Source organism: Henckelia pumila, chromosome 1 (assembly GCF_033568475.1).
Source record: "Henckelia pumila isolate YLH828 chromosome 1, ASM3356847v2, whole genome shotgun sequence".
Lineage (NCBI taxonomy): Eukaryota > Viridiplantae > Streptophyta > Magnoliopsida > Lamiales > Gesneriaceae > Henckelia > Henckelia pumila.
Genome location: NC_133120.1, coordinates 76,309,686 through 76,381,774, shown reverse-complemented (window position 1 = coordinate 76,381,774; position 72,089 = coordinate 76,309,686). Strand labels below are relative to the sequence as shown.

The window sequence follows — 72,089 nt, the reverse complement described above, 5'->3', positions numbered from 1 at the left end:
TTTGGGACGGGAATGAGATGCGATTCAGAAAGAGTCGAGATTTCGAGAATTTTTGTCGCTCCTACAATTTTTGTAAAAATAAATTAAATTGGATAAATTAAAAAATAATAAAATCCAATTTTGTTTTTAAAAAAAGAAAAAAAAAAGGAAGAAACCTGTCTAGTAACTTGAGTTAAACATACACAAAATAGGTTCATTTCAGGTACCTATACAGGCATTACCTTCATGATAGATCTAAGGGTCCTCATTTATTAATACACGCAGTGTACACTAAAAAATAATGGATCTCACATTTATTGATAAATGTTCACCGTTAGATCTACCTCAAGGCAGTGCCTGTATAGGTAGGATCTAACTTACCCACAAAATACAAAAACTTGAAAGGCAAAAAAAAGGGAAAAAAAAAAAAAGAAAGAAAGAAAGAAAGAAAGAAAAAATGCAAAACTTGGAAAAAAAATAGAAGAAAAAACAACAATAAATTGCTAAAAAAATCCTCAATGCAAACAAATTTTGCTCTGCACTCCTTAGCCATTTTTTTGTAACACAATTTCTGTTAATTTATACCGCATTTTATATGGTTTTGTACCACATTATGTATGATGTTGTATCACATTTTATGACTAGAAATCCCAAAGCAAAACATGTTTGCATTTGAGGATTTTTGAGCAAATTATTCAAAAAAACAAAAAAGAAAAAAAGAAAAAAAGGAAGAGGCACGTGTGCAACACCCCCTACCGTGGGATTCCCACGGCATGGGATCCTAATCTGAAACGACCCTAACTCTAAAATTATTAAATAAATATGCGGAAATTTTTTTTTTTTTATACTTACTAAATAAAATATGTACATATACGCCCATACATATATGCACCGAATAAAAAGATTTAAAAATAAATAAATAATTAAATACTTAAATAAAAATGCATTCTTTAAATAAAATAAATATCTGAGTCAAACATTTAATTAAAAATAATGCATAAATAAAATGATTAAAGTTTGCATGCACTGACAATATTCAATAAAATATTCAAAACTCACAACCACTGATAAATAATATAAAATATGTAACGTGCTGACATAATCAAAAACATGCAATGTGACTCAGACACCTATCATGGTCACGGGGTCACTGCATGTCCGCTCATATATCCTCGCCGCCGGTAGAAGCTACATCCTCCTCTACGAACTCACCTGCACCATACCAGTGTAGTGAGCCTAGAGGCCCAACATGCTAACATAACAAGGGTTTAAAATAATTTAAAACAATTAAATACTAATACATAACATATACATGAATGAGCATGCTTAAAAATACCATGGCATAAACATAACTTAACTAAAAAAAACATAATACATAACATTGTTGAGCAAGGTAATTTTCTAACATCGCATGGTTGTATCCGTAGTGTAACCTTAAATCATACATTAAATACTGATCAGCGTGGAAACCAACGTAAGTGGCGGTGACGAATCACCTCTTAAATTGGCAGTAAACTGCCCTTCAATAGTTCACATATGAGGACGAATCCCCCTTAAATTGTCACACTACTTCAACTTCCAACATAAAATATTTTATTATTGCTCAACCTTAACATTTAATTATGCATAAAATTATTTCATGAATGCATGTACTTAATTAAAATTTGTGTCCTTCATATATATTTAATTTAATTTCTTACTAACATATAAATATTAAAATAACTTTAATGCATAAAAATAATTAAATATATAATCAGGACACATGCAAATTTCTCATGGATTGTCCTGGACTGTTGGCCCTAACACTCAAGCCCATTTACTTAAATCTGGCCCAATAACATACTTAAGCCCAATAAAATTGTTCTAGCTCAATTAAAATAATTTAAAGCCCATAAAACATTCTAGGCTCAATAACAACTTAAACTGGCCCAACGGGCCCAAAAGCCCAAAGACTGGCCCAATAACTTTTATGGGCTCAAAAGCCCATAAAATTTATGGACTAACTTAATTAAAATTTTAAAAGCCCAAATAAAATTATTTGGGAGTCCAAATAATTTTATTTCTAATTAATTGGCCCAAAAACCCATTAATTCATAAAATATTTTAAAAATAAAAAGACTCGAGCCCGGCCCACCAAACCCGGACTCACTTAACCTGACCCACGACCCACTGAATTGACCCGAACCCAAGAACCCGACCCGGACCCAGCCCTAACCCTAAACCCGAAACTCACCCTCCCCTCTCCTTCTCGGCCGCCGCGTGCAGCAGCCCTTCTAGGGCTGCTGCCGCCCTGCTCCGGCCACCCCTGGCCGGAGCCCCGCCGCCCAAACGTAGCCCACGTCTGGGCGGTCCTAACCTAACCAAGACCCCGACCCCATGCAGCCCAAGGAACTCAGCTCGAGCCCCCTTCCACGAACCCTAGCTGCGCACCCCATGGAGGCCGATCTGCACCAACTCCAAACCTGGGCTCGTTTGGCTCGAATTACTCGAACCACTCGAGTCCAAACACCCTCTCTCGACCTAGGGACCCTCAACCAGCAGCTAGAACAACCATGACTAGAAAAAAAAACGTGAACATGATCAAAAATTTCAAGAACCATATGCATACACCAAAACCGATTGAATTTCTACAAGAAAACTCAAATAAAAATCGATGCATACACACACACACTATAACAACTGATATGGTACGATAAATAGAGAAGGAATCATGCCTTTCACCGATGTTTGAGTTTAGAAGCGCGTAGAACGATTCCCGGGACGACGAACGATGAACAACCCTTCGAAACTTACAGAAGTCGAGCTATGGAGTCACCTTGGCTTTGGTTCGAGGAAGAAGATGAAGATGGAGGAGAGGCAGGCGGCTAAGAGGGGTAATCGGTTAAGGGTTTGGGGTAGATTAGGTTAGAGTTTTTTATTTTAATAAAAATAGGTTTTTTTTTTTTTAGGATATTAAAAGTTTTTAATATAAAACATAAAATTTTAAAACTCTAAATAAAAGTTAAAATCTGATAATTTAAGTTAAACATATGAAAATCCCGAAATTATAAGTTTAGGGAATTTTAAAAATACTAAAAAGTCAATATTTTGGCTTATTTTGAATAAAAATGGACTCCTAAAATTATATAAAATTAAATACTAAAAATTTCGAGATAATAAAACTCAAAATAATATTTTAGGGATCTAAAAAGGCTCATGAAATTAATTGGCTAGAAATTTGTCATCTCGTCCGTCCACGGTCCCGTCTACGCGATAAAATAATTAAAATACTAAAAATCATAAAAATCACTAATTATGGGTTAAATGCTTAAAAATAAATTAAATCATGCACAAATAATTCACATAATTATTTAACCCATAAATCTAAAATTTAAATAATTAAATATCCTAATTATGCATGCGGATTTACGTATTTAAAATACCGGGTGTTACAATTCTCCCCCCCCCCCCCCCTTAAATTGAATTTCGTCCTCGAAATTAAAGTACTTACCCGAACAACTCCGGGTAGCGAGTCCTCATATCTGCCTCGGTCTCCCAAGTAGCTTCCTCCTCTGAGTGATTCAGCCACTGAACTCTGACCATCGGTATGACCCGCATCCTAAGCCTCCGCTCCTCCCTTGCCAAGATCCGCACTGGCCTCTCCTCATACACTAGATCTGGTGGCAACTGTAAGGGCTCGAAATCCAACACATGCGACGGGTTGGAGACATATCTCCGAAGCATGGATACATGGAAAACGTTGTGCACTGCCGCTAGCCCTGGTGGTAGAGCTAAACGGTAGGCCAACGTGTCAACTCTCTCCAAGATCTTAAATGGCCCTATATACCTCGGATTAAGCTTGCCTCTCCGGCCAAAACGCACTACTCCCTTCATCGGTGACACCTTCAGGAATACGTGATCACCTACAGCGAACTCCAAATCTCGTCGTCTGGCATCTGCATAACTATTCTGCCGACTCTGAGCAGTCCTCATCCGATCTCGAATCTGAGTCACAATGTCAGCTGTCTGCTGCACAATCTCAGGACCCAGTAGAATCCGCTCACCAACCTCATCCCAATGCACAGGAGATCTGCATCTCCTCCCATACAACGCTGCATAAGGAGCCATACCTATAGATGACTAAAAACTGTTGTTATAGGTAAACTCCACTAATGGCAGTCTAGTCTCCCAAGAGCCCCGAAAATCAATGACACAAGCTCTCAGAAGATCCTCGAGAACCTGGATCACCCTCTCAGACTGACCATCTGTCTGGGGATGAAATGCTGTACTGAACAAAAGCCTAGTCCCCAAAGCCGTGTGCAGACTCTTCCAAAACGCAGATGTGAATCTCGAATCTCTGTCTGACACAATAGACACTGGTATGCCATGCAGTCTAACAATCTCTCTGATGTAAAGCTCTGCATACTGTGTCAAAGAATAAGTAGTCCTCACCGGCAAGAAATGAGCTGACTTGGTGAGTCTATCCACAATCACCCAAATCGCTGTGCAACCTCTGACACTCCTCGGTAAGCCAACCACAAAGTCCATCGTAATATTCTCCCATTTCCATTCCGGAATAGGAAGAGGTCTAAGAAGTCCTGCTGGACGCTGATGCTCTGCCTTGACTTGCTGAAAAGTCAAGCACTCTGACACCACTCTCCCGATGTCACTCTTCATCCCGGGCCACCAATATAATAGCTGCAAATCTTTGTACATCTTCGTACTTCTGGGGTGAATGGAGTACGGAGATGTGTGAGCCTCTGCTAAAATCTCAGCTCTCAACTGATCGACGTTCGGTACCCACATCCTACCACGGTACTGAACGATACCATCCTCCACTGTATACAAGAGGTTACCCCTAGCCTCATCTCTCTGTCTCCATCGCTTCAACTCCTCATCAGTAGACTGTCCCTCCCTAATCCGATCTCGTAGAACTGGCTGCACCGTCAACACTGACAAGCTCGGTGCATGGCCACTCGGATAACACTCCAAGCCAAATCTCTAAATCTCGCTCTGTAGTGGTAACTGTACTGTCAAACATGAGACCCCTGACGACTTCCGACTCAAAGCATCTGCTACTACATTAGCTTTACCCGGATGGTAGCTAATGTCACAGTCATAGTCCTTCACCAACTCCAACCATCTGCGTTGTCTCATGTTCAACTCCTTCTGTGTGAAGAAGTACTTGAGACTCTTGTGGTCTGTGAAAATCTTGCACTTCTCGCCATACAGATAGTGCCTCCAAATTTTCAAAGCGAAAACCACTGCTGCCAACTCCAAGTCATGCGTCGGATAATTCTGCTCATGAATCTTCAGCTGCCTCGACGCATACGCAATAACCTTACCACACTGCATAAGCACTGCGCCTAAACCTAGTTTAGACGCGTCGGTATACACCACTAACTCCTCGTGTGGTACTGTCATCGCTAACACTGGTGCAGTAGTGAGTGCTTCCTTCAGCTGATCGAAGCTCCTCTGACAGTCTGAACTCCAGATAAACTTCGCATTCTTCTTGGTCAAGGAAGTCAAGGGTACTGCAATAGAGGAAAAACCCTTGATGAACTTCCTATAATATCCTGCCAAACCCAAGAAACTGCGAATCTCGGAAGCATTCTTTGGAATACCCCAATTCTGCACTGCCTCAACCTTAGACTGATCAACTGCAATCCCATCTCTCGAAATAATGTGGCCAAGAAATGCCACCTGCTCAAGCCAAAACTCGCACTTGCTGAACTTGGCATACAACCGATGCTCCCTCAAAGTCTGCAAGGCTGTCTGAAGATGCTGTCTATGCTCCTCGATGCTCCTAGAATAGATCAGAATATCATCAATGAAGACTATGATGAACTGATCTAGATACGGCTGAAAGACTCGGTTCATGAGATCCATGAAAACCGCTAGAGCATTGGTCATCCCAAATGGCATCACTAAGAACTCGTAATGCCCATATCGTGTCCTGAAAGCAGTCTTGGACACATCTGTATCTCTGACACGCAACTGATGATAACCAGATCGCAGATCGATCTTGAAGAACACTGAAGCTCCCTGCAACTGGTCAAATAAATCCTCTATCCTCGGCAGTGGATACTTGTTCTTCACTGTGACCCTGTTGAGCTCTCGGTAATCGATGCACAGTCTCATACTGTCATCCTTCTTCTTCACAAATAACATCGGAGCTCCCCACGGAGAAAAGCTAGGACGAACAAAGCCTTTCTCTAACAACTCCTGAATCTGCTCCTTCAACTCTTTCATCTCGGTAGGAGCAAGCCTGTACGGTGCCTTAGAGATAGGCACGGTGTCTGGCACTAAATCGATGCTGAACTCCATATCTCTCACTGGTGGAATTCCTGCAACATCCTCCGGAAAGACATCCGAAAAGTCACGAACCACCTCTATCTCTGATAATGGTCTGCTAGATGGCTCTGAAGTCGTGACGATACTCGCTAGAAACCCCTGGCAACCCCGTCTCAACAACTTCCTCGCCTGAATATGAGATATCACCTGAGACATATCACTGCTCTGAGATGCATGAAAAGTAAACGGGTCGCCTACTGTAGGTCTCACTGACACTGATCTCCGACGAAAATCAATCAAAGCTCCATTGACTGTCAACCAGTCCATGCCCAAAATCAAATCGAATCCACTCAATGGCAAAACCACCACACCTGCTCGAATGGAGTGCCCCTGCAGCTCCAACTCCAGTCCTCGAATAACCTTCGAGGTAGAAATAATCTGCCCTGACGGCATAGTAACATCATACCCACTGTCACTACTCTCAGGTGTGATGCCTACCCGCCTGATAAACTCCAGGGAGATAAACGAATGCGTAGCCCCTGAATCTAGCAATGCAAACGTGGAGTTGCCTCCAACTAGAATTCTCCCTGCACGCAGAAAATTCCCAACAGTTTCATACCACTACTAAATTTTCCCCAACGAGACACTACTAATTCTTAATTCTAATCACAAGTAAAACATGCTTCATATTCTAACATGCAATTAAATAACCCAACTAACAACAAATTCCAAATTAAAGACAAAATTTTAACCAAAGGTAAATTATTAAAATATTAGGGGTAAGATATACCGGTGATCAAGGAGGTGTCTGGATCTACCTCCTCGGCCTGCATCACAAACACCCTACCAGCGGTGTTCTTCTTCCTCGGGCAGTTAGCTATCTGATGCCCTGGCTCCCTACAGTGGTAGCAAACTCCTGCTCCCAATAGACAAGGTCCCGAATGCATCTTCTGGCACTTCGGGCAAGTAGGATAAGCTATGGCATTAGGGGCCCCGCCCCTCTGCTGCTGCGGCCTCTGCTGCTGTGGCCTCTGCTGTGGATTCGGGCCCTTAGCCGGCCCTGTAAACTGCTTCTTCGCAGGAGGCTGCGAAGATGGTCGCTGATACCCAGCCTGAAACTGCCTCTTCCCCTGCTGCTCCCTCTGAATCTCTCTCCGACCCTCCTCGGAACGCAAGGCCCTACTGACTGCAGACTCATAAGTAAGGACGTCTGCCATGCGAACATCATGCTTGATATCCGCCCTCAAACCCTCCACAAACTGCCTCAACTTCTCTGGTGGACTATCTGAAATCAGAGGCACAAAGTGACAGCCCCTCTCGAACTGTCTCACATACTCAACCACTGTCTTGTCCCCCTGACGGAGACTCATAAACTCACGGATCATGCGATTGCGCACATCCTCAGTGAAGTACTTGGCGTAGAAGATACGCCTAAACTCTGCCCATGTCAGTGTAGGAAGGTGAACTCCCCTGGCAGCCCCCTCCCACCAAAGCGCTGCGTCACCCCTCAGCATGTACGTCGCACAGTTCACCCTGTCGGTGTCTGTGATCCCCATATAAGCAAAGATGGACTCCAGAGAGCGAATCCATCCCTCGGCCACCAAAAGATCGGTGGTACCAACAAACTCCTTGGGTCCCTTCTTCTGGAACCTCTCAGCAACGTCCTCCTCATGGGACAACCTAGGACGAGTAGCCTGCTGCTCTAACAGAGCAGTAATCCCTGCCATCATATTCGCATTGGCCTGCTCCAATGCTGCTAGAGGGTTCTGCGGAGGTGGAGGTGGAGGTGTAGGTGGAGATCCCCCACGTCTGTTCATCGGTCTGGGAGGCATTCTGCACCACCACATATTTCTTTACGTAAATCGCCATGCATAACTAAGTTGTTTAAAATTAATGCTAACTTAAATTCTAAAAAAAATTAAATCATGCTATAAACACTTAAAACTTACAGACCGGTAGCGTGGATTTCTGAGCTCGCATAGCAGTAATGACCCCTCCAAGGACCGTGCTCTGATACCAACTGAAACGACCCTAACTCTAAAATTATTAAATAAATATGCGAAATTTTTTTTTTATACTTACTAAATAAAATATGTACATATACGCCCATACATATATGCACCGAATAAAAAGATTTAAAAATAAATAAATAATTAAATACTTAAATAAAAATGCATTCTTTAAATAAAATAAATATCTGAGTCAAACATTTAATTAAAAATAATGCATAAATAAAATGATTAAAGTTTGCATGCACTGACAATATTCAATAAAATATTCAAAACTCACAACCACTGATAAATAATATAAAATGTGTAACGTGCTGACATAATCAAAAACATGCAATGTGACTCAGACACCTATCACGGTCACGGGGTCACTGCATGTCCGCTCATATATCCTCGTCGTCGGTAGGAGCTACATCCTCCTCTACGAACTCACCTGCACCATACCAGTGTAGTGAGCCTAGAGGCCCAACATGCTAACATAACAAGGGTTTAAAATAATTTAAAACAATTAAATACTAATACATAACATATACATGAATGAGCATGCTTAAAAATACCATGGCATAAACATAACTTAACTAAAAAAAACATAATACATAACATTGTTGAGCAAGGTAATTTTCTAACATCGCATGGTTGTATCCGTAGTGTAACCTTAAATCATACATTAAATACTGATCAGCGTGGAAACCAACGTACGTGGCGGTGACGAATCACCTCTTAAATTGGCAGTAAACTGCCCTTCAATAGTTCACATATGGGGACGAATCCCCCTTAAATTGTCACACTACTTCAACTTCCAACATAAAATATTTTATTATTGCTCAACCTTAACATTTAATTATGCATAAAATTATTTCATGAATGCATGTACTTAATTAAAATGTGTGTCTTTCATATATATTTAATTTAATTTCTTACTAACATATAAATATTAAAATAACTTCAATGCATAAAAATAATTAAATATATAATCGGGACACATGCAAATTTCTCATGGATTGTCCTGGACTGCTGGCCCTAACACTCAATCCCATTTACTTAAATCTGGCCCAATAACATACTTAAGCCCAATAAAATTGTTCTAAGCCCAATTAAAATAATTTAAAGCTCATAAAACATTCTAGGCCCAATAACAACTTAAACTGGCCCAACGGGCCCAAAAGCCCAAAGACTGGCCCAATAACTTTTATGGGCTCAAAAGCCCATAAAATTTATGGACTAACTTAATTAAAATTTTAAAAGCCCAAATAAAATTATTTGGGAGTCCAAATAATTTTATTTCTAATTAATTGGCCCAAAAACCCATTAATTCATAAAATATTTTAAAAATAAAAAGACTCGAGCCCGGCCCACCAAACCCGGACCCGGACTCACTTAACCCGACCCACGACCCACTGAATTGACCCGGACCCAAGAACCCGACCCAGACCCAGCCCTAACCCTAAACCCGAAACTCACCCTCCCCTCTCCTTCTCGGCCGCCGCGTGCAGCAGCCCTTCTAGGGCTGCTGCCGCCCTGCTCCGGCCACCCCTGGCCGGAGCCCCGCCGCCCAGACGTATCCCACGTCTGGGCGGTCCTAACCTAACCAAGACCCCGACCCCATGCAGCCCAAGGAACTCAGCTCGAGCCCCCTTCCACGAACCCTAGCTGCGCACCCCATGGAGGCCGATCTGCACCAACTCCAAACCTGGGCTTGTTTGGCTCGAATTACTCAAACCACTTGAGTCCAAACCACCCTCTCTCGACCTAGGGACCCTCAACCAGCAGCTAGAACAACCATGGCTAGAAAAAAAAACGTGAACATGATCAAAAATTTCAAGAACCATATGCATAGACCAAAACCGATTGAATTTCTACAAGAAAACTCAAATAAAAATCGATGCATACACACACACACTATAACAACTGATATGGTACGATAAATAGAGAAGGAATCATGCCTTTCACCGATGTTTGAGTTTAGAAGCGCGTAGAACGATTCCCGGGACGACGAACGATGAACAACCCTTCGAAACTTACAGAAGTCGAGCTATGGAGTCACCTTGGCTTTGGTTCGAGGAAGAAGATGAAGATGAAGGAGAGGGAGGCGGCTAAGAGGGGTAATCGGTTAAGGGTTTGGGGTAGATTAGGTTAGAGTTTTTTATTTTAATAAAAATAGGTTTTTTTTTTTTTTAGGATATTAAAAGTTTTAAATATAAAACATAAAATTTTGAAACTCTAAATAAAAGTTAAAATCTGATAATTTAAGTTAAACATATGAAAATCCCGAAATTATAAGTTTAGGAAATTTTAAAAATACTAAAAAGTCAATATTTTGGCTTATTTTGAATAAAAATGGACTCCTAAAATTATATAAAATTAAATACTAAAAATTTCGAGATAATAAAACTCAAAATAATATTTTAGGGATCTAAAAAGGCTCATGAAATTAATTGGCTAGAAAGTTGTCATCTCGTCCGTCCACGGTCCCGTCTACGCGATAAAATAATTAAAATACTAAAAATCATAAAAATCACTAATTATGGGTTAAATGCTTAAAAATAAATTAAATCATGCACAAATAATTCACATAATTATTTAACCCATAAATCTAAAATTTAAATAATTAAATATCCTAATTATGCATGCGAATTTACGTATTTAAAATACCGGGTGTTACATAATCCCTCTTTTTCTTTCTTGCTTTTTAACTTTGCCGTGGCCCAAAATTCCACCAAATAATTTTAAAATTTAAGTTAGGAATAAAATCACGAGAAGACAAATATGTAATAAAAAATTATTTGCGCTAAAAGGTATTCAAGTTGTGAAGTAGGTAAACATTTTGTTAGAGGTTAAGAGTTCGATTCCCCCCTACCAATATCTATTTGGACTAGTCTGTCACACAAGACTTGTCTAGTGAGGTTTACCAGGCTAATGTAGTGTGCAGGTTATTGCGTTAGTTCAAAAATTTATTACACTGAAAGTAGCGGTTGTAGGTTCCAACGTCGTAATAAATAAATAATTACATTTTCTCTCATTTAGGGATGGCAATGGGGTGGGTTTAGACCCGCCCCCGCATCAAACCCGCCCCGACGGGGTGGGTCTAGACCCGCCAAAGCGAGTCAATAAAACCCGAGACCCGCCCCGCCAAAGTATTATATATATATAAATTGAAAAATATTCATTATATATATAAATATAAAATATATATTTAATATTAATAATATATAATTATATTATTTTACTAAATAATTAATATTTTATCCATAATTTGAATGTGTAATATTATTGGATTGAAATGAATTTATTTTATTATGATATGTTTAGTAAAATCATTATAATATTTTTTAGCTAATAAATATTAATTAAGTACAAGTTAATAAATTTAAACTTGTGAGAATAATTTATTTTTTGTCTTAAATATTATAAATCTATTTTTGAAATTAAATTTAATGATATTTGTTAATTTTTAAATTTTTTTTTTAAATAAATTTAAAATTATTTAATTTATGACGGGTTCAACGGATCTAACCCGGATTGGATCCGCCGGGTTCGCGGAGCGGAGTGGATCCCGGATTTAGCCAAACCCACCCCAGACCCGCCCCGTTGCCATCCCTACTCTCATTTGTTATTCAAATTAAGTTGCTGAAAATTATAATTTTTTCTTCATTCAACATGTTCAAAAGCACGGTATATATGATCATCACACCTATTCAAGTTTTTATTTCTCTCATTTTCCGAAAACTCATAGCAAATGTGCAACTTTAACAAATACTTCGCTAGCATAATGCATTACTATTCCGCGGAGCGATCGAATAACCAAGACCCACTCTTCTCCCAAACTCCATCATAACAATATATATGTATCAAGAAAGTGACCATTTTTAACCATAGGTTCCAGATCCAGGATGTAATCGTGCCGGCGAAACCCGAATCCGAAAGACCCATCTGCATAGAGCCACACTCTCCCATCCCCGTCCTCAGGATTCTCAGATAAATTGGGAACAAGCGGGCCAAGACCCGAATCTGCGTAGAAAATGCGCAACACATCTGAAGAAGCCGGATCAGATCGGGCCGGAGAACATAGATGCGAACGAGACTTGTACATGTTCATCTCTTCATAAGAAAAGGGAGATTCGAGGAATGCCGTGATCGAAGCTGAAATTACCATGCCACGAAAAGGACTGGGGTCAGTTGAGAAGAAGCTTCCTACTATTTCACATGATATCTCCTCCCATTCTTCATGATAGGACACTAAATACAAATTCAAGCGTCTGTTGGCACCTATACCCTGCACCAACAATCATATATAATCATTAAATCTTATTCCAAAATGATTAAACAAATTCGGGTGATTCTACATGTATACGGAGGGTTACACTTTGGGTTAGACGTTGCACGTGATATTACATAAATATCCTTAATGTAATTTGGAAAGATTTTTTTTCAAGATAATTTTGTAATTTCATGTGTAATGTGTAACCCAATATCTACATGTAACATTCCCCAACAAATTCAAATTAAATTTCATCAATGAAAAAACCAGTTATCGTTGACAGACTATGTCGTGAGTTAATTTTGTGAGAGAGACCTGCTACGAAGAAAATGGTTGGTTTACCTTCCATAGGCCTTGCAACGGTCGAGACGGAGAGGGAGAGCAATCGATTATCTTCTCAAAATGCTCCGACTCCCATGGTAACACGCTCAGCCGCAGCTTCTCCTTCTCCCTCTTCCTGATCCTCTTCATCTCCTTCTTCGAAGTCGTCGTCCCTGTAACTTTAACCTTCTTTGCGAGTGTCCTATAAATCTGCGCCATCAATCCGTCCGGCGGCGATCTGTAAACTTCCTCGAACTCGGCCATGTCGTTCCCAGTGCTCAACCGCTGCCTAAATGCCAAGAACCGGGGATTCTCCGAAATCAAAAGGTAACCATTTCCATGTAAATCAATATCCGCTACGATCAATTCTGTAGCTCGCAATTTCTCTGAATCTTGCCTGAACAGGTCCTTGTCTGATAACGAGAGCGTTCCATTCATGTCTAGATAATTCAGCGCCTTCCCGTTGGACGAAGCTGTGATCCACAAGAATGGTTTTTTGCTCAACCCGCAGCCTCCACGTTTCGGTGGCAGAATATGATACCCCACGATGTAGAAAGAACCCCACTCGAACAACACGAGAGGAGGGGATGATCTGGCTTCGTGATCGGAGCGCCAGAAACCGATGAGGCATTCGTGTTGGTCCAGGAAGCGGAAGAGGTTCTTGTAGGAGATTTTGCCGCCGCCGCCGCCGCCCCATCTCTGGATTCTTGTCTGGGAGCCCCAGCGGCGGGTGCACTTGAGAAACCAAAGCCGCTCGTCGTCGTTGCAGAGGGCGAACGATTTCTTGGAAGTGCGGGCGAACTCCTCGAGGTCTGATTGGTGGAGGTACGAGAGGATGCAAAGCTGAACATCCTCTGGGAAATCGCTGAATGAAAATGGAGGATTTGGCTCCATTTTGGAGCTTGTTCTCTGCTTTTTAGCTGCTCTGAATTATTACAGAGAGAATGCAGAAAAAATAAATATGGTTCGATTTCTGAGAATATGGCCTGCAAATCGATCAAAACTTGAGTCCCAAGACGTGTTTGAGTGGAAATTAATTCGTCGAAGCGCAGTCAATGTTTGAAAAAATTGCTTGCAAGTAAAGGAATAACAAGTCAACGCGCTTGAAATTTTTCGCCCCCGCAGGTGCAAAAAAACAGTGTGTGACCATTTCTTAGCCCGGAATGAGTTGATAGATTTCGTCTAATACAAAAGTTTTGGTGTTTTATATACTAATACCAACATACGTTATATTTCAGTCCTACTGAAAAATACACACGTCCGTATTATAAAAGTCAAATGAGTTTTTTTTCGTGTGAAAGGTGGAATGAGTGAGAGATTTTTAGTAAGGTGATGGGTAAAAAAAGTAATTATGGAATAACATATAGAATTGGAGGGGAAAAAGTGGAACAAAAGATGATGTCCACACGTATAAACAGTTTCTCTAGATCTCTTAACTATTATAATATAGTAGAGATATATATATTACGAGTCATTTTTTTTACTGTATTTCTAATAAAAAATAATACTTTCGACAATATTTTTTATGAGTGATTTAATAAATAGGATATTTGTCTCATAAAATTGACATGTGCGATGGATGAGTTGTTTTTAAAAATGATTTGTAGGTGCAGGACTGCTGCTATATGTAATTTTGAAACAAAATCTGTTAGAATTTTGATATTATCTTATTTTCTTTGAGATTAATTTAGTTTCATATTGTTTGATGGACATTATACAAATTTGAGGATTAAAGTATCACACACATAACATGGGCAGTTGGGCACGTGACTACGTGAGCCGTCTCGTTATTTATAAAGTAAAATCCTTGTTGCCTTAAGAGGCTGTTCAAGTTGGTGGAGTAGGTGAACTTTTGATCAGAGATTAGGAGTTCGATTCCCCCTACCAATATTTTCTTGGACTAGCCTGTCGCACAAGGTTTGCCCAGTATGATTTACTTGACTAGTATAATTTGCAGGCTATTGCGTTAGTCCGAGGGTTTACCCAGAGCACATCAAAAAGTAGCGGCTGCGGGTTTCCACGTTACAAAAAGTAATATCCTTGTTAGTTTACTGATAAAAATAATAGTTTTTAAGGTTTAAATTAAATTAATACTTCATCTAGAAACACAAAGAAATTAAACTTTCATCTATTATTTTGGGGTCAATATCCATTTTAGCCCTTAAAGTTTAGGGGTTTTCCCCATTTATAAGTCCATTTTATTTATCATGTTACAATATTTCACTCGAATTAGTTCTTGTTGTAATTGATTTGTTAGTAGTTCATGATTTTAGTCAGACCAGAGCTATATATTGGATGTTTATCCAAATTAAACCCCCGATTTATAAGTTCATTTTACTTATCAAGTTACAATATTTCACTCGAATTATTTCTTGTTGTCATTGATATGTTAATAGTTCATGATTTTGGTCAAACCGGGGTTGTATATAGAATGTTTATCCCGTAAATCTAATCAATTTAGATGTAGGTGCAAGTAGAAGATATAACATGTCAGAAGATAGATAGAAATTGAAAATATGTTAGGATAAATCTGAAATGAAGTGAAATTGGTCATCAGTACAATTCCACGAGTAGATGTCCAACCTTTGTGTGTGATAGTTATTAAAGAGGGGGACTAAAGAAGGTGTTTGTTTGAGTTTATTAAAAACAGTTTATAAGTTCATAGAGTTTAAAAGGCTGTTTTAGAAGCTTATAAACTATTAGACTTATTTTAAAAATAAGTTATTAAAGTGATTGAGTAAACTTATTTTAAACAACTTTAAAATGTTATATATATTTGGTATTATAATATATTATTATTGTCAAAGTTACCTAAAATATGTACGATGATATTAGGGGTGGACATTTAGTGTCGGGTATCGGTTACCCGACCCGATCGGGTAGGTTATTTTTTTAAAAAATCGGGTTCAGGTTCTATTATGTTTTTCGGGTTGGTGTCGGGTAGTATAATAACTATCCGATCGGGTTCGAGTACCCGACATTTTTTTATTTTTAATTTTTTTTGAAAAATCAATATATATTAGTATGCATTATCCAAGTTCATATCCTCTCTATTTTTATTTTATTGCTCTCAACTAAAATGACCGTTCGTTTTTTCTTGAATTGGGTATACATACAATATCACTTAAAAAATAATGATTATTTTTCTACATATCTCGATTATTTAATTATTTGATATAATATAAAAATTTCTTATAAAACTTGTTAAAAATAAGTAAATATCAAAAGATTGAAGTACCTCACAATCACAAATATATGGATTGATTTAAATTTTTACATTCAATGAATTTGCCAAAAAAAAAAAACGGGTACCCGTCGAATTGGGTTCGGGTAGTAATTTTGACTACCCAACATGTCGGGTACCCGACCCGCGCCCACCCTTAGATGCTATGAATAAAATGTAACAATTAGACATATGCGAAAATAGTTTTAGAACAAATTTATGTAAAAAAAATAAAAAAAATTATATTTTAATTTATAGAAAATTATGTTATTTGGATTTTGGCAAATAATATTTAATGTTTAATGAGTAGTGGATATTATTGGAATTTATGAAAATATTAAATGATATTTTGAAGAATAAAATATTAAAAAAATATCTTGTTAAAAAGTAAAATCACCTCTATTTTTTAAAAAACGACATATTTGATAACTTATAAGTCGTTTAGAAAAAAAATTTATCAAATAAATTTTAAAAGTTTATAAATTCTGCAAAACAATTTATCAGAAAAATCTTTAAACTACGAGGACTAAAATGGCTACTATCAATAAAAAAACTCATATTAGATAATTCACTTATCAATCGTTTGAAAAAAAAATTATTCGTTTTTATCATATAATATAATTTTAATATATAAATACATAAATTCGTGAGATCGTAAAAGAAAAAAAAAAAATAAATAACAGAAGGAGCTGTTATCCCATAGTTGGTGTGATGCTTCGGATCCACTTTCTTCCTCACGTTACGTAATATTTTAATCACAAATTTGCATTGGAAATCTAGTTTTGTAGACCTGCGATGGCACAAATGTGTGCTGGCCAAGTCATAGAGATTCGATGATTTGAAGGTGGAATATGCCAATTTGGGTTTTGGGGATAAAGTCCAAGCTGCGGTGGAGCGTGCAGATTTCGCACAAGTAAATTTTCCTTCTTCAGTTACCCAAGGCTAAAACCAATAGCTATCCCCCAAGAAAAAGTGAAATTGGAGAATTTAGAAATGGAAGCAGTTCCTCCATCATCATTCAGCGATTTCCCGGAGGATGTGCAGTTCTGTATCCTCTCATTCCTCCGCCCGTCTGAGCTGGCGGCGTTCGCCGCCACGTCCAAACGGTTTGTTACCCTGTGCCGCGGCGATCAGCGCCTTTGGTTCTCGATGTGCGACCGCCGATGGGGATCCCAAACCCAAATCAAGAAATGGGGGAGTGGGAAAATCTCTTACAAGCGTCTCTACAGATTTCTCGACGAGTATGAGAATCTCATCGGGTTCTGGCGCCGCTGCGGGGATGCCACCACATCATCTCCACCGCTTGTGTTCTTTGAATGGGGCCCGTTTTATCTCACCGGTTCGAGGATTGTGCCTTCTAAAAATCAGGGATATGGAGTAATCAAGAAACCCCTTTTATGGATGAGTGTTACATCTAATGGGGAGCCCTTGAGTTATCTTGATTTCGATGGGAAATTTCCTCTGACCCAGGGGGATATGGTGGATTCTGAAGAGTTGTGGTTTTTAGAGAATGAATTGATTCAGGTGAGTGTAAGTTTTACGGACAAATGCCATTTGGTTGTGGAGGAGAATCCAATGTTGTGGGGGTTTTCCAGCTCGGAAAATGTGAAAGGGGAGGTGTGTGATAATATATTCGGATCTCCACCGGATAGATTGGTGCATGAAATTTATCAATATTTTGCTAACAGGACGAGTCCCGGTGGAAATGGGGCGTCGAGAAGGCAGAGGAGGAGGGAGAAGGAGAAGCAGGGAAGGATGAAGAAATGGGAGCAAGAGCATTTTGTGAAAATTGTTAATTTTTCACCTAAGCCATCCCAACCATTGCAAGGACTATGGAAGGTATTAACTCTTTCACAAAGGCTTGATCTTTGTAGCTGATATGTTGTATCTATGGTGTGATCCATTTTGTTGATCCAAAATGACCACGTTAATTGTCACGAACTTACTAAGTTGTGGGATCGATACATTCTTGTGTCTTGGGTTAGATTCTAGAATGATAATTTAGCGGCATGTTGGATTATCTGCTATTGAAATCTTACACGATTTGGTAGCTTGAGAGGCTTTTTTTTGGTATGTTGCACTTGCTTGTGATAGATATTGAATTTGTTCATTTACTCTAAAACAAGGGCAGAACCAATATATTTGAGATTATATGCGATTCTTTTTCTGACACTAATGGTTTGTGTGATCTGTGTGTAGTTAGTTGTTTATCAGTTCATCCCAAAATGTTAATGCTTGATCGATTGATATTAAGATCCTTGCAGTTAATGAATTTCAATCGATGTAATCCTTGTGTTGTCATTCCCATTATTCCCATTGAAATCCTTTTCGGCCCTGTTGTGTCCCCTTTAATGACTAGTCATGACAATGAAGTCGTGCCTTGGTGTGCTTTAAAGGCTCAAGACGACCTTAAGCATGCCTTGAATTATAAGGATATTATCGTCTTTTAATTCCTAAAAAGTCATATGCTATAAATTTTCTTCAGATACTCTAGTTCCAATGTGGTTCTTTTTGGCACTTCACTGCCATAAAATGTGTGATTTACTTTGTGCAACGATCTGCGCTCTATATGCCTTAGTGCAGCTCATGCTTCTAATAACTTTGGTGATGTGTGGCTAATGCCTGAGCAAAATCTTTTCCAAACTATTGTTGTTTCCATGTAAACCTAAGTTGCTCTATATTGTCTCACATGTGGAAATGCATTCCTGGATGTGTACTCGTGACCATGGTTTGTGTGCTACATTTTCTTTTGCTCGAGTATTGACAGAGTTCTCATCTCACGTCAGAATCACGAATCCTTTATTTTTTTCATTCAATTATTAACTTTGATGCAGTTCTGTACCGTATTTTTCAATTTTTTTCGATTTGATTATATTTTATTTTTTCTTAAATCAAATGAAAATGTTACTTCTTTGTTGCATTTGATTATAATCTTGGTTTTTCGTTTACTTTAGTCGTTCAAGCTTTTCAAATACTTCTGCAAACGCATCGCGTGAGTCAAACTCAATCCCAGACCTAAGTCATCACTGAACTAGTTTTTTAACCTCACTTTTGAGTCGGTTAACTCATAGTCAACTCGATGATGACTTACCATCGACTTTGTGCTTTTCTCTTTGTTGCTAGAGACCTAACTTGCTTAGATATCCGTATTTACCTATAGTTGATCTTTGCCATAACTCAAAAGTGCATATGCATAAATCTTATTTTCTACATTTTAAGATGGTGGCGGTCATGCTCTTTTGTGTTTCGGTGTTGTAGGGCATATGTGAGGACTCGAGCTTAGAGTTTTATCTGGTTACCTATGATGACATGGGGGGTATTGCTTGCCGTAAGGTTGGGGAGTCGTCAAGACGTCTTACATATCATGCCCCAGTATTTTGGACTTCGAGTACTACTTTTATCGAGTCTCCATTTTCCCCAGAAGAAGATCACATATATAACTCCCGCTTGCATCTTTGTCCAGTTGTTGAGGCAGATCAAAGTTATGACCCTTCGCGATCTTCAGATGATGAAGCTGTCTCGCGCATGCTTTATATCAACTCGAGTTATGACTTGGTTATTCCAGATTTAGCTGTGAATTCAATAAATTCTCAGCAGGTTGAGGGAAGAATTTGGCAATACGAAAATGGGACATTCGGCTTTGGGTTTCTAAGAGACGGTTTCATTATAGACCTGAAACATGTTGCAAAGAATGGCCGACTTCTTGATACAAAAGATACTTCAAATTGTTGATATTTAATTCATCCATCCCCTTGTTGGGGTAACACGATGTTTGACTAAACTTATTAAAAATAATTTATAAGCTTTTGGATCTTAAAAATAGTTTTAGGAGTTGATAAACTTTCAGGACTTATTTTAAAAATAAATTGTTAAAGCGTTTAGATAAATTTATTTTAAACAATTTAAATGTTTTTTTACAAACAATTTAAATATGTTGATTTGGTACTATAATATCCTTTTACTGTCAAAGGGTATAATGTTATGAAGCTAGTGTTACAAGTTATACATATTTTAAAAAATAATTTTAGAATAAATCTATATTTTAAAAAAAATTATTTTATATTTTAATTTAAAAAAATTTATATTATTTGAAAAAAAACTTTAAAATAATATTTAATATTTAATATTTAATGGGTGAAATTCATCTCTTCAAAAAAAAAAAAGATAGAATTTATGAAAATATCCCTTATTTTTTTTAAATGCTTATAAGTTGTCAAATAATTGATTTTTTGACATCTTATAAGTTGTTTGAAAAATAATTTTACCAAACAAATTTTAAAAGTTATTTTGTAGAGATTATAAGCTTAATCAAATACATACTAAAATATAACCTTACCTTAGGATTTCTTGTGTATTCATACTATTCTGTTTACTAGTCTAGTGTTTCGTTGTGTTTCAATGTAACACTTATCAATAACAGATTCACAAAATAGTACAATGATTCTTTTATGGGGCTCACAATCCTGTATCAAACTTGTTTGTCTTTCATTCCCTATAGAATGGTCATCTCTTTTGACGTTTTTTTCAAAGATAATTTGAGTTTTCAGAAGTATATTTTTAAAAATCATTCGCAAATAATATATTGATTGATTAATCATCACTGTTTTGTCGATGTTTGACTCAAGTTTTATAAAGAATTAATGATATGCACTATAATCTTAACTAACTATATTGATTTATCATTCTTATATTATGTATCATCCATCATTCCATTCATGAGTCAAACCATGTCTTTGTTTCAAAATTTCCTTTATATTTCATTTTTTTACGTCTCGAGGGATTATTTGCTCCTTTTCCAGCACTCTTCAATATGAATGTCTGCAATATTATTTCAGTGCAAGGTAGATACGTCGGCAGTCAAAATATTATTTGGTTATGATATGAAATAATGCATGAAAAGTATGCGGTTGTCATTTACCAAACATACAAATGAAGAATCAGTCTTGATCTTAAAATCACACGTAAACCAAAACAACATTTTGAACATTCCATAAACTCATGCAATGGGCCAAGATCATCATTTCAAGAAGCTTCACACACATAAAATTCGTAAACTATGAGAATCCCACTGTATTATCAAGCTTATGACTCATTCTTGATTGCATAAAACCGAATTGGGTCGAGGAAGTTATAATCATTAATCAATACTGACGAAGAAAGGACACACTGACAATAAACGGGATACTTTAAGATCGGATCGTTGTCAGGAAGCTACTCATGGTCACCTTCAAGCTGGCTCAAGTTGCCTTTCTCCTTGATAAGTTGAGTATGGTGGTGTTTGCAGTAAAGGCGCCCCTCGTGTGCTATGTAATTGGATGGACTAATGACGCATCCTCCATGGCTGCACTTGAAACAGCTCTTGTGGTAAGCTATTCCATTCACAGTCACCTGCACAAATTTATGCTATGATCTCAATATATTGTTTATAAGGAATCAACACATTATAACTTCCCAACACTTTTAGATACATATGTCTAAACGACATGGATTTTACCTTCTCAGTCGGGTAGGCGGTTTTCTGGCAGGCCAGGCATTTGTCTCTTGTTCCAGCAAACATACTTGAGACCTTATTTGCATTTGGTTTCTGCAACAAATATGAAGATTCTTACCACATTATTTAAGTTGAGAATGCCAAGCATCTAACAATATCCCACGAGGAGCTATTAAAAATCTTCTTGCGGAACAAAGTGTGTGTCAAGTACTTGTTAGAGCAAAATCTACAGGATTGTGCTTCAATTGATCCATTTGTGATGATATATTTCATTGATTTCAAATTTCTTGACTTTCTTGGATGGACAAAATTGAATTGAATTTCAAATCCACTACATTATCAAGTTATGCAATTTCAATAGTAATCGTGGAGGATTTCAAATACACCTAAAATGGATGTCATATGAAATCTATCCCTCAAATCCCTCCCTCCAAATCTAATCAATCAATAAAAGCCCAACCTAAGTGATTGTTTTGGTGCAATCCAAATACGCTTGACTCAGCAACCCCCCATCTCGCAATTGCTCCAACTCACAACCAGCAGAAATCGAAAATGTAATCTTGCCTCTTGTTTATTGCTGTAATGAAAGCAATCCAAGAATTCACACAAGACAGCAGGTTCCAATTGTTTATGTCTATAGTGTCCGCCTAACCTGAAAACTATCCTAAGCACATCAATTATAAGCCTTCTAAATTACCTCAACGTCGCCAGGCTTCTCCGGTTTCGCAATCTTAGGCGTTCCTGATTAACACAAGCACAAAAATATAATAAAGTGTTCTTCCAATGCAAATCAAAAAATTGAAACTGACTATATGTATAAGTTTGTGATTTACCTTCAAAGCTTTTGTCTAGGCTGCCAGTTCTCTTGAAGAGCTGATCAAAGTGTGGCCTACAGTACAGAACTCCCTCGAAAGAATTGTAGTTCGCCAGCTGCAATTTTACATTTCACCACAAGATTGTTAGCAATATACCCGAATCTTTACTCCGTTAATTCGACAACTAGGTGCTCTGAACTTGATCTGCAGTAGATCCATTGAAGCAACTTTAGCACCACTACTTTCAGATCAGCAAAAAACTAAGTTCCTTGATCCCAACAAATTATTATTAGCTAAACATCATGCTCAAACATTACAATAAGAATCGGCCTTTGTCTAAACTTGTGATTTCTTCCAATCAAATCTTTTCACTTTAAGTTCCATCCCTGATCAAGAACAACCTATTCATAGAGATCTAGAAGCCCAAACTCATCTATGGATCCAAGATTTGCATATCAAAGAGAACATATTCAAGAATCTAAAACAGAAATTACCTTGAGAGTCCCGTTGCAGTGGTGGCATCTAAAACAGGCTTTGTGATAGATTCTATTATCTGCGGTTAACTTGTCCACAAGATACACAGTCTTGTCACATGCCATGCATTTCTGGGTAGTTCCTGCAAATGCCATGGCCGCAGCAATATGTGTTTTCTGGGTTCACTGTGTGTGTTCTGCTGGTGAAGTCTGAAGATAAGAGGAGGGAAGGGGACAAAGAAATATGTGGAGACCATTAAGCAATCAATTTGTCTTATTTTCAATCTCCAACCACCTTTACTATATTCTTTTTCCTACTTTTCTTTTCCCCTTTCATTTGTGTAGTAAAAAAAAAAAAATCTATTCCTTACGTCACGTCGAGTAGCTGGATGCTGCCTTTGAGATATTCTAACGACCAATTTTTTTTTTCGTAGTTGAGATGTTTGTGTTTGCATATGAGCTACGAAAAAAAAGATTGTTGAGATTAGTTTACAGACATTACCCTTATGCTAGCATCGAAGTTTTCGTTTTCATAAATAAATCTAAATTTATCTTTCACCTTAAAATTTTCACCATGATATCATATATTGCATAATAAACATCATTCTAAAAAGTCCCAACATATTTAAACATTGTTCATTGTTGGAAAAATTAAAAAGCATCTTCTAGAATTTTTTAGAACGTCGAAACTTTTCAAACCAAAAATATCGACTCAAACAAAAAACCTTGATGTCAGATGAACAATAAATTATCTTTTTAAAATCCGTGTTTTACAAGTGTCAGAATTGCAATCTTTGTACACATACATACATGAGCAACAATTAGCAATAATAGTTGTTTGGTTGGTTTCTGCAAGTCTTTTTTTTCTTCTTTTTTAATGATTATTATGTATATTTTATTTCATAGTACTAATAATTGTTCCTTACAATTTCATTGAAACCACATGCTTTGTAGGAGCCCACATTGGTTGTCGATTTTGCCTTTATTTATCATGCAAGATCTATCACCAAAGGCCATTGTTGAATATTATGGAACTGGCCCACATTAGGATTATTTTTACATCACATGAACATCCATTTTTATTATATATATGATGCACCTAATTAAATTCAAATGCATTCGACTTAATTTTGCTTTAGTTATCGAGTAGCTTGCATCCAGCTGCATTGGTTTTTCATCTTATCTTGCTCAAATTTATATAGTAGCTAGGTAGTTCTACAAACTCAACTCTAAATCTAATGATTAATATGCATCGATGTAAGTCTTTGTCCGTACGTGTTTACAGAGGTACATGATTTCAAGATTTGAAAATACGGAGAGTTAAAAAAAATCATGAGAGAGTTTTTCAACAATATCAAGATTTCACAAAATAATAGATGGAATTATCCCAATTTTCTTTACAAGAACATAAATGCTATGTTTTCGGTTATTGTGTCATGTAGATATACTTCTTAAAATAATGAGATTTTCCCCACATCTTAAATTGCTGTCACAATATTGAAGAGGTGGAGGACCATATATTAAGCAACATATGGTTTTTAAATTCAAAGAAATGAGTGTGATATTCTGTGGCCACTTGCAAGATATGTCTTTCATCACAATGACACTAGAAGTGATCTGTCTTATGATTTCTTTGCACAAAAAAGTGCCGTAAAATTATAAACTACTCCATATTTCTATCACCAGTGTTCCACTTTATTTTATTAAAATAAATGGGTGTCTATTGTTTCTAAAGATAGAAAAGTAATTTTTTTATGCATGTAAATGTGTCTCTCATGAATCTACTAAAATTTATTATATTTTTTATAAAAAGAGTTGACCCCGAAGGGGACCCCATTTCACATGAGTCAGAGGCCCATTGGCTTATGCGAAGGGTAAATCGAAGGATGTGCAGCAACAGGGACCTGAAGGAGGGAGCATATGACACAATCCCCAGAGCATACCCCACAATATTTCAGCACGGAATATGCTCCACACGAAGATCGAACCCGCAACGCTGAGGAATTTCTTCCCACGTCACCTCAGGCCTTACCAACTCGCCTATGCCCCTGTGGGCTACTAAAATTTATTATCTGGCACTATTTTATGTGAACGGTGAGATTTAAAATTCCTGCATCATTTCGTGTTTGATTCCAAGCTTATAATAAATGAAGTTAAGATTTAGTTATACTTATAATATTTATCACCTTTCAATTTAACATATCCTCTATATTCTTACCCCACAAATAAGCATTGCCTCTATGTCTTCCACACCCTCGGATCATCAAAGGCTTGCTTTAATTTTTGAGGCAATTTCCTATGCATTCTATCATTATAGAATCTTCTTTTCGAAGCATGTAATATTATTCTATGTGATAACGCATGATCAAGAGAGAAAAAAAAAAAAAAGAGAAGAAGAAGAAGAAGAAGAAGAAGAAGAAGAAGAAGAAGAAGAGTAGCTAATTTTGGGAGCCACTAGATTGAGATTTCAATAGAAATAAGAGAGAATTTTTAAAAAGGCCTTTTATATATAAATGCCTATAATGAAATTTGACCTTAAGTTGAGTTAATTTTTAAAATTAGCCTTTAATTATGTTGAAGTCCAGTTATAACCTTTAGACCATTTTTAAAAAAACCTTCTATAAATATCTATAATTACTTGTATTTGTATTTACATGCGGATTTATTTTATTTGTTCTTTATTTAATTTATATTATTAATAGTAAGACTTTAGTAAAATTATAAATTTTAGTATGAATTAGTGTGTGAGTAAGATTTTTATTTTTTAGAAAAAATAAAGTAAATGTCATTCTAATTTTTTAAAATGTGTAATTATCGTATTTCAACAACTAAATTTGGTGAAATCATTTTTTTTGTTTTTTTCAATAAGTTTTTCAAATTAATAATAATAGTAATTGTCTATTATCATACCAAAAAATTATTTAACTCAGCTCGCTCCAATATAAATACGTTAAACACTCTTAGTTCTTATTATTAACAATATTGACAAATAATATACTAGCTTATTAATTACTATTTTCTATTATTCGATAGATTCATTAATAAAATTATTTTTATTGTTTTATGATTAATAATTTATTTCTTATCATTTTGCCTTGTACGGAATATATAACTATTAATATATTTTTAATTTTATGCATAAATACAACTATTTTTACATCTATTATCAATAATGTTATTAATTTATTTATTATTATTTGAATAATAATATCATATTATTATCATCAAATACTTATTAAGAAAAGAAATAATGCATAAAGAAATTAGTATGCAGTATTAATTATTTTGAAATATAATTTTAGTTTTACTAAGTTATAATAGTTTATTGAGATGGCGAAAAATGATAATTAAGGCAAAGGATATTTTAGGATTATTAATTTATAAAAGGCTATATTGAATAATTATATTAATAAAAAAATCTATTTTTAAAAATAAGTTATTAACATAGGCTAGAATAAGTAATTTCTCTAGAAAGATCTACAAATTTGCCCTAAATATTCTAATTGGAAATAGTTTAAATATGGGTTCAGGAGAAAAAATGTTACGTTATTATATTAATATTGAAAAAATATCAACAACAAACATTGAGGGCATTTGGTCTAGTGGTATGATTCTCGCTTTGGGTGCGAGAGGTCCCGAGTTCGATTCTCGGAATGCCCCTTTTTTATAATATCCTTTTCTTCCTTTTTTTTTTAATTTGTTTTTTCCTGGGGTAATTTAATTTTTGAAAAAGTATAAACCCTGAATTCCATTCAAATCGAAAGGGGTTTAAGCTTCCTGGACTCTGGTGTAGCTGAAATTTTCCAGTTATATCCATAAACCTAGCAGCAATTCCACTCTGAACCCTTTCAAAATACGATCTTTACCCGAAATAATTTGTGTAAGTAAATAATTGATAACGAAAGAGAAAGATGGTGTTCGGCCAGGTGGTGATAGGGCCTCCGGGCTCCGGAAAGACGACTTATTGCAATGGCATGTCCCAATTCCTACCACTCATCGGCAGGTAACGGTTGAAGTTTCTCTGAAGGACGATAGCATAATTGCCAACGCATTTAGAATCTCAAAAATGGATCGTTCAAATTTAAAATATAATTTGGGTTTTTATGTCTGTAGTTGTGATTAATTAAATCTTTTCTTTAATGGGTTGCAGGAAGGTTGCTGTGATTAATTTGGATCCCGCGAATGATTCTTTGCCGTATCCAATTTCATTGGTTTTTCTTTGGTATTTTAGTACCTTGTGATTGCTCGCTTACTCTGTGTTTCTATGTGCTGTGATTGTCAATGAGTTGTATTCTTATCGAATATAGATATGATTGTGCTATAAACATCGAGGAGTTAATTAAACTGTCCGATGTCATGGCTGAGCATTCCCTTGGTCCTAATGGAGGTAAGTGCATTATTCTTTAATTTACCTTCATCGTTTGGAAATGTTTTTGTTTTTGTTTTATTATCTATACTATCAATATCTTCATATGATTCAAGTTGTGTCTTTCAAGGTGCACTGTAAAACTTTTGTTGTGAAACATCAGCTTCAAGTTCCTCTTTTGATGATTTGTTTGATGGATTTCGACATTGGAACTCCTTAGATTGACTTATACTTGTTTTTCCTGTTAAATTTTTGGTTCCAAGCTTTATTTGTAAACTATTCATGATTTTTTTTTATATTCAGCATTTTGGAACGTGATTTGTATTATGTCAAGCCTTGATCGTTTCGAAGTTTCGAAGTCTGTAAATGACAACAAAATCCGCAGTTCAGAAATGACTTCGGATGCCAAATCGTTATCGGACTAACAAATTTTCATGGTTTAAAAGAACAAATGTGCTTGATTTACATGCATTCCGGTGGTTGATAATAGTATTGCCAGAGGGCTCAGACTTAAAACCTACATGCTACTTTGTGTTTTTTTTAGATGCCTCTGACAAGTGTTTCAAAAAACTTGAAAACTGCATACTTCTCATCTGCAAAGTAATCCCCTACCTTTCTGGTGTAGTGAATATTTATTGCAAAATGATTTTTCTTTCTGTAGTTTATTAATGTGAATTGTAAATATGTGTATTTTGAGTCATTTTGATGCATAAGATCCTGAATCTGAAAAACAGTTTACCCTGTTTTATAGGTCTTATTTATTGCATGGACTATTTGGAGAAGAACGTTGATTGGTTGGAATCCAAACTAAAACCCTTGCTCAGAGGTTGCTATAGTATTATTTTTCTTTTTTTATTCATACTTACCCATATTTGAAGTTCCTGTCTGCAGCAGAGTTCTGAATGATTCTTTGATTTATTTGGCTCACCTCTTAATGATTATTATCATGGAAATAAGGAATTCCAATCCATACCATATAATCTTATTATATTCTCTGGTTTGTTTTTCATTTAGTGTATTCAATTCAAGCGTTTGCAATGTGAATCAAACTTGTTTTAAATCTCAACCATTTCATTGGGTCTCTATCAAACAAGATGAAGTAGTATTAAAGGCATCATCAAGTATTATTTTTTTAATTTTTTTAGGCTGCTACTGTTAACAACAAAAGAACATTAGTTTTCTCAACCCATAAAGGATTCTTGATCATGTTTCATAACTTGTGGTGAAGCTAGGATATATTCTTGTTCTCTTGTTTGTGGATGGTAGGAAAAATTTAACGCATGAAAGCATGTACCTTGAGTAATGATTTAGAGTTCCTTGATAATTATATTGATAGTTCATGATAGATAATCTTAAAGGGGGTTATTTATACCATGAAAGACTTTTTGTTTCTTGGCATAGTTTAAAATAAATTGAGTAGCTAAGCAAATATATATAATTATATATGCCTATTAATTGTATGAATTCATTCTTTAAACACAAAGGTTAAACTTTACTTCATGTGATAATTATTCATTTGAGTCAGAAAGTTGAAATATTTTATCAAACACATGAAATGCTTCCAATATGCATCATAAATACTAAATATGAAGTCTACAATAAAAGAAATTGCAAATAAATATACAAGTCTTTAAAGGTTTTACACTATATATGTAAATAATCTTTTAACTAGTGAAGTAGTGATCATGCTAGGTTTTACACTCTATACATAAATAATCTTTCCACTCTCAATTTTCGTTTGGGAAGAATCTACTAGATCGACTACTTACAATTGACATCATCTAGGAATTACTTTGTCCAACACACCAGCTAACATTTTCATGATTTATTTAGCATGATTACTATTCACTAGTTAAAAGATTAGACAATCACTCGGGCAATTTTACATCCAACATTCTGACTCTAACTCAGTTAAGTGTTGTAGAGCTTTACGTGAAATATTCTCTCAGTGCAACGGCTTTCATGTTTAAATTCTAGATGATAAGACCTCACTCGATTAATACAATAAGTTCAGTCTTTCTTTTTCTTTACTTTTGATTTTATTTATAGTGCAAAGGAGTGTTTTTTTGGGTAAACTCTTTAATTTGATCTTTTATATTTGCTCGTTTGTTCAGCCTTCTTGTTTAGGCCATCAGATCATGAATTTGTAGGTTTAAATGGTAAACTAGTCCCTAGACATGATAAACTAGCCATTGTTAGACATTATAAATTTGCAGTTGGATAAACTTTTTGACATGTCTGCACTTGTGTCCTGGAAATCTGTCTTGAATCCCTTCCATTTTTATGCGTTAGGTACTTCTATTTTGTGAATTTAAAGTGTCAACATAAAAGTTGGCTCCCTTTCTCTTAGGTCGCGTTTGGATCGATGAATTTTAAATATATCGATTTCAAATTTCTTGGCTTACTTAAATGAACAAAATTGAAGTGGATTTCGAATTCACTCCATATCAACTACCAAATTATGTAATTTCAATAGTAATGGTAATGGTGATGGTGATGGTGATGCAATACATCTACGATGGGTGTCATTTCAAATCCATCCACTCACAAATCCCTCCCCAAATCAAATCTTTCCCATCAAGTAAAATTGTTCCATCCAAGTACAACCTTAGCTTCTCATGGCATCTTTGGTACTGGTTTTCCATATCTGGACAAAATGCATTAAATGCTGTGTGAAAAAGTTGTAGCTCTTTTCTTATCCAAAAAAAAAAAAAAAAAAGTTGTAGCTCTTCTGCTCCTTGTCTTTCAAATGCATACTGACTCATTCTATTTGGATGAAGGAGATATATGTTTAATCTACTGCACGATGCCCGCAAATAAGCCTGTTGTTCCATTTCTACTCAAATACATGTTTCTGTTGATTTTTATCCGGCATACAATCGGAATCAGGACAAGTGGTTCAGAGATCACTTTTAGCATTTCGAGTTGCTTTTGTAAACATTTCTTTTTACATGTACATCATTTGGATCATAATAACATGTTAAAATCAAAATACCCAAATCAACCGCTTTACTGCTACTATTCCAGGAAGTTATTCTACCAGATGGTAACCTGTGTTATCATTCCAAAAGCTAGGCCACCTATCTGTTTTGCTCACTTTGTGGCAAATGACCTTTCTTTGCTGTTTTGCTTCTCAATGCATGAACTTTCTCTTAAAGTGTTTCCATCTAAACATCCAGTAATGCTTTAACCAGCCTTTTGGTGAACCATCAAGTTTCAAATACGTTTTTTGTTATCATCAATACAAACTTTGCGTGCATTTCCAGAATCCAACATTCATTTAATTTGAGATTCTTGAATGTGTTTCTTCTAAGTACTTCCATCAAAATATGTTTCCTTTCTCAATTTTCGCAGATCACTATCTTCTCTTCGATTTCCCTGGCCAAGTGGAACTCTTTTTCCTTCACGAAAATGCAAAGAGAGTTATCATGAAACTCGTGAAGAACTTAAATCTCAGGGTTTGTTTTATTTTCCTAGTTAATTATTGCTTACACACATATCCATTAAATTCATCTAAATTTTGAATCTAATATGCAAATTAGGCCTTCACAATGAGATAAAACTGTTTCAATACCAATACTTGACTGGCTAGTTGATTTGATTCTTGTATTAAACACTTGATATGATCTCTACCGCCTGCAGTTAACGGCAGTGCACTTAGTTGATGCCCATCTTTGCAGCGATCCTGGAAAGTATGTGAGTGCATTGCTTTTGTCAATGTCTACTATGCTACATTTGGAACTCCCGCATGTCAATGTATTGTCTAAGATTGATCTTATTGAAAGCTATGGAAAGCTTGGTTAGAGTTATCTTCTTTCTACACCAGTTACATGTAAAATTGTTTCCCTTCTAGTACATATCCTAACCATGATTTTCTAACCTCGTTGTTGGATTGTTTTCCAGATTTCAACCTTGATTTTTATACCGATGTACAAGATTTATCTTATTTGCAGCACTCTCTCAATCAGGATCCTCGATATGCTAAGTACAAGTATATTTATATCTATGTCATTTATGCATGTTTAGATTCTTTTATTTATTTTAGAATTAGTAATTCTGTCCCTCTTCTTTCTTCGTTCTGTTTTTCCTATAATTCATTAAGAATGTTAAAGCATTTTTTTGTTAGTCTTATGGGAGTCACATTGGCACCAACTTATCACCTTGAGAATATATTTGGTCACTTTTCGTCCGCGCTGTTCTTTTCATATATTATTGATTTCATAAAGTGATGTATTGAATCATGTGTGATGTGGATTACTACCTATATGATTGTTTCTGAATTTTTGAAAACATGTCATTTGGCCTTTGTTAACTCACAAGTAGTCATGAGTTCAGTAAATTTGGTTGATGTGAATTTTTCTTATGTTAATGACCGAAATATTTTTTTGGTGCACTGATTTCTATTTGTTCTTGAATACAATTGTAAAGACGTGTATTTCAATTTTTTGTCCGTCCTAGTTTCCAAATTTCTCGATCGGAATACCATTTTCTTGTAAAATGCATAATATCTAACAAGTCTAGGCTTTAGTTAGAATTTATATTAGATGTACTTTGATTTTTTTTGCATCACTTTGTTTTGTGTAATTGATATATAATCATTTCACCACCCATTTACTAATCAGGCAATCCCTTTCTCAGTTGCATTTTAGCTGTGGATGACAATTTTCTGATTCCAAATTTGTCTAGAATTTTAACCATCTATGCTGGCTTCTACTCAATTTTGTTTAAATTTCTGGCCCAGCAAGCTAACAAAGGAGCTCTGCGAAGTGATAGAAGATTACAGTCTTGTCAATTTCACGACTTTAGACATTCAGGTATGTTCATCTCCATCAATCTATATTATGATCCATGGTCCTTGTTCTTTCAACCGTGATTTTTCAGGATAAAGAGAGTGTTGGAAATCTCGTTAAACTTATTGACAAGTGCAACGGATATATATTTGCTGGCATTGAAGCGAGTGCAGTCGAGTTTAGTAAAATCGCAGTTGGTCCTGTTGATTGGGATTATTATAGATATCCTTTTTCTACTTAGATGTTTTATGATTTTATTTAACTATTGTGATTTCATAATTGCCGTCGTGATGTCTTTTTCTTTACTTGCAAGTGACTAGCATCCAATCCTTGAGGCTGCATGATTAATTTCTTCTTTTACTTAGCCCCTCTCTGAAACATGATTCCTTGTATGAGTTTAATTAATGTTCCTTAACATATAGAGATTCACAGTTGCCGCCGTACAGGAGAAGTACATGAAGGATGACGAGGTTTTTCCCGACAATGACGACTCTGAGAATCATTAAAATCATCTGCGGTAGAATCATTGTCGTGCATACCTCTACTCTTTACCGGTATATTTCTCACTCTCAGCTAAGATGCAGCTCGAATGGTAGTTCACAACATGCTCAGTATGATCTTGGAAACGATTTTGTGCCTAGCCGGTTTACTTTTTTGCCGCAAACCCAAAGCGTCTATCCACTAGGCTAAAAATGAAGACTAAGTAAACGCAATTTGTATGAAGTTGTGCCATGTTTTAATATTGAAATAATGAAAAGGCAATATTTTCATAAGATTCAAGGGGAAATTGCATGCATGATTCTTGTATAACATGTCTGAATACAGTCATTCAGAAACAGTGGCTTGCTGCCTGATGGACAGACATTATCCACATGATAGATCTAAGGGTCCTCATTTATCAATACATGCGGGGTTCACTAAAAACTAATGGATCCCACATTTATTGGTAAATATTCATTGTTAGATCTACCTCAAGGCAGTGCCTGTATAGGTAGGATCTAACTTAGCTGGTGTGGGATCTGGAATCTTTAGGCATAAAGAAATCGTAGAATCCCGTTGACTTTGATGTTATATCTGGCGAGTTTTGCGGAAAGGTAATAACCAAATTCTTGGAATATTATAATTGAATCCATCGACTTTAATCAGTTCATGCGCAGGGGCGTAGGGTGAGACGATTCGATAAAAAAATAAAAAAAAATAGAAATTTAATATTTAAAAATTAAAAATTAAAAATAATAAAATACTAATTTATAATTAAAGAACACTTGCAAAATATTTAACGGTAACTATAAATATTATATAGTGACACAAAAAAATATAAATTACTAAAGATGTGATCGATGTTTTAAGTGACTTGACTCCAAAAAATTTTTAATGGTTGTAAACAAATTAAGTTTCATATATATAATATGTTAAATCTTCTCCTTCAATTGAGATTCTTATAATATACTCAAAATGAAAAATATGATGTTCAAATAATATAGTATATCGTGAAAAAATTTAAACACGAACCCCTGAAAAACACCTGACTTATGTACGATCAAAGAAACGAAGAACTTTAAGGTGAAAAAAATTTCAATTTCATTTTCTAAATGAAATCGACAAAATTTATAAATCCTACAAATAAACCACTTGGAAATACAGATAATTATCATTTTCCAATTAAGAAAATGCAAAAATACCATAGAAAATCATATAAACTAAATGAAATTAAATCATTTCAAAAAGTCCATTTCACAATTATTTACAAAAAACCCACAATTGCACACATCAATAAAATTAAGAAGTTTTAAAATAACAAGAAGAAGAGTTGTTTTTCTCTTTCTTTGAATTTTTTTTTAAAAAAATCAAACCAAACAAATCACACAAATATATTTTAAAAAATAAGTTGGTCCAAATATTGAACTAATAAAGAAATTTAACCTGGACAAGCTTAAATATATACTATAACTAATAATAAAAAAAATCAACCCTGGGCTGGAGCCCACCCCAGCCTTTGGGGTGGCTCCGCCCCTGTTAATGCGGCTGACACTCATCCAAAGTATGTATATTTTTCAAAGGATAACTCTATATGTACGTAGAATTTTACGTCTTATTAAATTAAGAAATTATCTCAAATCTTTTCTAAAAATTGTTTCTTTCAAACATAATACAATTGTTTAACTTATTAAAAAATACTTTAATAAAAAAATAATTTTTTTTATCTTTTTATTATTTATTGTACAATTTTAGTTGAAAACCTTAATTATATGTTATTTTTTTCAATAGTTTTATAATTTTTATGATTTTAGTTTAATATTTTTCTCACAAACTTTTTTTCCATATTTGGCTGCAATTAAGTTGAGTTCCTTCAAAACAATGAATATTAAATTTTTTTCAAAATATGTGATCTCTTAGTGCTTGCGTAAAATGATATATATCATTTTTTTTTTAAAAAAAAAAGTGAATTTCACTGTCTCAAATAACTCAACTTGATTGACCAAGTACAAGTTCGAGGAAAAAATATCAAAGTAAAATCATAAATACCAATTCGGATGGGTCGGATGGTTTTGGGTTGGGTTGATCACGAGGTATTGCTAAAAAAATTCCTTAACCTGAAGCCTAGAACTCCAAAAATAACAATTCGAGCCGGCTAACCCGATCAATCCAAAACAATCCGATTTTTTTTTTGTTTTTTTTTACAAATTAATTAAATAACATAATAATCAACAAATTTTGATTTAAAGATATAATAACAAAATCTCGTGTTTATATAATTTAAATTTGAAAGTTTAGTTGTGCAAACTTTTAAATATTTTTAGTACACAAAATAAACAATTATTTTTAAAATTCAAAATTTTACAAAATATTACATGATGATAATCTATGATACAATATATAATAATTTTATTTCAAATATAAAATATATAAAAATATAGTCAATATTTCTTAATTTTATAAATAATTAAAAAAAATCAGGTCATTTCTGGTCGACCCAAATCTTACCCAACCCGATTAATTTTTTTGGATTAAATTTCATGTTCAACTCGATCTGACCCGAACCCAAAAACCTCAACTCCAATTCGATATTTTTCTGTCGAATTGGGTCGGGTTTAATTTGACTCTCCTAAAACTGCACAATAAATAATAAAATAATATTATATTTCATTAAAAGTTTTTTGGAGCAAGACAAACAAATGTAATTATATAACATAGAAAATAAATTCTTTAAATGATATGAACAAAAGATTATTGTCGTTACGAATTGAAAACAATATTTTTACAATAAAAAAAGTTGAAATATAAAATATGAAAGAACTAGAGTAATGCTAGAAAAATATAACTAAAATAATTGAACTTGAAATACAAACTAGAAATTTGAGGACTGAAATTGCTCTGTTTTGAGTGTTGATGATGAGTTCTTTATTCTCTCTGCATTGATGTTATTTTAAATTTGGTTTCCGAATCAGTTCCTTAACTGTTCAAATCCACTAGCCTACTATCTACATAACTAACAGCTTCACTAACTTGTAAGTTATAACTGCTTAGACTTGGTCTTCCTTTCTCTTTTTTTGCTTAGGTCCCTGGTTGGTTTTTTGAGCGTCGAACTTCACTAACAGCCCCACTAACTTGCAACTGTTTTGACTTGATCTTCATCTTTTTCTTCTCTTGGTTACTTGAGTTGGTTCTCGAGTGCCCAACTCTATCCCACTACTTTCATTGTCGGTTTTGGAAGCTCTGGACCAATTTTGTATAGTTCTGTAGCCTTCTTAAACTTTAATTCATCGAGGTCGATCATTAAAATTGTTATAATATATTAATTGGCTAAATTAATTTACAGGTTAAACAATAGTATTCCAATTAATTTATAGGTTAAACAATAGTATTTTTCTTTTCCAAACGTATGTTTTTTCTAGAATTAGAAGGCAGAGGGCAAGTGGCAAGTGTAAAAAAAAAAGGGAAGAAATAGCGTTGTCACGACCACGACATAAATATATATATATTTATTTTTTAAAAAAAAAAAAAAAAAAAAAAACTCGTCGCTTCCATGTTTCAACGATGTTCTCGATGCCTTGGGGAAGAGGACACTGTAATATATTTGTCAAGGTGTGACCAATCATAATAGTCAACGTCTATATTGAAAATTCAATGAATCAACAAGTAATGTGCACTCCAAGCTTGACTATTTTTCATATACTTATTCTTATCTTATTGTATTTATACGAAAAAATATATGAAGAAGTAGCCCCTGTATAGGATAATTTTATACTTTCTTCCTTGTCTTATAATACGTGCATCGGTGCATGTATATATTAAACTTTTCCCATATTAGTTTTTTTTTGATAAATAAATATAGAGATTAATCATTTATGCTATTAAAAATATATTAAAAAACCTATGGTTCATGATAAATTTTTAAAATATAGAGATTATTATTGGATGATGAGAGAGAGATCATTTATATTTTGGGTCATATTTAAATAAAATGGGGATAATTTGGTAATAAGTGATTTACTAATTATTGAGCTTTTTCAGATGTTCTAGATTCTAGATAATGTTGCACAAGGAAAATGTTGGCAATAAAAACTAAATTTACTCGAGTTGCTTCTCATAAAATAGATAAGATTACCTTACAAAAAATAGATAAGATTATTTCCTCACAAAAAAACGAAAGAAAGAACTAGAAAAGGCTATACCCCTACTCTAGAAGATAAGCGTAGAAATTATAATTCATTTCTGATTTCACTCCGAAGACGACACCTAACTAGTGAATAAACTGGGTATACATTGTCATTTAAAGTAGTATTTGCGCATACATAATGTGTGCAATATAATTATTTAAACACATAAATTTTCGTTATTTTTAAATTATTAGGAGTGACAAGAATATAATATTTTACAAGTAAATATATGTGGATAAAAAAATTTAATAATATAAAAGATTTTGAAAAGTGGATATGGAACATTAGTATAACGTACATGTCTCTTATAACACGATCTTGTAGATTTCACATAAAATAGATTGTTTTTCATGATTCGGATCGAGTGAAAGATTTATTTCACAAGATTAACCTGTAAGATGGTCTCATAAGATTTTTTGCGATATTAGTTATATATAAGTTATAAATTTACTAAAATAGATTTTTATGATAGTATTTTATTAAATAAAATGGAAGTAAAATTTATTTTGGTACACAAACTATTGATAAAATGTCAAACTAGTACATTGTATATGATCCAACTAAAAATTCGATTTTATCCTTTGATAAAATTGCTTTTAAATCTAATTATTTTTAGTAAATTCAACTAAGTGCACACTTTATTTTTCAAAGTAATTGTATTGATTAAAAGTATAAAAATAAATTTATATTAATTTAAAAATTATATATTTATATTTTATTTCATTAATAAATTATTTATTCAAATATAATATATTTTTAAAATATTAATAAATATATGATAAAATGATATATTTTCTGTATATATTAAATAATTACCTATTTTTAGAAAAAAAAATATATTAATAATACCATACTCAATAAATAAATTATATACACGACTAAAATATATTTAATATCAATAAAATATAATAAAATAAATATGTATTATATTTAAATTCAAGCATGAGTAAAAACATGTAAACTTATAAATTCTTAAATACAGCGGACAAATTTTAATTCATCAGAATAACTTAAATCGAGACAATTAATGAGATTTTTTTCTATGAGATTTGTTTTTTAATTATCTAAAACTTTGATGTGAATATTTTTTTGAATTCCCAACATAACAATACGAGATTTCGAAAAAATTTAAATGATGATTATGTTTGCTTCAACATTTTAAAAAATATATCAACATGCACATATATTTATTTTATTATATTTTCATCAATATATTACAATATTTGTTGTTGTATAATTTGAGTTGACGATTATTTATCATGATATAAACTTAAATTAATCAATAAATAACCTTGAAAATAAAATTATATACCTAATCAGAATTTAATAATAGTAATTGGACTTAAGAACAATTTAGATTAAGGGTAAATTTGAATTTTTAATTTATCATGCACCAATTAAATCATTTATAATAGTTCATATATCAATTTGATATTTTATCAATAGTTTGTGTACCAAAATGAATATTACTCATAAAAGTGGTGTATTTCATAAGAAATTTTTCATACCAAAATATTACACCAAAAGCCAAAATAATTAATATAAGACCATCATGCTTGTAACATGGTAAGTATAGATATGCTCGCTTATTATATAATAATATTATAATAATACATATTAGAAAAAAAAATGAAAGTTGTGTAAGTGAGAAACCAGTTAATATTATGAATTTGAGTTTAATTCAACCTCAAAAGCTAGTAACATGAGGAGAGTTGTCCAAGTAATTTATATATAGAACTTTCAAATACTTTATCCAACCGATGTGAGATAATTAAAAAACCTGATTACAATTATATGATAATGTGTTTAACTTGCAAAGTTTAATTTTTTTTTAAAACAAAAATTCAGATATTCATGTAAATATCTGAAAAACATGCACTTTTAAAAATATATATATATAAGTTCGTCGTATGCAGGGTATCATTTTTGCGACTATAAATATATTGATCATAATATCGACAAGGCCCGAAATCTTTGTTGGGGTATTTAATATTTGGCTAAATGAATTGAGCTCTAGCAACTTCAAGACAAAAATCAAGAAGAGAAGTCGATGACTAAGGGATTTTGAGATTTTGCCACCGAAATTTAAGTTAGGAACAAAAAGGCAACCGGAAAAAGATGCGTAGCTAGGGCTGGCGAAAAATACCGAAATACAATCATACCGTCTTTATCGTATCGAAAAAAAAACCGTATATACTGAAAATTTCGGTATCGATATTGGTATAAGATTTTCAATTTTTTTGTATTTCGGTATGCCGAAAAAAATCGGTATACACGGTATCGGTATGATACCGCGTATACCTATATTTTTTTTAAAAAAAAAAAACAGTTTAAAAAAATCAATATACACGGTATCATACAGTTACCGTACCGAATTTCGGTATTCGGTACGGTATCGGTATGAATTTATGTCATACCGAAATTTCGGTATACCGACAATACCGACATGTCGGTATACAAAAATTTTCGGTACGGTATCGATATCGAAAATTTCGGTACCAAAATTTTCGGTACGGTATGCGGTATACCGTACCGAACCACCCCTATGCGTAGCTGCAAATATGTAAGGCTTGACAATAACATCATTTCTACAAAAAAAAAAAAAAAAAAAAAAAATTTGACCCCGAAAGGAGACCCCATTCCACATGAGTCAGAGGCCCATTGGTTCATGCGGTGGTTAAATCGAGTGATGTGCACGAGCGGCAGGAACCTGAAGGAGGGAGCAACATGGCCCAACCCCCAGAGCATACCCCCACAATATTTCAGCAGGGAATATGTTCCACACGAGGATCAAACCCGCAACACTGAGGAATCTCTTCCCACGTCACCTCAGGTCTTACCAACTCGCCTATGCCCCTGTGGGCAATGACATCATTTCTATTTTTAATATATTATGGTAAGTTAGATCCTACATATACAGGCACTGCTTGACATAGATCTAACGGTGTACATTTACCAATAAATGTGGGGTTAATTATTTTTTAGTGGATTCCGCATGTATTGATAAATGAGGACCCTTAGATCTAACATGGAAAATAATGCCTGTACAGATAGGTTGAAATGAAACCGAAAGAGTGCTCTCAATTTTAGCATGAAATCATTAAATTTTACCATAGCATTCGGGTCATCTCCGAAATTTGCGAAACATTCCATATATATATTCTGTGTGATCCTTGGTGGATCACATCTTTGTAGGTTTAATTATATGGGGAAATGTTGTATCTCATCGTGTGTGTTACACCGTGATGTTGCTCGGAAAAGGCGAGGTAGAGTCGGTGTCTGTTTTCCAAATTCGAGCTTTCACCCTACTACTTGTGTCCGAAAGAGACAGGTGGTGGCCAAGCTTCCACAGTTGGATGTCAGGCACTCACAAAATGTTACGTCGGAAAAGTTTTCGATGTGACCACTTTGACGATCCAATTATCATCGAATTCATGGAAAAGAGAAAACTCGAAATGTAACTGCAAGTAGATTGCAATATGAACTGAACCACCTATCAAATGTGCAAACTAATTGGATTTTTAATTTATAGATGAAATGGTAATTATGACTTCGAGACCAGGTTCTAACTTCTGAAGGCATGAACTTTGATGCGATGTTTGATAGTGTTGAAGAATGCTTCTATCAGATTGAATGGGAATAGAGAAGAAATCGGATCGAATAGTACATATCAGTTGAGCTCGGTGTTCAGATGAGTTCATGGTCCAGATAGAATACTGGGAACAGATCGATGTGATGGTCAGATGAGTCTTTGGATGAGTTCATGCAGATAGATTGCTCGAGTATTGTGACTTGGTTAGAAGTCAGATGGAGTTTTCGTAAAGCTGAAAGCTTGCAGACAGATCGATGCAGATCAAAGTACAAAAGCAGATCAGACTGATGAATGAAGGCTTATCGGGTTGGACCATGTTGACTTTATAATTGGGCCGTAAGTTACTATAGACCTAAAGCCCAAGATGAAATTCGATGTAATTCTCTATATAAGCAGATGTAAGATGGCCGCAACGAAAATAACAAAAAATCTAATTCTTCAGAATATATTGAGAGAGAATAATGAGAGATTTCGGAGGGAAAAACTTGGGCGTAGATTGTGACGGAAAAATTCCAGTATCAATAGCTTGAATCGTGTCTGTATCTAGCATTAAGAGTTTTCTGGTATATCTCTGTAATAAGCTCTGTTGATTGAGCTTGGTTTGTTCTGTTGGTGATTAATAAAGTGATTGTGTTGCTCTCCCGTGGACGTAGGCAAATTCCTTGCCGAACCACGTAAATACTTGCGTCGTTTATTTTTCTTTCGTGTGAGTTGGTGTGTGATCTGAGTTGTGTGTTCTTATCTGGGATTATTGTTCTTGTGCGTGTTTCTTGTTAACTTTCTCGGAATACCAAATTTTCGGATTGATTCCTAACAAGTGGCGCCGTCTGTGGGAAACTAAGCAAAGATGGTGGGATCAATGAAGTTTGATATTGAGAATTTCACGGGCAAGAACGATTTCTCGCTCTGGAGAATTAAGATGCGGGCAATCCTGATACAACAAGGATTGGTGGAAGCTCTTAAGAAAAATGAGGAGATGTCTGATGAGATAAAAAACAAGGATGAATTAGGGATGACAATGGGGCGGGTTTAGCATCAAACCCACCCCGACGGGGCGGGTCTAGACTTGCCTAAGCGGGTCCACAAGCGGGTCCGGGCGGGTCTCGGGTTTGGCCAAACCCGCCCCGCCCCGCCAAAGTATTATATATATAAAAATTTAAAATATTCATGTATATATATAAATATAAAATATATATGTAATATTAATAATATATAATTATATTATTATACTAAATAATTAATATTTTATCCATAATTTGAATGTGTAATATTATTGGATTGAAATTAATTTATTTTATTATGATATGTTTAGTCATTATAATGTTTTTAGCTAATAAATATTAATTAATTATAAGTTAATAAATTTAAACTTGTGAGAATAATTTATTTTTTGTCTTAAATATTATAAATCTATATTTGAAATTAAATTTAATGATATTTGTTAATTTTTAAACTTTTTATTTTTTTTATTTTAATAAATTTAAAATTATTTAATTTATGGCGGGTCCAACGGGTCTAACCCGGATTGGAGCCGCCGGGTTTGCGGGGCGGGGCGGGTCCCGGGTTTAGCCAAATACTCCCCAGACCCTGCCCCCTTGCCATCCTTAGGATGAATTGCTCGAGGAAGCACACAGTGCGATTATTCTCTGTCTGGGAGATAGACCTCTTCGGGAGGTGGCCAGAGAAGAATCTGCAGCGGCTGTGTGGCTTAAACTTGAGAATGTATACATGACGAAATCCCTGGCTAACCGTCTGTACATGAAACAGAGGTTGTATTCTTTTGTGATCAAGGATTAGAAGAACCTGGAAGACCAGATCAAAGAATTCACAAAAATATTGGAAAACTTGGAGAATATTGAATTAAAGCTTGAGGATGAAGATCTGGCTTTGATATTTCTGAATGCTCTTCCAAAAGCATATGAAAATTTAAGAGATGCTTTGTTATATGGAAGAGAACATACTATAACATTGGAAGAAGTTATATATGTCTGCTATTTAATCCAAGAAACTTCAGAGAAAGTCAAACACAAACACTGAATCACATGGAGAAGGTCTTACGGCGAGGGGCAGAAGTGATAAGAGGACATCCAGTGGAAAATACAGGCCAAAGTCCAGATCGAAGAGTCAAGGAAGATATCAGAACAGAAACTTGGATAATATGAAGTGATATGCTTGTCAGAAGGTTGGACATCTAAGAAGAGATTGTCCGGAAAGGAAATGGAAGCAACAAAAAAAATCCAAAGATGATGGTACTCTGGCCGTAGCTACAGATGGATATGACTCAGCAGAAGTATTGGTGGTTTTTAAAGGTGATCAAAACCACGAGTGGATACTGGATTCAGGATGCTCCTTTCACATGTGTCCTATAAGATCTTGGTTTGAAAGCTGGAAGAAGCTGATCAGGGCATGGTATTGTTGGGGAATAATCAGTCATCCAGAATAAAAGGCTCTGGAAATATCAGAATAAGGATACATGATGGGATTGAAAGAGTACTCACCAAGGTGAGGTATGTGCCTGAGTTGAAGAGAAACTTGATATCATTGGGAACACTTGATTTTCAGGGATATTCATTCAAATCAGGAGCAGACAGTATCTTAGTGTCAAAAGGATATCTTGTTGTTATGAAGGCTGTCAAAAGGAACCTCTTGTATGTACTACAAGGTGATACAATTATTGGAAGTACAACTAGTATTCAGGAACAGCAGGACAGAACCAAGCTATGGCATCTGAGGCTTGGACACGTAAGTGAGAAGGGATTACATGAGCTGTCTAAACAGGGTCTTTTAGGTGGAGATAAGATCGAATCACTAGAGTTGTGTGATAGTTGTGCTCTTGGGAAATAAAAAAGAGTATCGTTTGGTCAAGGAAGTCACACAACTGAGCAACCATTGGCCTACATTCATTCATATCTATGGGGTCCTTCTCGGACAAAAACTCATGGAGGAGGCAGATACTTCATGTATTTGATAGATGATTACTCAAGGAGAGTATGGACATTCATCTTAAAGACTAAGGATGAAGCATATGACAAGTTCAGAGAATGGCTACTGGCAGTAGAGAACAAGAGTGATAGAATAGTTAAACACCTAAGAACAGATAATGGACTGGAATATTTATCAGATAAGTTTGTCAAGCTATGTAAGGAGAAAGGCATTACCAGACACAGAACAGTGACAGGAACACCACAACAGAACGACCTGGCAGAGAGAATGAATAGAACTCTTCTGGAAAGGGTCAGATGTATGTTGATCAATGCTTCTCTATCTAAGTCCTTTTGGGGAGAAGCATTATCTACTGCGTGCTATTTGGTAAATAGGTGTTCATCCAGTGCGATTGGTTTCAAAACACCAATGGAGAAGTGGAGTGGAACACCGGCAAACTATTCAAACTTGAGGATATTCGGATGTCTTGCATATGCTCATCTGAAACAGGACAAGTTGGAAGCAAGGGCAGCCAGATGTATATTCATTGGGTATCCGGATGGTGTGAAGGGTTATAAGGTTTGGAACCTGGATTCAAGAGGTCCAAAGTGCTTCATGTAGTAGCCCGTAACCAAAATCAGTGATTAAGGAATTAATCATAATTACTTGGGAAGGGTTCGGAAGCTCCGAAGGCAGGATCGAAAGCTCAGAATAAGATCGGAAGCTCCGAAGGTGAGTTCGAAAGCTCCGAACAGGATCGGAAGCTCCGATCGAATTACGTCAGGCATGACGTGTGGCAGGATCGGAAGCTCCGATCAGGATCGGAAGTTTCGATCACCCCTATCCAAAGTCAACCAGTGAGATTTTGACACATGGCAGATAAGCGAGATCGGAAGCTCCGATGTCGGGATCGGACGTTCCGATCGTGATCGAACGTTCCGATCGAGGAACGGAGGTTCCGATCGTCGTCTATAAATAGGGGGTGCCGAGCTCACATTTGAGTGCACCAATTCCTCTCTTCTTTCTCAATTCCTTAGCCTTCTAACTCAAATCTAGGGAATTCTAGGCGTCCCATGGGGAATCCGGAAGTGGCATAGCGATCCAGGCGTCGTAGCAGAGCTGTGGCCTAGTTTTGAGGCACTCGACATCAAAGGGCTAACGACGGACGAGGTATAGCTTTTGCTTCCTATAAATATTTAGGAGTATGCTTTAGCTTAGTTAATTAAGGCTTTTTGAGCGCTATAATGATAGTAGTATCATTTGGCAGTGTAGAGCAGACTATAGGCGTGGACCTAGAGTTGGTAGAACTTGCACTGATTTGAGGTACGAAAGTACTGTTCGAGATATCCTGACTGAGTATGCATGTATTATGTGACTGCATGATTTATATGTCATGATTTATGCTGCATTCATTTGCATATTGAGCTATCTCCTTCGAGATGTCTATTAGTAGGGTTGTACCCTATCCTGTTAGTGGATGGACTTCCATGGCTTTGGGTCCGGTAAATCCACTGATATTATGGTATGGGAGCCACCTCCTGAAGCGATGGCATAACGTGCTACATACCAGGGCCCGGTCTGTCTCTGTTATCTGATCCTTGACCTCGAGTTTATAGGAAGTTCACTTTGCATGCATGTATACTCATACTCTCGTGCTGAGCGTTTTATGATCACGTCTCGTACTCTGTGTTTCTGAACACCCTATTCCATGGGGCAGGTTTGCGATTGGACGAGGCCGGTGGATCCAAGAGGGGCTAGGCAGTTGTTGGTCAGCTGGAGCTTCGCCTAAGTTTTATTCTGTTGTTATTTGGATTAATACAGCTGCTCGATATGGTTGTATAATATTTGGGTATTTACAGATTCCTTGCCTTGGGATTGTATATTGTTTATGGTTTCCGCAGTTTTATTCTGATATCCATTTAATTAAGTTAATTGCATGCCTAAGTTCTGTTTAGTAGGTGATCCAGGTAAGGGTCACTACACTTCAACACCAGGGATGTGAAGTTTGATGAAATGAAATAAGATGGAAAGGACAGTCAGATCAGTGTGAATGATAAACTACCGATTGAGGTGGAGTATTCTGTGCCAAATAAAGAGTCAGATGAGATGCAAGATTATGATATGACAGCGAGTGATCCAAAAGAGAACTTGAGTACCTATAATCTTGCAAGGGACAGAACCAGAAGGGAGATCCGAGCTCCTAAGAGGTTTGGTGAAACTGATCTGGCTTGGTATGCACTTACAGTAGCTGAAGAGGTGGAGTATTCAGAGCCGGATACATATGATGAAGCTATGACGAGTAAACAGAAAAACAAGTGGATTGAAGCTATGAATGAAGAGATGAACTCACTCGAGAAGAATCAAACCTGGACACTAGTAGACAGACCTAAGCATCAAAAGACATTGGGATGCAAGTGGATCTATAAACAAAAGGAAGGAACTCCTGGTACAGATCAGATCAAGTATAAAACAAGATTGGTTGCAAAGGGTTTTGGTCAAGTAGAAGGAATAGATTTTAATGAAGTCTATTCTCAAGTGGTCAAACATTGTTCCATCCGGATTATGTTAGCACTGGTGAACCAGATCGACTTGGAGCTTGAGCAGATGGATGTTAAAACTACGTTTCTACACGGTGACTTGGAAGAAACCATTTATATGGAACAACCAAAGGGCTTCATACATCAGAAAACACAGAACAAAGTCTGCTTACTGAGAAAATCATTGTATGGGCTGAAGCAGAGTCCGAGGCAGTGGAATAAGAGGTTTGATGAGTTCATGATTGGTATTGGTTTTGATAGAAGCCAATATGACAGATGTGTCTATCTGAAGAAGGATGAAGGGCAGGTTATCTTGTACCTACTGATTTACGTTGATGACATTTTGATCGCAAGTAAAAGTAGGACAGAGATATCATCCTTGAAACAACAGCTCAACTCGAAGTTTGAGATGAAAGATCTGGGTGAAGCGAAGAGAATTCTGGGCATGGACATAGTGAGAAACAGGAAAAGACAGGAGATTCATCTGAGTCAGAAGAACTATTTGAATAAGGTTGTTCTGCGGTATAACATGAATCAAGCAAAATGTGTGTTGACCCCTCTGGGACATCATTTGAAGCTATCTGCGAGTCAGTCACCTGAAAGTGAGGAAGACAAGATGAAGATGGCTGGTATTCCATATGCTAGTTAAGTGGGGAGTCTCATATATGGAATGGTGTGTAGTAGGCCTGATCTGGCATACACAATCAGTGTTGTGTCTAGATTTATGGCTAATCTGGGTACATATCATTGGGAAGCTCTGAAGTGGATTCTCCGATATCTCATAAACACAACTAGGTTGGGGTTGAAGTTTGAGAAACAGCAAGATGGGATTGATCCGGTAGTTGGATATGTGGATTCAAATTTTGCTGGAAACTTAGACACGAGAAAGTCGTTGACTGGATATGTGTTCACCTTTTATGGCACAACGATCACCTGGAAGTCAAATCTACAGTCAGTGGTTGCTCTTTCTACCACTGAGGCAGAATTCATAGTAGTTACGGAGGCCATAAAAGAAGGATTGTGGTTAAAGGGGATGATAGCAGAGTTGGGTGTAAAACAAGATCAAGTTGTAGTACACTGTGACAACCAAAGTGCAATACACTTGACGAAATACCAAGTCTATCATGAACGATCGAAACACATAGATGTGAAGATGCATTTCGTTAGAGATGTAATTGAAAAAGGAGATGTGATCCTTGTGAAGATAGCATCAGAAGAAAATCATACAGATGCTATGACGAAGTCACTGCCGTATGCTAAGTTCAAGAAATGTTTGGATTTAGTTAATGCGGTGATTGGAAATTAGCCAAGGTGGCTAGGATGGAGAGCAGCATTCAACCTGAAATAATCAAGGTGGAGATTGTTGAAGTATGTCAGATTGAATGGGAATAGAGAAGAGATCGGATCGAATAGTACAGATCAGTTGAGCTCGGTGTTCAGATGAGTTCATGGTCCAGATCGAATACTGGGATCAGATCGATGTGATGGTCAGATGAGTCTTTGGATGAGTTCATGCAGATAGATTGCTCGAGTATTGTGACTTGGTTAGAAGTCAGATGAAGTTTCCGTAAAGCTGGAAGCTTGCAGGCAGTTCGATGCAGATCGAAGTACAAGAGCAGATCAGACTGATGAATGAAGGCTTATCGGGTTGGACCATGTTGAATTTATAATTGGGCCGTAAGTTACTGTTGACCTAAAGCCCAAGATGAAAGTCGGTGTAATTCTCTATATAAGCAGATGGAAGATGGCCGCAACGAAAATAACAGAAAATCAAATTCTTCAGAATATATTGAGAGAGAAGGAGAGATTTCGGAGGGGAAAACTTGGGCGTAGATTGTGACGGGAAGATTCAAGTATCAATAGCTTGAATCGTGTCTGTATCTAGCATTAAGAGTTTTCTGGTCTATCTCTGTAATAAGCTCTGTTGATTGAGCTTGGTTTGTTCTGTTGGTGATTAATAAAGTGATTGTATTGCTCTCTCGTGGACGTAGGCAAATTCCTTGCCGAACCACGTAAATACTTGCGTCGTTTATTTTGCTTTCGCGTGAGTTGGTGTGTGATCTGAGTTGTGTGTTCTTATCTGGGATTATTGTTCTTGTGCGTGTTGCTTGTTAACTTTCTCGGAATACCAAATTTTTTGATTGATTCCTAACAGATAGCTTGCGCATTTATTGACAACGCTAAGTACCCTATTTTCCCCTAGATTGGTTGGAGTCCACCTTAGGTTCTACATGAGTGCCGATTGAGATCACTTGCAGAATAGGCCATCATAGAGGTGTGAAAATAGGGTTAGTTGTACGACAATTTGATCCACAACTCGTCGCAACCCATCATTAAGTGGGTTGAGAAAACACCAACTCAATCCAACCCAACCCAACTCAATCCACCTATATTGGTGACTTAACAGACCAATCCGATGAGCTTATGTGTAATCTGGTGGATTAGGACAGATGACCCACAACTTGTCGCACCCCACCATTAGGAGGATGGGTCGGTCAGTCATTTGGTAGATTGAAAAATTATCAGCTCAATCCACCTATTTTACTTGAGAGGACGAGTCAATCCGACATACCTAACTCATTTTGACACCTCTAAGTAAACGTGTCACCCAACCTAACATATACCCATCGACTACACGAGCTCGGTGTCTCGATCTCACTACCTTGATCTTAGAGGCCCGAGTCCTCGGGCACACTATCTCGATATCCGATATTTTACTTATCCAATTTGCCTATTTTGATCCGGGGTACCGGTGATACCCAATGAATATCCGGTGCATCACACCTAGTGGGATGAAAGTCACATGATGGATGGTCATCAATGTCCCAACAATGCACCATAGAGAAACTCTAGCATGATATCATATAAGATGAGCAAATAAAAGATATCAGCATGATTTCTAGACACATTTCTTGCTATTAGCCTCATTTATTTATAAGTTGGCCGACCTAAGCAATTCAATTCAGAATGATCTAGAATGGCGTGAGAGTCTAGGGTTTAGCTATTCATTACATCAGTCATCAGAAAAACTACATCCATATAGATCTAAAAAATCTAAGGTCGTTGTTAAGCCAAATTAAGGTAGTGTTTGTAACATTTAAGTGATTATGAATTTTTTCTTTAACAAATCTATTAAGAAAAAAATTCATAATCACTTATTTTTAAAAGTTGCAAATACTACCCAAATATTCAAAAGAAAAATCTAAAATGTCTCCATAATTCAAAAATAGATGAATTTGAAATCAACTAATTAAATGCTTAAAATAATTAGTGGATGATTTAAAATTCGTCATCCAACATGATTTACCCAAACAAACCAACATATTTGTTATGAGCAGTCTTTTGTGAGACGTGTCGATCATGCATGATCATATTTATAATAAAAAAAATAATAGTTGACATAAAAAAATATTATTTTTTATTAATAATTCAAATAAAAAATATGTCTTACAAAATTAACCGTAAAATCGTGTCACATGAGTTCTTGTGTTTGTTATTATATCCAGATACCACCTAATATATTTTTATCGAAGGTATGAATTTGAGAACCTAATTTGTGGTCAAGCTGTATTTCTTGATATTAATAGATAATTACTTAAGTAGCATGCTGTCATAAATATTGTGCATTGGACGTGTAACATCATGTTTAGCTTTAACTAGTTATAACCATTAATTATTGGTTTGGTTCTCGTAGACTTGGGACCGATTCAAATAAAAATCCACAAACTTGATGGTCACTCCAATTAATCTTATATTCTTCATACACCATTTTTTTGGGGTGTTTTTTTCTATATCATTTAATTGAGGAACAAATTCCATCTGAATAAAGTGTATTTTTGGCCTTTAAATGTAGATTTATAAACTTTTCAAAGCATATTTCAATTACCATGTATTTAGGTATAAATACTAATCAACCAACACCATTGTAACTTTAATTTACATGCTCCATTTATAAACACAACCTATCGTGTGACAGCAGCTAATATTATTATATTATCACTAGCTAGTGGGCTAGTAATATTGCGCCCCTGTGCCTGTGGAGTAGTTGTGTGGAAAATTTAATATTTTAAAATCAAATTTAAATGCGCTATATTATTAGTGTTAAAGTAGGTAAGATATATAGAGATAATTTTTTTAAAAAATAAATAAATAAATCAACAAAACTATATATAAAAAAACACCAAAATTGAACAAATCAAAAAATAAATAAACTAATATAGAAGGGAAATTCATTTTCCTTTGGAAGTTTTCCACAATTTTCATTTTTAATCATGTTATCGATTAATTCCTAGTTTCCGTCTATTAATTTTCATTTTTTCAAATTTTTTTCTCACTTGAGGACTGAAATGACATCGGACGCTTCAGTAATATTCATCAGCATATCAACAGTTTTCACAAACGTATCATCATTCTCCGACACAATATCACATTAGCACTCGGATTAAAAAAAAAACTAAATAAAAAATGAAAAAATATATCATTATAAAAATATTAAATTTCTTAAAATCCAAAACCTCCATTAATTAATTTCCAATATATGTACCCACAAAATTACACAGAAGCTTCCATGGAGAATTATTAAGTATTAACTATGTATGATAAAGACTTTGTGTTTCTTTGACCAAATCCCTCAAAGTCTCCTCAAATGGCTCCACCTCAATATATATCTGCTTCGTGTTATAACTTTCTTTGATTCAATCAATCACCAAAATCCCCATATATCATCACCAAATGTTTATCTGTGGCAGCGGAAGCTTCAGCCATGAAGACGAAAACGAACGCTACACCAGTCCATGTTCGACCCCGAAGAGATCGAAAAAGAACACGAGTTTCTGCAGAATCGGCAAAGATAGCAGCAACAAGAACCCTTATGCAGGCAGGGGTTTGGACAAATTCTACGCACTTTTAGCTGAACTTGATGACAAGAAGCAGAAGATCTACACCCAAGTTGGGTCCGACGAGATATCCTTGGTGCGTTTCGTTTACCCAAATGATTCCGACCAGGTGAAGCCCATCGTCGTCAAGTCCAAAGAGAAGAACACAATACAGGGTTTTGCCAAGAATCATCAGAGAGGCGATAATATTCCGGCGGTTCATGTTCAAGTGGCGCAAGACAAGATTGAAAGCGCGGCGGAGATCCCTGATCATAAAGAGGCTAAAAGGAGCTCCTTGGCCGGTTTCAGGGTGGAGAAATTGAGGCATCCTTATTACTATTTCCCACTGATCTTGATGATGATTCTGTTGTTTCTTGTTGTTTATGGGAGATCTTTTGCGATTCTGTGTACTTCGATTGGATGGTATCTGATTCCCACTGTGAATGGTATTGGGAATTATTCATCGAGCACTAGAACGTTGAAGAGGAAGAAGGAATCATCAGCAAGGAAATTTATAAGCGAGAAAAAGATTGTAAATAACCAAGGATCGTCTTCTCCGACAAGTGTTCTTAATGGGCTAATTACAGTAGATAAGTCACCTCAACACCAAGAAATGGGGCGTAGAAGAAGCTTTTGATCAAAGAATTATGTTGCTTGTCCTTTGTGCATTCTTCTTGTTATTTTCTTCATTTTTTTTACTTTCTTTTAATTTTTTTTTTCTTTTGGCTCAAACTTTGGGAACTAACAAACCCAACACTCTCAGAGGAGAGGAAATGCAAATACTTTTTTTTTTTTTTTCTCAGTAGGTTTCTTGTATCGATGATATCGGTCAATCATACTCTTTGTTTATAATAAAAAGTAATTTTTTTGAGTGATCCAAATAAAAAATCTATCATACAAAATTGATCAATGAAACAGTGAGATTTTGTGTTTTTGGGTTTTATTTTCAAATAGAGTTCACCTGGATCAAGAATGTACATAAATATGGAAATAATCCATATATATATTGGATTTGGAGGGTGTTTGGCTAAATTTATTAAAAAGAGCTTATAAGCTCTTAGAGCTTAAAAGTTGTTTTACGAGCTTATAAGCTGTTAGAACTTATTTTAAAAATAAGTTATTAAAGTGTTTGAGTAAACTTATTTTAAACAAGTTAAAGATGTTGATATGTTTGGTATTATAAGATTTTTTATTGTCAAAATTATCAAGAAGGGTTTCTATGAAAATAATGTTTCGAGTTATACATATACGAAAATAGTTTTAGAATAAACCTATATTAAAAAATAATTTTTTTTTTATATTTTACTTTTAGAAAAATTTATGTAATTTTTTTTTAAGTGATCCAAATAAAAAATCTATCATACAAAATTGATTCATGAAACAGTGAGATTTTGTGTTTTTGTGTTTTTTGTTTTTGGGTTTTATTTTCAAATAGAGTTCACCTGGATCAGGAATGTACATAAATATGGAAATAATCCATATATATATTGGACTTGTTCTAATTAGTTGTCCATTTTGATGTTTTATTATTATTTGATTTATTGATATTGCGTGTTGAACAAGGTTTGAAGGCAAACTTCGTGTTCAATTTGAGCAGCCTTAAATGGGGTTCTGTTTAGTGTACATGTTTGAAGGAAATGTGTTCGTTTTTTGTTTTGTTTTGTTTTAAATTTGCGATAAAATAATACGAGTGTCCTTGGTTTGGGTTTTGTTATAAAATTATTAAAAAATAAAATAATTATAAAAATGGGCCATTTTTAAAAACTTCACAAAACTATCATAATCCGGGACAATTGTGTCCACTGCCCCGATTCCATTAGGGGTGGAATAGGGTCGGGACCCATTCCGTAAATCCCTTACCCAACTCCCGTTTCGAAAAAAATTGGAAAACTTTTTTTTCTCCCGATCCCATACACGAAACATTTCGGAATCCGACTATTCGGGATCCCGTCGGGTAGGTAGAAAAAATCCCGAATTTTTTTCATGTTCAAGATTTCGTTCAAAAAATAAAAAAAAAATGATATTTTTATTAAATATACTATTTAGACATTTATATTTATAAATAAAAATAAATATTCAACTTACATATAATATTAAAATATTTCGGATAATGTTTCAAACTTTTGTTAAAAGAAAAAATGTATCGGATAATTATTAATAAAATGTTCGGATACAATTATTAAATAAATTTTGTTAAATAGATTGTCAAATTAATCTCTTGAGTCTTGTTCTACATATTTGTTCTAATTAGATAATTATAAATATAAATTAATTAAATTATTAATTAAATTTTTTAAAAAAATACACAAAAATAAAATGACATTTCGTGATTTTACAATTTGATCGTCCCAACAATAAAAATAAAGCGAATTAAGTTCACAATTAAGTGTTATATGAGTTGAAACCTAATAATATTTAGTTTATTATTATATTAATAAAGTTATTAATAAAATATATTATTATTATTATTTCGAGACGGGTCGGGAATCCCGTCGGGATAAGGTTTTATTCCCGATCCCGCTCTTGATATTAATCGGGATGGGAAAAATTCCGAAAGTACGGGTCGGGAAAATTTTGGGTAGAAATTTTTTCGAGACGAAAATGGAATGAGATTCGGGATTTTGAGAATTTTTGCCACCACTAGATTCCATCCCCTTTTTTTTTGGTTGTCTGTTTGAAATTAGTAAAATTAAAAAAATTCGGTGAACAATATTTAATTAAAAAATCAAAGATTTTTCTATTAAAATAAGTACCATAAAGTCAAAGGAAAACCATTTAATTAATTGCTCTTATGTTTCATAAATTAACTAATTGACTAAATTTCTAAAATAATTAGAGTTAGTTTATTCATGACACCATTAATATAAATATTAGTGGTGTATTATTAATATTGCTAATATGAGTATATAAAGTTAAAAAAATACAGTTAGTTTTAGTAATATTATTGATAGGTTTTATTTGATAACATTTTGAATTAAAAATATTAAAAAATCTAAATTTAATTTTTCATAAAACATAAGTTAATTTAAAATTTTTCCTTAAAAAATAGAGAAATTAATTACGACACAAGAACTAAAGAAAAATAAATTACCATTTTTAAAAAAATTAATATAAATAACATTATTTCATATATTACAAAGTAAAAATGTACTAAAAACATTAAATGTATTATTATTAATAAATATACCATTAATAAAAGAAATAATTATGAAATATTACCTTTTAAGAAGCACTCGAGTGAAATTAGGGACAAATTCAACCAATATTATTATAATCTAAACATATTTACTTAAAATAAGAGTGATAAAAAAAATAATTAAAAAACATAAAATCACTTTAAGATTAATAGTAACATTAGCATTAAATATTAACAGTGTTTATCACCCTATTGTGGTTTAACAAAATGATACATTTAAAAATAAAAAATATTACGGTACATTAAATAAAATCACTTTAACTATTATTAATATTAAAATTTAAATATTGTTTTTATTAAATACAAACGATATATAAATTTTATAATACCCTTTAATTATTTTTTGAAAGCATATATTACCCTTTAATTAAATTTTCTTATATTTATTGAATTTACCAATTGACTCAATTAAGGAACAAATTTCCTTTTTTTCTTACTCTGTCCGAAAAGCCGGTAGTGTCGATGCTACCTTTGGGGTAGCTACCCCAAGGGCCGTTGAATGGACCAAATCAAATCATTTGGGGTACAAATGTGATCTGGTCCATTCAATCACCCTTGAGGGTAGCTACCTTAAGGGTAGCATGAACTCCACCCCGAAAAGCCATTGATTGGCCATAAAAATTAATAATGAAATTATTTGAATATGCGAGACTCTCTGGGCTCTCCTGGATTTAACAGGAGTTCTGGTCTTTCCTCTGTTGACAGAATCACATAACCCTTGCTGAATCCGGGACACAGTGTCCCGGATTGTGCTATTTTCATGAAGTTTAAAAATTGGTATGTTTTTTATTTTTTAAAAAATATTTTTATATTAATATTTTTTTTAAAAAAAAAAAACCCTTGGTTTGATCATTGATGTACATACAATAATAATTTTGTATATTTGGCAATATAGTAAGCAATCAAGGGGGGAGCCCCCACGGCCCCACATCAACTCATTCACATCATTTATGTTTCGTTTTCAAGCCATTCACACAGAATTTTTGGATTTTAAAACGTGAAAGTCAATTTTATGTGTTTTGGTGTGTCGTTATTTAATTTCGACTGTGTTCAATTTCAACTATGTTTAATTTTGTCGTAAGGTAGTTATATGTACGATATAAGGGTAAACAAATTCTTTGATTTATAAATTTATGAGATTTTTTTATATATAATATTTTCATATGATGAATATATATATATATATATATATATATATATATATATATATATATATAATCTTGTTCCCCTGCACACCAGTATGCAGGGATTTTGTGTGCACCCTGTGATGTTCGCGTGAACATCTGAGATGTTCTCGCGAACATCTGATTTTTTTTTTAGATGTTCGCGCGAACATCCCGCGGTGCACACAAAATCTCTGCACACTGGTGTGCAGTGGATCGTGACTATATATATATATATATATAAATAATTAAATCTAAATAATTAATTCGATTATTTGTAAACTAAATCAATTTTTTCAATGATTAAATTGGGGATGGATAAAGAAAATCGATTGTTTAATCGTTAAATAAAAAATAAAAAAAATAAATGGAAATTTGGCTCCCAACTCGGCTCAACCCGACTTAACGCAAACGAGTTATCCCATTTTAACCCATATTTGAACGAGTTGATGAACTTCTTGTTGAAAATTAGATTTAAAATTAAAGTTTGAATGAAAATATGGTTCGTGAATGTGAAAGTGTCATTTGGCTTTTCACAATCTTGAATTAATTTGAGATTTTTTGCTCTTCACATTTTTGAGTTAATTAATCTTGCATGACTCTTGGTGTGTCTTTTGAAACTTATAAATAGTTTGTTCTTAGAAGATGTTCCATGATCGGTGAAACATGTGCCGGCTATATGCATACATTGTGATAGTCAATCTGATATCAGAAGAGCACACAACAATACGTATAATGATAAGTCTAGACATATACGTCGTAGACACGATATCATTAGAAAACTACTCTCAACTTGGGTTATGTCTATTGAATATTTAAAGTCAAAAGATAATATAGCGGACCAGTGAACCTGTAAGTAGAGGTGTCAAAACGGCTTGGCGGGGCGGGCCGACCCACAACCCATCGTAACCCACCATTAGGCGGGCCGGGCCACCTTTAAGGCGGGTTGGGAAAACCCCAACCCAACCCACCTATTTTAAGTGGCGGGGCGGGCCAACCCGACGGACTTACGTGGAATTTGGCGGGTTTTGGTGGGCCAACCCGCAACCCACCATTAGGCGGGGCGGGGCGGTGCGGGTCGGCTCACCTTTAAGGCCGGTTGGAAAATTGCCAACCCAACCCACCTATTTTGTATGGCGGGGCGGGCCAACCCGACGGGCCTAGCCCATTTTGACACCTCTACCTGTAAGGCCCGAAAATATTAATTTCTTAATTATGGAATTTGAGAATTCAATTCCATATTTTGGGCAAATATTGATTTGATAAGTTATGAAAATTAAAGATTTAATTTTCGCGCTGAAAATATTTAATTTGGAAATTTACGAATTTTGCGAATTAAATTCCGGAAATTCTTAAATTATAAGAATAAATATTCGATTTGAATATTTATGGAATTTAGGATTAAATTCCAAGTTTTGGGAATTAATATGATTTAATTCGGAAGTGAAACCCGATCAGGGGTTGATTTGAAAATATCGAAGTTGCAAGGGCTAAAGTGCAAAAGGCCGGGATTATTTATTTAATCCAAATTTATTTAATTTTAATCCGAGTATATTAAATTTGGGAATATTTAGAGTTTCGATTTAAATTCTAATATTCTTAAATTATTTAGGATTGAAATTGAATTAAAAAGAGGGCCGAGGACTAAATTGCAATTTTTGAAGTTTCAGGGGCTAAATTGCAAATATGCAATACATATCCAATTTTAATTAGAATTATCAGCATGATACGTGTATATGTTATATACATTCAGAAATTCTAAACAGAGAAAGAGCCGAGACCTTTGGTTCTTTTGATTTTTCAATTTTTCAAACCCCGTAACTTTTGATCCGATCGTCCGATTTCGATTCCGAAAATAGTTCTGAACTCCTTGCAACGAGGATTTCAATTTGATGTAAGTATTTATTTACTTCGGCATGTTTTGAAGATTGAAATATGATCGAGATCAGAAATTGTTGTTATGCGCATGTTTTTGATGTTTTATACATTCCGATATCGAAACCGAATCAAGAAATGAACAACGTATGAGTTTATTATGATTTCCAGCTTGTAGTTCGATGATTATAGCTGCTGATATGAGGATTATGATGATGTTTTGCTGATTTGAATATGCGCTGGACTTGTATTCAAGTTGGAAATAGTTTCGATATTGCGTCGATTACCGATTTTCAATCGCTACTGTGACGCCCGGGGCTGAAGAGGCAGGGAGTGATCGCCGGTGCCAAGAGGTTGCACGGAAAATGAGCGGCTCCTGGTAGGCTTCTAGGCGGAGGGAGACATGAATGAACCGATCCCATGCCGGAATGAGAGGGATTCTGAGACTGTGAAGGTATGGGACTACATGGTTGAGGAGGGCTTAAAAGATTTCATATGTACTATTCATATCAAGAAGGTGCATCTTCTTTTCGGGAGCTCATCACATAAGAACTCCAAAGTTAAGCGTGCTTGACTTGGGGAAATTATAGGATGGGTGACCCCCTGGGAAGTTTCTCAGGGTGCGTGTGAGTGAGGACATAAGCACGCTGAAAAGACTAGTCTTGATACAGTGGGTCGTTACAAATGGTATCAAAGCCGACCTCTCTTAGTACGGTATGGTTCGGGGACGAACCAAGCGGAAGCTGGTGGGCATGTGACGCCCGGGGCTGAAGAGGCAGGGAGTGATCGCCGGTGCCAAGAGGTTGCACGGACAATGAGCGGCTCCTGGTAGGCTTCTAGGCGGAGGGAGACATGAATGAACCGATCCCATGCCGGAATGAGAGGGATTCTGAGACTGTGAAGGTATGTGACTACATGGTTGAGGAGGGCTTAAAAGATTTCATATGTACTATTCATATCAAGAAGGTGCATCTTCTTTTCGGGGCTCATCACATAAGAACTCCAAAGTTAAGCGTGCTTGACTTGGGGAAATTATAGGATGGGTGACCCCCTGGGAAGTTTCTCAGGATGCGTGTGAGTGAGGACATAAGCACGCTGAAAAGACTAGTCTTGATACAGTGGGTCGTTACAGCTACACCATCGATTAATGTTTTGAGACCGTTTTGATAGCCGATGATTGAGATGAGACGTTATTTGAAATGATACTGATGTTGTAGCACTTTTATTCTTCCATTTCAGATTTTTTTTTGAAGGCTAACAAATCAAGAACGTTGAATTCGAACCGACGAAGAAGAAGTTGAGGTTTGAAGTGAATTTGATTGAAGATAAATGATGATTTTGATCCGATTTTGAAATGATAAGATTGAATGAAGTTTGATATGAATGTTTTGATTGTTATATTTCAGAATTGAAGTATTCAGAATCGAGAAATATGAAGGTATAAGACGACTTCGCGAGTCAGGGATTTGAAACTCGAGAATGACGCTTCTTGAGTTGTCCCGCCAAAATCACATACTTGTTATCTTTTCGATTTGATTTTGATGTTGTCGATCCATCTCAGGTAGTGGATCTTTGAGTTTGAGTCGATATGATTACGATATGATGTGATATTGAATTGATTCTATGCCAAGATCTGAGGCGATCCTATTTTATAGTCTGAGATGACTACGATAGATGGATATCCATGTCAAGATCGGATACGAATCTTGATGGCAACGATGATATATGAATCAATTTTTGATCGATATATGTGTTATTACTCTATTGTTGATTCGTGTATGACTAAAATCGTTATGATTTATTTAACGCATTTATATGTCGCTTATACTGAGAATGATTTCTCACCGGAGTTTATCCGATTATTGCTTTGTTTTGTATGTGTGCATTGCAACAGATGGGGCAGGAGCTAGTCTGATAGGACATTGACAGCTCGGGAGTAAGACTTAGCAAGTGTGGACTCGGGTTTAAGCTGAATAATGGTATTTAGATAGCATTGAACTTGACATGAAACTTATGTTTTAGAAGCTCACTTTTGAGACTTGGTGTAGCTTGTAGTTTCGTGCCTTTTATGCTATTTGTTTGATGTAATAAATGCATGATTTGGTACTTGAAACTTCTTACATGTATATACACATGAGCTAGAATTGATAAACCAGGATTTGAGTTGATATTGAACTGATTTGGAATGAAGGATCAAGTTTGACAGCAAAAATAATTCTGCAAATTTCTGAAGCAGAGGAGCCCGCTCGAACGGGTGAACTCCATCGATCGAGCGAGGCCCTTAAATTTCAAAACAGAGAATCGAGCATTTTGGGCTTGCTCGATCGGGTGAGTTCATCCGATCGAGCGAGGCCAAAATTTATGCAGACCCGAGAGTTTGATTTTCAAGCTCGCTCGATCGGGTGAGTTCGTCCGATCGAGCGAGGTGCTGTTTTTTTTTTTAAAAAATTAGCTCTTGGTTTTTAATATTCATTTAATTGTTTGATTAATTATTTTATTAATCATTAATTGTCCTAAGATGAGTTTAGCAACTCGAGGTCCCCACAACAGGTGGTATCAGAGCGTAAGTTTCTTGGACTGAGATAGAAGTTGAGCAGAGTAGATTGAATCGCATGCATTTATAGTATTGCATGATTATTCATTACTTGATTTGATGAATTGCATGTGAGCATGATCTACTCTTGAAACGAAATTGCCTGATTTACTGATTTGTAAATTTCTGAATTTTTTACTAATTTTGTTATAAGATTCCCTGGGTGATGTAAGCACCCAGAATTGAATAGAACAGTGTTATTTGGGTGACGTTAAGCACCCCAGACTGAACAGAACTGTATGGCTCAACTGAAAGAAGTATTTCTGATTGAACAGAACAGTATATCAGCGAATGAATAGATGCTATTTCAAATAGTAGTTGGTTTGGAGAACTTGATCAGTTGTTCAAATACTTGAAAGATACAGATGAATGTCTTATCAAATTGATTGTATATCAACTTCAAAACCCAGCACCCAGCGGATGAATTATGACGAAGAAATTCTGATAGAGCATAGATAAAAATGATGAGAAACAGAAGATTATGCCAAGAAAACAGGAAATGCTCATTTGAAGGTAAGCCTACTAAGATTCATTGAATTTTGAATGATGAAAAACTCAAGATTGAGTTGTCTATTCATGGCTTGAATCTGAAGATTTTGTGTGAGTAAATGTTGATTGAAACATTTTGCGAAAGCCTTAGAAAGGGCCAAAAGAACTGAAACTGATTGATGAGGCAGAATGAATAAAATTGTAGACATACCATAGTATGCAAGATAATCACAACTTCAGCTACAATTTTCATTACAGAGCAGATATGAGATAAAGATATGGAAGTAGTTTCTTTAACTCTAGTGGACTAAGACAGATTGGTCTGAGTCTGAAGGCAGAGTATGCTTATGATTATTACACTCATTGTGGAAGGAGACATCCTAACAATCGGTGTAGAGAAATCTGGAATCAGATTTAGAGGAAATTAGAATAAAGAACAGTTCCAGAAATATACAGAGGATCAGAATGAAAGTGCACCTGGAAATGAGATTGCAGGTAATAGATTTATTTTGTTTTAACCTAGTTATGTTATTGGTGCAAGAGATATATGATAGCTGAAAGCTTATTATATTTTCACCTCTGTATCAGAAAAGAGAATTTGTGAATTGAACTGAAGAATTGAACTACTGCTTCTATGAAATGAAACTGAACATGATTTTGTTCTTATTTGAGATATATGTGTATGTTGCATGATAGATGATACTGCAATAACCAAATACAGAATGATAGAAGATTTATGATAAGAAGTGATTAAGTTAGATCAGTAAGAACATAATGTGCATATGAATATGATCATATGATGAGGGATCTAGAATTAAGATTCTTTGATTTCAGTTCCGTGCATATTATGTTGATTAGAGAAATGTTTCGAAATAAGTATATTTTATGCACTAGATATGTTCAAGATCTAAACCAGCATTGGTAGATATGTCAATGAGTAGAGATTGCAGATATGTTCCAGTCAGATTTCAACTTTAGTTTAAGTTGTGAACTGGAATTCAATAGCGAATTGATGAGTTTATGAATTCAATACCACTTTTGAGGTTAATAGATGATGAGATGAAAATCAGTTATCGTTGAGTCTTTTCTTTGATTATGCTGAATCGATTATATCAATTGGAGATATGATTCTTGAAATGTTTGATTTTGAGTGGCTCTCTTTGTTTTGTTCATAGAGCCTGAGTTGATTCACTCATTCTGAGTTATGTGATGCAAGTGAGTTGTTTTCACTTCGCAGAGTTTGTTATCCAAAAAATTTGCTTTTGGATGACCTTGATTGAGATATTTTCTCAATCTTGATTTATTCTTTTGATTTTGAGAATTATTGATCATTTGATGGATATTTCAACGTATTTTAAGATTTTTTTTGACTCGTAACTGATAGAAATATTTGACTATTATCCAGATTTTTGGATTGATTGTATGATTTGTCAGTACTTTGGAAATAGAAGTGAGAAATGAAATAGACATTCGATCGATTGATTTCAGATTTCTGTGTATTCTGGTTTGAATATATTCAGACGAATGCATAACCAATCAAAAAGATTTTTGATTGGAAATGAGCCAGATTTGTTCAGAGGATGAAAGAAACACAGAAAGTAAATCAAAGTGATTAGAATTCAGTAAAGAATGCCATATTTAGATATGAATTAAAGTCGCAGATTAGAATGGATGAAATATATTGTGCTTGATTACATGATTGTGCTTGATATTTTCGAAAAGAGATATCAGATTTTGAAATAAATGCACAACAATGAATGCAATAGTGTAGTGACCCTGCATGGAATCACCTACTAACTGGCAACTAATAGCATGCAATAACTTAATAAAGCAAAATGCTTAACAGAGTAAAAACGTGCGGAAACATATCCATAATTTACATATCAGCTTAGTAAAATAATCCAGACTTAAATCTGTAGTGATACAACCAAATTGAAATCTTAAACAGTAAACATTATACGGCTATATCGAATCCTGCTGTATAATAAAATCCTCAAGGCTCCTGCTCCCTAGTCCTGCCTTGAACTACCAGCTCCGTCCATCCTGTGACCTGCCCCATGGAATAGGGTGTCCAAGATAACAACTAGGACGTGAGCGCTACGCCCAGTACATAGAAATGAGTAAACATATGTATATAATGCATGCTACATGATGACTGGTAAAAGATCATCTGAAAAATCATGCTCAGAACCGGCGCCATATGAGTGCTGCCACCGCACGGATCAACCTCTGGGTGCAACCACACTCGTCTAGTACACCAGAGTAGACAGACATAAATGCCTCCGCCGTCGCGGTACCCTCAGTGACAGACTATCGAGTATAGAGCTGAGCGGCTCTATAATCAGGTATAACAAAGAATGGGCTCAACGTGTATATGCACATGACATATGAGTATAGAAAACGGTAAATCATACATCATGCCATATAATAATGCCAAATAAATGCAACATATAAACATGTATACTCGCTGGCAATCTCAGTCAATGTGTACGTACCTCTAGGCTAGTTCAAGTATAATAGGATCCTAGGTTCCAAGCCTATATTCAAAAATTCATCGTATCACTACATAAATTCTATAAGTCTTAACTAAGCTAATAAGTACTCCCAAAACTTAAATAGATTCCCGGATCATACCTTCGTCCGTAGTTAGCCCTTTGGAGTCGCTAGTCCCGGATGACTATAACCACACCTTGGTTATTCCAGAACCTCTATTATAACCGATAGGGCCCTCAAGTGTATATCTCACACTATATAACTGAAGAAGGAAACTCGGGAATTCGTAATTGAAAATGAACTCTGAACGGCCCTATTTATAGCCAAATTTCTCGGCCAGGATCGGAACTTCCGATTTCGGGATCGGAGCTTCCGATCCAGCTCATTGCGTGCATGTCTGCCACGCCAGGATCAGAACTTACTATCCGGCCCAAAATGAAAAAGCCCAAATTTTACTTCTAAAGTCCAATAACACTTCGAAATTGGTTAAATACCAACCCTTAATCATGTTTAACATATTATTATCTTAAAATGGTATCTGGGTTACTACATTCTCCCCACCTTTAGATATTTCGTCCGCGAAATAACATCTAAAGACAATAAAGATAACAATATGAAACATCAAACTATGTCTTATTACAACAACGGTAATTACATCTTATATGGTAATCAAAAATACAAAGCAAACAACTCAGGATATTCTGCTCGCATACGACTCTCAGTTTCCCAAGTTGCTTCTTCAACGCCTCGGCGCTGCCACTGTACCATCACAAGTGGTATAGTCTTGTTCCGAAGAACTTTCTCCTTCCTGTCTAGGATACAGATTGGTCGTTCAACAAAAAACAGATCTGGCTCTAGCTGAATATCAGTAGACTGAATCACATGAGATTCATCAGCTATGTACTGTCGAAGCAACGACACATGAAAAACATTATGTATACTGGAAAGAGATGGTGGTAAAGCCAAACGATAAGCAACATCTCCGATCTTCTCCAGTATCTCGAAAGGCCCAATATAACGAGGAGACAACTTGCCTTTCACACCAAATCTCATCACCTTTCTGAAAGGTGATACTCGTAAAAACACATATTCACCAGGCTCGAACTAAAGTGGCCTGCGGCGAATATTAGCATAACTGACTTGTCTATCTTGAGCAACTTTGATCCTATGCTTGATCAAATCTACCTTGTCTACAATCTGCTGCACCAATTCAGGACCCTCGACTTGTCGTTCCCCGACTTCATCCCAAAATAACGGAGTACGACATCGTCGACCGTACAATGCCTCGAAAGGTGCCATATCAATACTACGATGATAACTGTTATTGTAGGCAAATTCGATCAAAGGTAATTGATCTTGCCAAGATAAGCCAAAGTCCAAGACAGAAGAACGTAGCATATCCTCCAATGTACGAATCGTCCGCTCTGACTGCCCGTCAGTCTCCGGATGATATGCAGTGCTCAAACTCAGAGTGGTACCCATCGCCTGCTGAAAACTACCCCAGAAACGTGAGGTAAATCGCGGGTCTCTATCACTGACTATGCTCACTGGAATCCCATGCAATTGCACTATCTCCTGGACATATAAGCGTGCCATGCGATCATAAGAATACTCCCGGTTGTAAGGAATAAAGTGTGCTGATTTCTTCAAACGGTCAACAACGACCCAGATAGCATCACACTGACGCGTAGTCATAGGCAAGTGGGTAACAAAGTCCATAGTCACGTGTTCCCACTTCCATTCGGGAATCTCAAGATTCTGCAGTAATCCACCTGGTCGTCGATGTTCAGCCTTGACCTGTTGACAAACCAAACATCTCGAAACAAACTGATAAACACTTCGCTTCATTCCCTTCCACCAGAATCTAGTTCGCAAGTCCTTATACATTTTCATACTTCCAGGATGAACATCGACTCCTGTGAGCTTGAGAAAGAATATCATTCCTGAGCTCCGCAATATTAGGTACAACCACTCGATTAGATAAGCACAATAAACCATCTGCCTGAAAATGGAATCCAGCTGTATTAACCCCATTGGCTAGACGTGCCAAACGCTGAGTCTTAACATCAGATATCTGGGCATCTCTGATCCGAGAATATAATGCTGGCTCAGATAAAATAGTATACAATCGAATCCCATTTCTCCCTTTCCTGTGCTTGAGCGTAAAACTCAATGAACAACACTCTTGAATCATATGAGATATTTCATTAGTCTGAAGTGCAGAAAGTCTCACCTGCCGACTCAAAGCATCAGCAGTAAGATTAACAGAACCTGGATGATATTTGATTTCACAATCATAATCCTTCAGAAGATCCATCCAGCGTCTCTGTCTCATATTCAACTCTGCCTGAGTGAATAAATACTTCAAACTCTTGTGATCCGTAAATATCTAAAATTTCTCGCCATAAAGATAATGCCTCCAGATCTTGAGCGCAAATACAATGGCGGCTAACTCGAGATCATGCACTGGATAATTATTCTCATGCGTCTTCAATTGTCGAGAAGAATAGGCAATAACATGTCCATGCTGTGTCAAAACACATCCTAACCCCTGACCAGAGGCATCAGTATAGACAACATAACCTCCTGATCCAGAAGGTAGAGCTAGCACAGGTGCAATAGTAAGACGTCTACGCAGCTCGTGAAATGACTCCTCACAATCCGAAGACCAAATGAAGGTAACATCTTTCCGAGTAAGCTGAGTCAAAGGCCTGGCCAACTGTGAAAAATTCTCGATGAACCGACGGTAATATCCCGCTAGACCCAAGAAACTACGAATCTCAGCAACCGTCGTCGGACGAGACCAGTTCAGCACTGCCTCTATCTTACTAGGATCAACAGATATCCCTTCACTCGAAATCACATGACCGAGAAATACTACCCGATCAAGCCAGAATTCACACTTGCTCAATTTCGCATATAGCTGCTTATCTCGTAACGTCTGTAGAACAATCCTCAAATGTTGTGCATGCTCATCCTTGTCATGAGAATAAACAAGAATATCATATATAAAGACGATGACAAATCTATCCAGATAATCTCGAAATATCTGATTCATCAGATTCATAAAGACTGCCGGTGCATTCGTCAAACCGAATGGCATCACCAGAAATTCATAATGCCCGTATCTGGTCCTGAAAGCAGTCGTAGATATATCTGAGTCTCGTACCCGCATCTGATGGTATCCAGATCTCAGATCTATCTTTGAATAAACAGAAGTACCCTGTAGTTGATCAAACAGATCATCAATCCGCGGCAAAGGATACTTATTCTTGATGGTGACACGATTCAACTGCCTGTAATCAATACATAATCGCATCGATCCATCCTTTTTCTTGACAAACAAAACAGGTGCTCCCCACGGAGAAACACTCGGACGAATATATCCCTTATCAAGCAGATCTTGCAACTGCTGTTTCAATTCCCTCATCTCTGACGGTGCCAGACGATAAGGTGCTCGGGATATAGGCGTAGTTCCTGGTACTAGATCAATACCAAATTCAACCTCTCGAACCGGAGGAAAACCAGAGATCTCATCAGGGAATACGTCAGGAAACTCGCTGACAATCGGTAGCTGATCAATACCCTGACTACTCGCAGACATATCAACTGCATAGATGAGGTATCCCTCCCCACCTGACTCCAAGACATGACATGCCTTCAGAGCCGAAACAAGTGGCATCGGAGGTCGCGCACCCTCACCATAAAAATACCAGCTATCACCCTCAACGGGATGAAACTGTACCAGACGCTGATAACAATCCACAGTAGCGTGATACAAAGTCAGCATATCTATTCCCAAGATACAGTCAAAATCCGTCATCGCTAATATCTTCAAATTAGCCGATAACACATTACCCTCAAATTCCAGAAGGCAACCCATCACTAGACGCTTAGTTACTACCTCCTGCTCCAACGGAGTAGATACAACTAAATCCATATCTAATGATACATAAGGTAATCTATGTCTCTTAACGAAGCGACTAGAAATAAAGGAATGCGATGCTCCCGTATCAATTAATACAAGTGCAGGAATACCACATAACAAGAAGTTACCTGCCAACATGCGATCGCTTCCCTCAGTAGCCTGCTCCTGAGACAGAGCAAACACCTGCCCTTGAGTCTGGGGACGATAACCAAAAGAACTCTGTGGTGCTGGCTGCTGACGTGGAAAAGTAGAAGCCTGAGATCCAACCTGGGATCCGGATCCACTAGCAGAACCCATGCGCTGAGGACAATCTCTCCGCAGATGTCCCTGCTGACCACAAATATAACAAGCACCAGTAGCTCTCCGACATGAAACTGCAGGATGCTTCCCACCACAGTGGCTACAAAACTCCTCCTTCTTCTTCTTTTTCCCAAAGCGGAAAGTACCTCGTGAACCACGAGAACCAGACGAAGTAGTAGGAGTAGAAGAAGACGTAGGTACAGATGACACAACAGATTGAGCTCGAGGCTCAACAAATCCACTAGGATGTGCTGGCATCATCAACTGTCCACGCCTGTTGCTGGTCTCCACAAGACGACAACGGTTCACCAAAGTCTCATAAGACACCGGATCATCACAAACGACAACTTGTGAGTAGATATCTTGGTTCAAGCCTTGCAGAAAGAGATCATACTTCGATGCATCACTTTCATTGATATGAGGACTGAAAGGTAGCAGATCAAGAAATCGTTGCTGATATTGATCAATAGTCATTGATCCTTGCCTCAAAGTAAGCAACTCCATAGATCATGCTTGGCGAACAGCCGGAGGAAAATACAATTTCTGAAACTCCCGACAGAAATCCCCCCAAGTCACCTGTTCTCTCTCAGTACGTGCCTGAGCAACCTTGGCATCCCACCAAAAACGTGCTCTATCCTCTAGAACGAATTCTAGAACTTCCAGTTTCTGCTCCTCAGTACACTCGAAAGCTCGGAACGTGCTCTCAAGTTTAGACATCCAGCTTCTAGCTTGTTCAGGATTCTCGCCTCCCACTAAGGGTTTCGGTCCTACCTGCATAAACTTATTAATAGTATAGCGACGTCGACCCTCATGAGGACGATGTTGATCATCCTGATGATGATGGCGACGATGATGATGACCACCTCCCTGTCCAACACTACCGTGACTCTCGTCAGCCATATCCTGAAAAGAATTGCACATTAAAATCCCAAATGCGCAAAAAATTACTCAAGACTAAACTAAATCCCAAGTACTAATCCCAAAATCTATGCATGCTCTGATACCAAAAATGTAGTGACCCTGCATGGAATCACCTACTAACTGGCAACTAATAGCATGCAATAACTTAATAAAGCAAAATTCTTAACAGAGTAAAAACGTGCGGAAACATATCCATAATTTACATATCAGCTTAGTAAAATAATCCAGACTTAAATCTGTAGTGATACAACCAAATTGAAATCTTAAACAGTAAACATTATACAGCTATATCGAATCCTGCTGTATAATAAAATCCTCAAGGCTCCTGCTCCCTAGTCCTGCCTTGAACTACCAGCTCCGTCCATCCTGTGACCTGCCCCATGGAATAGGGTGTCCAAGATAACAACTAGGACGTGAGCGCTACGCCCAGTACATAGACATGAGTAAACATATGTATATAATGCATGCTACATGATGACTGGTAAAAGATCATCTGAAAAATCATGCTCAGAACCGGCGCCATATGAGTGCTGCCACCGCACGGATCAACCTCTGGGTGCAACCACACTCGTCTAGTACACCAGAGTAGACAGACATAAATGCCCCCGCCGTCGCGGTACCCTCAGTGACAGACTATCGAGTATAGTGCTGAGCGGCTCTATAATCAAGTATAACAAAGAATGGGCTCAACGTGTATATGCACATGACATATGAGTATAGAAAACGGTACATCATACATCATGCCATATAATAATGCCAAATAAATGCAACATATAAACATGTATACTCGCTGGCAATCTCAGTCAATGTGTACGTACCTCTAGGCTAGTTCAAGTATAATAGGATCCTAGGTTCCAAGCCTATATTCAAAAATTCATCGTATCACTACATAAATTCTATAAGTCTTAACTAAGCTAATAAGTACTCCCAAAACTTAAATAGATTCCCGGATCATACCTTCGTCCGTAGTTAGCCCTTTGGAGTCGCTAGTCCCGGATGACTATAACCACACCTTGGTTATTCCAGAACCTCTATTATAACCGATAGGGCCCTCAAGTGTATATCTCACACTATATAACTGAAGAAGGAAACTCGGGAATTCGTAATTGAAAATGAACTCTGAACGGCCCTATTTATAGCCAAATTTCTCGGCCAGGATCGGAACTTCCGATTTCGGGATCGGAGCTTCCGATCCAGCTCATTGCGTGCATGTCTACCACGCCAGGATCGGAACTTACTATCCGGCCCAAAATGAAAAAGCCCAAATTTTACTTCTAAAGTCCAATAACACTCCGAAATTGGTTAAATACCAACCCTTAATCATGTTTAACATATTATTATCTTAAAATGGTATCTGGGTTACTACAAATAGTCATCCAATAATTGTTTTATCATTTGGTAAAGCAAACAGATGTAACCGAATTTGTACGTTTTAGAAGTTAAACGTATAGAGAGAGTTTCAATTTAAATTGAAGAGCATTGACCAGATGGGTTCAATGACAGTTTAGAGACTCCAGAGTTGGAATGAAGTCATGATTTGATAGATTACTTTACTAAACTACCAAGATGAAGCAGTATGCATGATGTAAACTGTGATAGTGATGATTGAATTGATTTGAATTACTGAGTAATATGATATGACTTATGATCAGATTGATTGAAATTACTGAATAAGATGATCTATAATCATGACCAGATCACTGATTTGTGATAAGAATTGTTGTAAGATTACATAGTAAGCCAATTATTATTGTTTCATATTGAGACAGTAGGTTACTATTGAATTATGATTCAGAGTATCTGAAACTCTGAGTACTCTTTGATTGGAAAGTACAACATATTATCCTTGAAGGATAGTCAGGGCAAATGAATCGAATTTCAAGAAGAAACTATATCGGACATGATATAGATTATCAAAAGCTCTGAGTACTTTGGACTCTGTGAATACAGCATATTATTATCTGATTAATGGATAGTCTGAACAGACTAATCAGATGTTTCAGAATACGCTGTATGAGATGTGATACAGATATGAATAGATAGTTGTTAAGAAGTTGATGATATGATGAGATTACAGGAATTATTGAAATCTATTGTCAAGATAGAGACTGTAGATTTCTTTGATAGATTGTGGCATCGATTGATTGATATTCTGAGTGTTTGGTTTTATGTGATTGCATTATACCATTCTCTGATCAATGAATTATCTGAGTTGATTTTCCAGATTTTGAGAATATGCTCTCAGAATTGTAATACCTGATTCGGTATTAAGTGACTTGATGTATTGCCACTTGTTTATATGATAGCTATCGAGTCGATATTGAGATAGTGCTTTGATGATACGATAAGAAGGAAACCAGATTTCTTTGTGTTGAAATGATATTTCAGAAGTATCCGACATCGGATCAGATGTGATTTGAGAAACACCGAGAATGTGAATGATAGATATAACTTTTAAAAGTTGGAACTGATTGGTCAGCAAAAAAGTTATTCGTGAAACATCATTCAATTCAAAATAGAGAAAAAGCAGTATATGAATTACAGATTCATAATATGAATGTTGATATTGATCTTGATGCGATAAACAGAATGACAGTGTAGACTTGATATATCTTCTATGCAGAGCATAGAATGATAAAGAGAAAGAAACAAGTCGTCACTGAAACTGAATTTCACTGAATAAGATGTTAGACAGAAGTGATGATTTTATTGACATAATTATTCTTTCCAACGTGATATGATTGATCAGATTTGTTCCACGTATCTAAGTAAAGGAAGTATCAATAGATTCTTTCTATGTGCTTTAATCAGATGAAATCGATATTGCAGAGATTCTGAGTTAAGTCGAATATTCGATAGATCATTGATTCAGGAGAGAAACAGCTCAAAAAGATGTCTTTTCAGTTAATTAAAGTACGAATGAATAGATACAGAATACAATAGAATAGACGTAGATTAGAAAATATAATCTGATAAGAGATGAAGAGATGAGATACGAAGATCAGAAATATATGATTGAAGTGAGAATTACTTCAGATAATCATTCAGTTTATCAGAATTGATAGTTCGATTGAATACGATTTCGAGGACGAAATCATTTCTTAGAGGGGAAGAAATGTAAGGCCCGAAAATATTAATTTCTTAATTATGGAATTTGAGAATTCAATTCCGTATTTTGGGCAAATATTGATTTGAGAAGTTATGGAAATTAGAGATTTAATTTCCGCGCCGAAAATATTTAATTTGGGAATTTACGGATTTTGCGAATTAAATTCCGGGAATTCTTAAATTAAAAGAATAAATATTCGATTTGAATATTTATGGAATTTAGGATTAAATTCCAAGTTTTGGGAATTAATATGATTTAATTCGGAAGTGAAACCCGATCACGGGTTGATTTGAAAATATCAAAGTTGCAAGGGCTAAAGTGCAAAAGGCCGGGATTATTTATTTAATCCAAATTTATTTAATTTTAATCCAAGTATATTTAATTTGGGAATATTTAGAGTTTCGATTTAAATTCTAATATTCATAAATTATTTAGGATTGAAATTGAATTAAAAAAGGGTCGAGGACTAAATTGCAATTTTTGAAGTTTCAGGGGATAAATTGCAAATATGCAATACATATCCGATTTTTAATTAGAATTATCAGCATGATACGTGTATATGTTATATGCATTCAGAAATTCTGAACAGAGAAAGAGCCGAGACCTTTGTTTCTTTTGATTTTTCGATTTTTCAAACCCCGTAACTTTTGATCCGATCGTCCGATTTCGATTCCGAAAATAGTTCTGGACTCATTGCGAAGAGGAATTCGATTTGATGTAAGTATTTATTTACTTCGGCATGTCTTGAAGATTTAAAGATGATCGAGATCAAAAATTGTTGTTATGCGCATGTTTTTGATGTTTTATACATTCTGATATCGAAACCGAATCAAGAAATGAACAACGTATGAGTTTATTATGATTTCCAGCTTGTAGTTCGATGATTATAGCTGCTGATATGAGGATAATGATGTTTTGCTGATTTGAATATGCGTTGGACTTGTATTCAAGTTGGAAATGGTTTCGATATTGCGTCGGTTACCGATTTTCAATCGCTACGCCATCGATTAATGTTTTGAGACCGTTTTGATAGCCGATGATTGAGCTGAGACGTTATTTGAAATGATATTGATGTTGTAGCACTTTTATTCTTCCATTTCATATTTGTTTTGAAGGCTAACAAATCAAGAACGTTGAATTCGAACCGACGAAGAAGAAGTTGAGGTTTGAAGTGAATTTGATTGAAGATGAATGATGATTTTGATCCGATTCTGAAATGATAAGATTGAATGAAGTTTGATATGAATGTTTTGATTGTTATATTTCAGAATTGAAGTATTCAGAACCGAGAAATATGAAGGTATAAGACGACTTCGCGAGTCAGGGATTTGAAACTCGAGAATGACCCTTCTTGAGTTGTCCCGCCAAAATCACATACTTGTTATCTTTTCGATTTGATTTTGATGTTGTCGATCCATCTCATGTAGTGTATCTTTGA

General features: G+C 35.7%; 6 protein-coding genes and 1 non-coding gene across 7 annotated transcripts; 5 read left to right on the top strand and 2 right to left on the bottom strand.

The window, feature by feature from the left end:
• Nucleotides 1–11,903: 11,903 nt before the first annotated feature.
• LOC140875003 (F-box protein At3g12350-like) lies at nt 11,904–13,847 on the bottom strand. Its single transcript, XM_073278514.1, has 2 exons — nt 12,862–13,847; nt 11,904–12,534 (listed from the first exon to the last, which is right to left on the bottom strand). Exons 1-2 carry the CDS (start codon nt 13,732–13,734, stop codon nt 12,091–12,093), a joined length of 1,317 nt encoding a protein of 438 aa, XP_073134615.1. The 5' UTR covers nt 13,735–13,847; the 3' UTR covers nt 11,904–12,090.
• A 2,935-nt stretch (nt 13,848–16,782) lies between these two features.
• On the top strand, nt 16,783–19,931 carry LOC140874949 (F-box protein At3g12350-like). Its single transcript, XM_073278456.1, has 2 exons — nt 16,783–17,902; nt 19,322–19,931. The coding sequence occupies exons 1-2, from the start codon at nt 17,057–17,059 to the stop codon at nt 19,793–19,795; spliced, it is 1,320 nt and encodes a 439-aa protein (XP_073134557.1). The 5' UTR covers nt 16,783–17,056; the 3' UTR covers nt 19,796–19,931.
• Nucleotides 19,932–20,952: 1,021 nt separating this feature from the next.
• On the bottom strand, nt 20,953–23,119 carry LOC140874957 (LIM domain-containing protein WLIM1-like). Its single transcript, XM_073278463.1, has 5 exons — nt 22,864–23,119; nt 22,388–22,484; nt 22,252–22,295; nt 21,558–21,647; nt 20,953–21,451 (listed from the first exon to the last, which is right to left on the bottom strand). Exons 1-5 carry the CDS (start codon nt 22,996–22,998, stop codon nt 21,275–21,277), a joined length of 543 nt encoding a protein of 180 aa, XP_073134564.1. The 5' UTR covers nt 22,999–23,119; the 3' UTR covers nt 20,953–21,274.
• A 3,311-nt stretch (nt 23,120–26,430) lies between these two features.
• On the top strand, nt 26,431–26,502 carry TRNAP-UGG (transfer RNA proline (anticodon UGG)). The gene has a single exon. It is a non-coding gene; the product is annotated as a tRNA-Pro (tRNA).
• An 80-nt stretch (nt 26,503–26,582) lies between these two features.
• LOC140890086 (GPN-loop GTPase QQT1) lies at nt 26,583–32,824 on the top strand. Its single transcript, XM_073297844.1, has 10 exons — nt 26,583–26,845; nt 26,993–27,037; nt 27,150–27,229; nt 27,960–28,034; nt 30,563–30,666; nt 30,851–31,007; nt 31,112–31,199; nt 31,950–32,022; nt 32,090–32,221; nt 32,430–32,824. The coding sequence occupies exons 1-10, from the start codon at nt 26,754–26,756 to the stop codon at nt 32,502–32,504; spliced, it is 921 nt and encodes a 306-aa protein (XP_073153945.1). The 5' UTR covers nt 26,583–26,753; the 3' UTR covers nt 32,505–32,824.
• Nucleotides 32,825–42,657: 9,833 nt separating this feature from the next.
• LOC140865608 (uncharacterized) lies at nt 42,658–47,016 on the top strand. The gene is made up of 5 exons (XM_073270296.1): nt 42,658–42,993; nt 43,261–43,560; nt 45,205–45,587; nt 46,506–46,782; nt 46,915–47,016. The coding sequence occupies exons 1-5, from the start codon at nt 42,658–42,660 to the stop codon at nt 47,014–47,016; spliced, it is 1,398 nt and encodes a 465-aa protein (XP_073126397.1).
• A 3,310-nt stretch (nt 47,017–50,326) lies between these two features.
• On the top strand, nt 50,327–51,504 carry LOC140875924 (uncharacterized). Its single transcript, XM_073279757.1, has one exon. It carries the CDS (start codon nt 50,442–50,444, stop codon nt 51,219–51,221), a length of 780 nt encoding a protein of 259 aa, XP_073135858.1. The 5' UTR covers nt 50,327–50,441; the 3' UTR covers nt 51,222–51,504.
• The last annotated feature ends 20,585 nt before the right edge of the window (nt 51,505–72,089 follow it).

Coding starts and splice junctions, on each gene's coding strand:
- LOC140875003 (XM_073278514.1), bottom strand. CDS start 13,734: ATGGAGCCAAATCCTCCATTTTCATTCAGCGATTTCCCAGAGGATGTT. Junction 12,535..12,861: donor CGTTGCAAGGCCTATGGAAG/GTAAACCAACCA, acceptor TTGTTGGTGCAG/GGTATAGGTGCCAACAGACG.
- LOC140874949 (XM_073278456.1), top strand. CDS start 17,057: ATGGAAGCAGTTCCTCCATCATCATTCAGCGATTTCCCGGAGGATGTG. Junction 17,903..19,321: donor CATTGCAAGGACTATGGAAG/GTATTAACTCTT, acceptor TCGGTGTTGTAG/GGCATATGTGAGGACTCGAG.
- LOC140874957 (XM_073278463.1), bottom strand. CDS start 22,998: ATGGCATTTGCAGGAACTACCCAGAAATGCATGGCATGTGACAAGACT. Junction 22,296..22,387: donor CCTAGACAAAAGCTTTGAAG/GTAAATCACAAA, acceptor TGTGTTAATCAG/GAACGCCTAAGATTGCGAAA. Junction 21,452..21,557: donor CCGCCTACCCGACTGAGAAG/GTAAAATCCATG, acceptor AAATTTGTGCAG/GTGACTGTGAATGGAATAGC.
- LOC140890086 (XM_073297844.1), top strand. CDS start 26,754: ATGGTGTTCGGCCAGGTGGTGATAGGGCCTCCGGGCTCCGGAAAGACG. Junction 30,667..30,850: donor TGAAGAACTTAAATCTCAGG/GTTTGTTTTATT, acceptor TACCGCCTGCAG/TTAACGGCAGTGCACTTAGT. Junction 32,023..32,089: donor TCACGACTTTAGACATTCAG/GTATGTTCATCT, acceptor GTGATTTTTCAG/GATAAAGAGAGTGTTGGAAA.
- LOC140865608 (XM_073270296.1), top strand. CDS start 42,658: ATGGTATTGTTGGGGAATAATCAGTCATCCAGAATAAAAGGCTCTGGA. Junction 42,994..43,260: donor GGCATCTGAGGCTTGGACAC/GTAAGTGAGAAG, acceptor TTCATCTTAAAG/ACTAAGGATGAAGCATATGA. Junction 43,561..45,204: donor TATCTACTGCGTGCTATTTG/GTAAATAGGTGT, acceptor TAAGATGGAAAG/GACAGTCAGATCAGTGTGAA.
- LOC140875924 (XM_073279757.1), top strand. CDS start 50,442: ATGTTTATCTGTGGCAGCGGAAGCTTCAGCCATGAAGACGAAAACGAA.